At 39.4% G+C, this 72,089-nt stretch overlaps 1 protein-coding gene across 1 annotated transcript; it reads left to right on the top strand.

The window, feature by feature from the left end:
* Window positions 1-18,340: 18,340 nt before the first annotated feature.
* Window positions 18,341-56,713, top strand: LOC131236918 (uncharacterized). The gene is made up of 14 exons (XM_058234452.1): window positions 18,341-18,846; window positions 31,417-32,025; window positions 32,564-33,745; window positions 33,834-34,161; window positions 36,456-36,711; window positions 36,949-37,165; window positions 37,611-37,957; window positions 45,240-45,770; window positions 47,288-48,497; window positions 49,393-49,743; window positions 49,998-50,235; window positions 52,204-54,884; window positions 55,089-55,240; window positions 56,304-56,713. Exons 1-14 carry the CDS (start codon window positions 18,661-18,663, stop codon window positions 56,605-56,607), a joined length of 8,592 nt encoding a protein of 2,863 aa, XP_058090435.1. The 5' UTR covers window positions 18,341-18,660; the 3' UTR covers window positions 56,608-56,713.
* Window positions 56,714-72,089: the final 15,376 nt, after the last annotated feature.

The following is a 72,089-nucleotide window of genomic DNA, read 5'->3' as shown; positions in this document are numbered from 1 at the left end:
AATTTTGTCCTACCTTGGGTGATGTACGGCCCGTACATACAGTCGCCAAGTACAATTGGGCTGACTGACTCTACGGCCCATATTCGGCTCGAACATAATTGGATTCAATCGCAGTAGTGGCTTAATCCAGATTAATTTATAGGTAATAAATCCACACGTGAGATCGAATTGTACAATCCTGCGTCAATTCACACGTGTACGCTTTAGGACACTATTCCAATTGAGCCGAGTGTTACATATACATATGTGATATTTGACATACTAAGTGTTACAAGTCCTTTAAATTTGCAAAAAATAAAAATATAAATGAGAAAAGTCTTAACCTCGGGTGACTTGTGAACGTAAGGATCACAAATGAGCAACTCGCTAATGTTTTTTAATTGTCCATTTAGGTGACCATTGTTTGGACAGTTCGAATCATTTTATCAGTGTGATTTGAGTGATGTGGTTAATAATATTGTTTCGAGACATCATAAGCATACCAAGTGTACAATAGATTAGTATCATAATGACACCTTTGTTACATGCATTGCTTTCTACTATTAAAAAGGGATCCAAAAAAGACATTTCACATGAACTACTTCTTATATTCACCGGAAAACAAAGGAATTTCAAACCACACTGAAAAATAACTTTTCATTTACCACTAATTTTATGGTGCCAAATGACTAAATAGGAACATTAACCTCCAATTACCTCTAGGTACACCCTAATACAAGGTGCCAAACAACACCTCAGTGTACAGGTTTATAAAAATTACATATTAAATTGGGCCCACCATAAATCATAAAGGTCCTATGATGTCCATTAATATTTATATTATGACCCACTATAGTCTTTCATCAGCCTCCTATATATTTCAGCTCCAGTAAAAATGAGAGGCCAAAACTGATGGACTAAGTGGATGGCATGCACACATATTGGTGGGCCACTCAGATGTCAATGAGCAAAACCATGGTGAACCAACAATTTAGTCTAACATTACCTTTTAAAACAAGATAATCCTAAAAGGGAGATATATATATAGGTCACCATGATATATTTTTGACATCCAATCCATCTATCAGGTTCGTATCCTCATGGCAACTCTTGCAGTTCAAATACTAGCCATATCCAAAGTTTATTTAGGCCACTAGAAAATAAATACGTGATAACTAAAACCACAAGAGTTGTGGATCGACAATCTGCTTCATATCACGCAACAACATAGTTCCAATATTAATTAATATTAATTTGGATGATTTGGATTCACAAACATAAGAGTCACATCCACACAGAGAAGTGAATGTGTATCATTTAAAATACACAATCACACGCCAACTCATACAGGTAAGGCTGACACGCCTGAAATACAACCATTGTAACTTTGGAAGCGGATCGCACCAGCTATATAGCCTGTGTGGATACGTGTCGTGCGAAGACGAGCGCTGACGCTCCTCAAGCTCCCAGTTGTACGAACAGTTCAAAAGAAATCAAAGTTACATGGCCCCCAAAAGGATGTATTTATTATATCCACACCGTTCATCAATTTTTCGAGATCATTTTAGAGAATGAGACAAAAAATGAATCATATCCAAATCTCGACTGGCCCTCACAAAAAATAGCAGCGGGGAGGATGATTTTCATTATTAAAACATTGTAGGGCCCACCATAACGTTTATTTTCCATCCAATCTATTCATAAGGTCAAAAAACCTGGATGAAGAGGAAAAACAAATTTCATATTGATCCAAAACTTCTGTGACGCCCCAAAAGAGTTTCAATGGTAGATGTTCAATCCCCTACTGCTTTTTTCAGTGTGGTCCACTTGATCATTGGATCTGTCTTATTTTTAGTCTCAAACCTTACAACAAGCTTTCCAAATAGATGGACGGTTTGGATATAACACATACCTCATGATGGGACGTACAGAACTTGCTGACGTCAATACATCAGCTATATAGCTGGTGTGTGGTCCACTAGCCAATCCGTTTCCTGTAACTTTTTTAATTTTTTGTTAGCTTGTTAGTACAAGCCACTGTCACTGTCGGATCACACTTCACTATAAGCCACCCCACTAGGGATCGATGCCAAGACCTAAGTGTTGAAACGAGGTACCTTTCACTCAGTGTACCGCTTGAGCTATCGATCAGGGTGTTTCCTGTGACTTTATCTCCTTCGGAGCCGTCCAATAAATGTCCAGCAAACTAATAGTCAAATTATCAAATAAACTTAACTTTTAGTCCATTAAATGTACACGAGATGGTCAAATTATCAAATAAGCTTAACTTTTAGTCCATTAAATGTAAACGAGATAGTTAAATTATCAAATAAGCTTAACTTGGAGTCTTTGATACATCTAAACTGAGAGCCTTAATTTGGACGGTTAAAATTGGCTTAATTGCATGCCACGTGTAAAAATTTTAGAAACTCAGTACTGCTCGCCTATCAATTATCATCCACTGTGCTCTGCCAGGTGTGACAGTTGGCGTTTTAGAAATTCATATAAATTGATGTGAGGATGATATTAAATCTGTCCAACTAGTAGGCCATCAGTCTATCTTTACACATTCACCCAGCGGACCCGGATTGTGTCCTACACATTAACCTAGCCAAGAATGGGCAATTTTGTGGGTGGGCACACCATGATGTATTTATTTATCCATGCTGTCCATCTCTTCTCTCAAATCTATATTTATTTATCCATGCAGTCAATTGGACCACACCAAATAATAAGCTTGGGTTGCACTAAATGCACAAACATTAAATATAAATTGCATTAAATGCAAGAGTCATCTTTGTTGTGGTCCACTAGAGCATTGGACCTGCCTCATTTTTGCTCACATACCTTAAAATGATGGGAGAGAAAGATTGACTGCATGGATAATCAGATACATCATGGTGGGCTCTCCCACAAAACTGCCCGTTTCTTGCCTAGAGGGGGGTAGGATGCAATCCACGTCCCACCCCAACACACACCAGAATGGGTGTTGAAACTCTTGTGAGTCAAATCGGGCCTTGAGTAGGTACCCTTAGTAGTAGGGGTGTACATGGTTCGGTTCAGTCCAATTCTTTGGTGAAACTGGAACCGAATTGTTCCCAACAATTCCAAGAAAACTAGAACTGGAACCGGACCGTTTGCACCCTAGAATCGAATCGGAACCAGACCGTAAAAAACCAATTCAGTTCTGATTTGGTTTTAGAATTTTGGCCTTTTATAATTTAGTCCAATTACATAGTTTAATTTTATAATCCAGCCCAATTGTATGGTTTTTTATAATCCAATCTAATTACAGGGTTTTTAAGAGAGAGAGAGAGAGAGAGAGAGAGAGGTCATGAAAGAGGAGGAGAATAACAAAAGACTAGGTTTTTTTTTTAATGTTTTAAAAAATAAAATTTTAATATTTATTTACTGAGGGGTCCGGTTCCAGGTTCCTATAGTTTCATTCATGGTCCAATTTAGTTTTACAGAACCCTAAACTAAAACCAAAGCAAAAATTGAGCCGAACTAACCCATTCTTTGATTTTTAGAGCCAAAATAGTGCACTTCATAATTGGACCAAATTGTGCGGTCTGGTCAATTCCAATGCGGTTTACCAGTTCTACCAATTCCATGTGCGCTACTTAGTAGCCCTCTCATATTTTCATTAGATACCAAAAGTCATTCTTAGAAGTGTACACGAGTCAAACCGAGTCGAGCTTGGCACAACTCGACTCGGCTCAACTACTAGCTAACCCCAGCTCGAACTCAGCTCGGCTTGGTCCTCGAGCCTGATTGGCCTGCTCGGCTTGGTTTGGCCGATAGCTCGAGCCAATTCGAGTTGAGTTCGAGCCAAGATCGAGCCTGTGTGGTCTTTTCACAAACACATGAAGGTGCACTTTCAATTTCTTATTATATGTAAAACATCATCAACTATTTACATGTATTTCATCACACACCTTGCAGACAACATCAAAATCAAGAAAAAAAGTATTTGTTTCATATGCATACCTTTCTCGCCACTAGCCAGCACTTTGTTGAGTCATTTCATCCAATACTTGGTGAGCAAAATCAATATTAAAGTAACTGAGTCACTGAACTGGTTCAATCCGTGTTCGATTCAAGTTGGGGTTTGATCTGAGTTGAGTTGAGCTCGGGCAAGCTTGAACTTGGCTCGAAATTTTTCCGAGCTAAAAAAACCAGCTCGACTATGTTGGAACTCATTTCAAACTAAGTCAAATTGAGCTTTTTCGAGTCCAGTCCAGCCATCTAACCGAGCTAACTCGGTTAGCGTACAGCCCTAGTGATTCTCATCCATAACTTAAGTGGGTGACACTATGTAAAATAATTAATGCCTAAAACATTATACATGACAACAACTGGGCCACCAAATTTCCAGACGTCAGACGCATCTTAGTAATTGAACAACGTCCATATGAAAAAAAAAATAATAAAATCAGTTTAAAGGGTTAGATTCAAAAAGTTCTTCCACGTGTACAATATAATGTGCGCAAGCACGAATTTACGTGATTGGCAAGGTTCCGGTCGAGTTGCATGTGTTGCATGAATGATTCCCCCTCTACTACTCTACCGGAGTACGTGAAATCATTCCCCATTAACGTTGCATGCAGTTACCGTCCATTGGAGCTTTTTGGATCTCAGCCGTGATATTTTTATAGAATCCACACCGTGAATCTGGTGTGCCAGCATGTCTGAGATTCCAAAATTCAGGCTGATCTATATCTGAGGTGGGTCACACAAATTGAGGACATTAGGGAAGCAATGCATGCCATACAAACTTCCAGATCAAATAGGGTGTCCAAATTATTTTTTATAATCAATCCAAACCATTCATCAGGCTTGAACAACCTAATGAATGGACACACAAAAAACCAGACCTTCCAAAAATTCAGATGCTACATTAATATATTGCCCTTAGGCGTGAGAGTACATTGCTCCCTATGGCGTGTCGCAATAAACTTTAGACTAGCTTAATTCTTTTAGAAGACCGTGAACATGAGCTTTCGGAGTAGATGCATGGCGGAGATTCTACATGCACATTACGGGTGGGCCCACACTGAGGAAAGCACGATTACTTCAGGTGCGCTCGGACGCGTGTTAAAAAAACCCGTAGTATGTGCCCTCAATCCTCATTATCTCTCGAAACAAGAGGAGATTCATGGGAGCGGATTGGATACTGAACACTTCAGTAGCCAAAACGCTGCTGAAGTGATGTGGCAAAATGCCATTGGTTAGATACCAACGGCATGTTCCCTGGGTATAAATGCTACTCCGTTAGATCCGTTAACGGATCCTTCTCCCTTTCCGCCGTGCACCACTCGGCCATGAAATCGGATGGTCATTCTGAGAAAATTCAGTTGGGCCCACTGTGAATTTATGTGACTTATCCACACCTTTTATCTGTTTTTCCATCTAATTTTAGGCAAAGCTTGTAAAAATTTCAAGTGGACCATACCACAAGAAACAGTGGAAATAATGATTTCCACCGTTGAAACCTTTCCAGCCCCACAGTGATGTTTATTTTTCATCCAAACTGTTCAAAGGATCGAAAAAAATGGATGAGGGTTAAAAAAAATATATAATCTTGATCCAAAACTTCTGTGACCCCCGAGAATTTTTCAACGGTATAAGTTCAATTCACACTGTTTCCGTTGGTTTGGTCGATTTTAGCTTTTTATATGCTTAGGTTTTGATTTCAGGCCCTAAAATTATCTTATAAAATGGATGGACAGATGGGATAAAATATATAAATCACGGTGGACCCCACAGAGTTTACTTACGCAATCCGCTTCCCTTGGCCACGTACCGTTAAACTCCGCATTGCATTTTTTTCTGGACGCGGATTTCTTCCTGCGCTGGGAACCCAGGCCCACTGTGATGTTTGTGAGAAATCCTCCCCTTCCATCCGTTTTTTTAGTTCATTTAAGGACATGATGCCAAAAATGAACCGTATCCAAAGCTCAAGTGGGCCGTACTAAAGGAAAATGTGGTTAGGGAAATTCCTACTGTTAAAATCTACCTGGGTTCGACAGTGATGTTTACAATCCATCCATACCGTTAATAACTTCATTCCTACTGGGATGAACTGAAATAAAAAATATTAGCATGACTCAAAACTTCTGTGGCCCACGAATATTTCAACTGTGAACGTTCAATTATCACTTTTTTGGCCCACTTGAGCTCTAGAAACTGTTCATTTTTGGCTTCAAGTCTGACTTGAACTCAAAAAACAGATGGACGGGTAGGATTTCTCACAAACATCATGGTGGGCCCCACCTGGTTCCCAGCGCAAGAATTTCTTGGAATGTCTTTTGGCAGGAAATCCACGTCCGTGCGTGGCCGAGTGCGTGCACGACCTAAACGGAAAAACATCCGCTAACGGATCTCCATTGGCAGAGTATTTATTGAAAGGTAACAGCCGCTTGGCATCCAGCAATGGCATTTTGCCACATCACTTCAGTACCGTTTTGGCTACTGAAGCGTTCAGTATCGAATCCGCTCCCGAGATTCATGGGGCCGTGAGCCACCCACCTTTAACGGCGAACGGATTAGCTGTTACCCGGGTAACACCTTAGTGGGTGTTACCCTAACCGTGTGGGGCTCACCTTTATAAATTTTTTGTATATCCACTCCGTTCATATGTTCTCTCATCTAATTTTAGAACTTTATGCGAAACATTAAGAATATATAACTCTTAGGTGGATCACAAAACTAGAAACAGTGATGAATGGAAATTAAAAACTTTTTGTGGGCCAAAATTTTTTTGGATCAAGTTGATACTTATATATTTCTTCATCTAGATCTTATTTACATTATAAAAAGCTTATATGACAAATAAAAATTACGAAAACCAGACCCTTGGGAATTTTTAATGATGAGGCACTCAAACACCACTGTTTCCTGTGATGTGGTCCACCTGAGATTTAGATATTCTTAGTTTTTAGTAAAACATCCTGAAATGTTCTATAGAAACGTATGGACGGCGTGGATATAAGAATATCATCAGTGTGGGCCCCATAGTAAGGGTAACACCCTCACCCACTAAAGTGCTACCCGCGTAACACCTGATCCGCTCTTTAAAACGTAGAGTTTTTTTGTACGACCCATTTATGGCCCAGTTACCTTTTGAAGCCCACTTGTTTTTACCTCACCAGAATAAGCCCCTACTGTACGGACGACTGGCCAAAGGTCGAAAATGCGCCTGCTTTTTCCTTCAAGCGGATCGGCTGGTGCTGAAGACGAGCGCTGACGCTCCTCGAGGCTCGAACTCCGAGTTTACGAACGGTTCAAAAGATATCAAAGTTACATGGCCCCACAGTTATGTATTTATTATATCCAGAACGTTCATCCATATTTCGAGATCATCTCCAAGCATTATAAAAAAGAAAAATCATATCCAAGATCAACCGGACTACACCACAAAGAGCAGCGGAAAATTGATTTTCACCGTTGAAACTTTTGTAGGGCCCACCATAACATTTATTTTCCATCCAATCTATTCATGAGGTCACAAAGACCTGGATGAAGAGGAAAAACAAATTTCATAATGATCCAAAACTTCTGTGACCCGTAAAAAAGTTTCAATGATAGACATTCTATCCTCCACTGCCTTTTACAGTGTGGTCCATTTGATAGCTAGATCTGTCTTATTTTTCGTCTCAAGCCTTAATATGACTTCGCCGAATAGATGGACGGTTTGGATATAAAACATACGTCATAATGGGACCCACAAAAATCGGTGGGATTACAATGGAAAAAAAAAAAAGCCAGCGAGTTGGGGGTCAGAGCTGGTACTATAGCTACGGGGTATGACCGTAGCAAGAACGTATGCCTATCTTTATAGTACTATGGACTTTTTTCTTTTTTCTTTTTTAATTTATTTTTATTTTTATTTTTTTACATGGAGAACTTTATTCTACCTACATTTTTCTCTAATACATATTTATATAAATATGTATATATGTGCATATAAAAAAACTCTTTCTTTTTTTTTTCATTTCTTTCTTTATTCATTTAACAAGGATATCTTCTAAACCAAAATTACTTACTTGACGTACCAATATGATTTTGGGGTAGGAGAAGCTACTTTATCCAACTAACCTGGTTAATTTCCAAGATTCCATCAGGTCGATGGTCAAAAATCCATTTCATTCACTTCGCGGTCAATTTCAATCAGTTCGCGATCAATTTCATTCACTTCATGGTTAATTCCATTCACTTCGCGGTCAACTCAATTCATTTCACAGTCAATTCCCTTCACTTCATGGTGAATTCCATGCATTTCGTGATCAATTCCCTTCACTTTACGGTCAATTCCATGCATTTCACGGTCAATTCCCTTCACTTCACGATCATTTCCATGCATTTCACAGTCAATTCCGGTGATTCTGCTTCACTTCACGGTCAATTCCCTTCACTTCACGGTCATTTTCATGCATTTCGTGGTCAATTCCCTTCACTGCACTGTCATTTCTATGCATTTCGTGGTCAATTCCCTTCACTTCACGGTCATTTCCATGCATTTCACAATCATTTCCAGCAATTCCGCTTGAATTCATGGCCATTTCCATGCATTTCACGGTCAATTCCCTTCACTTCACGGTCATTTCCATGCATTTCATGGTCAATTCGCTTCACTTCACGGTCATTTCCATGCATTTCACGGTCAATTCCCTTCACTTCACGATCATTTCCATGCATTTCATGGTCAATTTCGTTCACTTCACGGTCATTTCCATGCATTTCACGGTCAAATTGACCGTGAAATGCATGGAAATGACCGTGACGTGAAGTAGAATTGCCGAAATTGACTGTGAAATGCATGTAAATGACCATGAAGTGAAGGGAATTGATCGTGAAATGCATGGAAATGACCGTGAAGTGAAGCAGAATCCCCGAAATTGACCATGAAATGCATGGAAATGACCGTGAAGTGAAGGGAATTGTAATGTCCTGGATTTTTCACTACTTTGAATTTCCAAAAAAAAAATCTTTGAAAGTTTTTTTTAATTAACTTATAATATCACTTACTGACCATTAGCACTCAATGTTTGTTTATACTCAGGTGGTACGAATAAAAAACCGCACAAGTCCAATTAATCAACCGTAGGAAGCCAACGAATCTGCCCGATCACTTGAACATAAAGTTTAGCCCCATGATTTACTCACATAGGACCCAAATCTAACCGACCCATCACTAACTAATCAAGACAATCATAACTAAATTAAAGATCTAACCGAAACTGAGTTGGATAAGGCCTGGATCTTGACTAATAGACCACATTAACCCCGTTACTCTTTTAGCCTAAAACTGACAGTTTAGAGTAATCATGACCAAATCTCCACTTTCACTAGATATAAATAGGCCACACTATGAACATAGTTAATCCAAATCCTAATCATTGCCCACGAGAAATTTCAATACCTAATTCATTCCAGAAATTCTGCGATTTTCCAAACAAGCCCTAGACCGCTCCTTGGTGGGCCATTAGTTCCAGAACTATAGAATAATGTCCGTTTTACTGGGCTTAACGTCCATCACGGGAGTCGGACCTGAGTATTATCCAGAAATGCTCAACTTGAGCCAAAGGACGAGTGAATGAGAAGTGCAAATACCCTAAAGGAAGAAGCTGAAACTTAAGTGAAATGAGTCATCCACTCTTATGCAAAGTTGAGAATTTCGGACCGTCAATTTACGACCAAACTTCACGCATGGAGTAAAGATATTTCCCTGCTCATATCCGTATATCTACGACCCCGATCGACTATCAGTGACCATTGAAAGACTTCTAATCATATCTGTCGATCGGCGCATCCAAATGGTGGGCCGATCATATCCATACGTAGATCATCGTTAAGGCTAACTATCCTACAGTGTATATCAATACGTACGCCCCATAGTGGGCCCTAAAGGTTAGAAAGACTCTCCCATAGGTCTAGTATAACAAAAACCTAGCCCTTGAGGCTATTTATACCAAATCTGGCATTATATAAGGGTTTTATTTGGGCACCCCTCTCCCCATACGAATTTACCCTAAAAGAAAGAAAGGGAGAAACGGAGAAGAGAAAAAGGAGAAAAGAGGAGAGAGAGAGGGAGAGCTTGGAAGCATGAGGGTTTGTGCACCTTCACCCTCTCATCTCCTCTATAACAACGTTGTCCTTCATTGGTGTCGATTCGGTGACGATTGATGGTAAGTATTGAGCTATGTTTGTAGGTTTGGGTTTTGTGTTTAATTCCTTCCAGTTCTTATAAGCTTGTATACTTATTTAGGCATTTCAATAATGATTTCCTAACACCATAATCCTACAGGCGCCGTGAATCGAGCGGTTCGTCACAAGGTGCAGACTATTATTCTTAGGTGACCTAGCACTAATTTTACTATGAGCTTAATGATTATGAGTGTTAGGATGATGTGCTTGAGTAATCTCTAGAGAGAACCTAGCCAAGACCCTACATGATAGGCCCCCCTAAATTCCACGAAATGATTAAATGTTATTTATTTGTTCTTCAACATGACAAGTTTAATTTTCGTATGGCATGTTCATCTTATATATGATTTTAGTATAACCTTCCTTGTGGCATGTATGATTGCATAAAATCCTTATTGTATGTTGGTGCTTGCATAAATCCTGGTTGTATGTTTGTGTTATGAATGACGTATAACTCTTGATCTTTTCAGTAACCCATCACAACACACATGCACATTAATTTTTTATTTTGTTAGTAGTTGCATTGTAGAAAAATCTGAATTTTATGTTTAATGTATGAGAGCATGACTTCACTCGTGTAAAAGATAAATCCTGAATTGTTGGAATATTATTGAATGTCATCAAACCCCTAGGTTGGTTAGGGAGCTGAGGTGGGAGGAGGTGGTCCTGTTAGTAGGATCATCTCGCGGTTAAACCAGCGAGTTTGGGCGGATGCGAATGAGCGACTATAGTTGGACTACATGGGTCGCTTGTACTTGATGTCGTCCGTCGCACACTCGCCTGAACTCGCATGGTCTAGTCCACTTACTTAACCATGTTTGTTAACCCTGTCTGCTCACGCCTGTATGGAACCTGGAACACCTTTCAACCACTGAAGCCTATTGATAACCATTCGAAACCGATCCATAGACTCGAGAGCTGGGCATGATGGAATAGGACACTGTGTCCGAGCTATCGGCCTACGCTGGGGTGACGAGCCTCCCTGTAGTGACCGCGAGCGATCCCTCTTATCAACACTCCCTATGTCCTTGAAATTGGGGACGGAGAACTCGATAGGATCAAGGATCGCGGGGTTCTAGCCTCGCACATTGAGGGGCCTTGGCCTCGCAACCAGTTGAAGGCAATGATACATGGAGCGTACCAATTTTCTCAATCTGTTGGATGAACGAAATTAATTAAATACTTGCTAACATTATTCATACATCATATTAGCTAGTATAGGCGACTCGGCAATTAAGGTCGCAATGAAGGAGTGTTGGTCATGCGCGACCGTGAGATGAAGTCGCTCGAGGGAGTGTTGTTGTGAGGTCATGCATCATATCATAATACATGCATATACATTAATAAGACTAGTTAGGGATCTGTGAATGTATGCCTTTCATTAAATTCATCATATAATTGATGCTTGTTGTAACTTAAGGCTAATAGTAACCACTGAGTTAGCTACTCATTCCCACTCTGGGACGGTATTTTAAAACACCAACCAGACACATCATTAGATGCATGTGAGGCGGAGCTCGGCGAGCTGAGTGGGGTTAGCATGGATGAGGTAGAGGAGCTTCCCTGCTTCCAAACTTTCGACGGATCTTTCTAGTCAGAGTTCAGGCTACCGCGGGGTATGAGCCAGGGCTCTAGTCACTTTGGGTCATGTATGGGTGAGACCTAGTTCCCTATTTAGATGATTTTGGATTTATGGGTTTGATACTTTTATATTTAGTGGCACTTAATATTGCTTTATGGCTTATTTATGCTTCATGCCTTGCTAAACTCTCCATTGTTTATGAGATCATCCAAATGTAATTAAAATCTGAAGCCCATTAGGGCACCTGCGAATTCGAGAGTCGAGTTCCTACATGGCCCCTGAAAACCCGGGATGTTACAGGACATGACCGTGAAATGCATGGAAATGACCATGAAGTGAAGGGAATTGACCGTGAAATGCATGGAAATGATCGTGAAGTGAAGGAAATTAACCGTGAAATGCATGGAAATGACCGTGAAGTGAAGCAGAATCGCCGAAATTGATCGTGAAATGCATGGAAATGACCGTGAAGTGAAGGGGAATCACCGTAATTGATCATGAAATGCATGGAAATGACCGTGAAGTAAAGGGAATTGACCGTAAAATGTATGGAATTGACCGTGAAGTGAAGGGAATTGATTTCAAAATGTGTGGAATTCACCGTGAAGTGAAGGGAATTGAACGTGAAATGAATTAAGTTGACCGCGAAGTGAATGAAATGAATGAAATTGACCACAAACTGATTGAAACTGACAGCAAAGTGAATGAAATGGATTTTCGACCATCGACCTGATGGAATCTTGGAAAATAACAGGTTGGTTGGCTAAAGTAGCTTCTCCTACGCCCAAAATCATATGTGGTACATCAAGCAACTAATTTTGGTTTAGAAGATATTCTTGTTAAATGAATAAAGAAAGAGATGAAAAGAAAGAAAGAATTTTTTTTATATGCATATATATACATATTTATATAAATATGTATTAGAGAAAAATGTAGGCAGAATAAAGTTCTCCATATAAATAATAATAATAATAATAATAATAATAAAGAGAGAAAACATTACATAGCATTATGGTTATGGCTACGGTTATAATCCATAGCCATAAGACCAGCTCCGACCCGCTCGAATGGGTTTGCCCGGTCGACCCCAACTCACTGGCTTTTCTTTTTTTTTTCCCCTGTTGTAATCCTCACCGATTTTTGTGGGTCCCATTATGAGGTATGTGTTATATCCAAACTGTCCATCAATTTGGCGAACTCGTATTAAGGCTTGAGACGAAAAATAAGACAAATCTAGCTATCAAGTGGACCACACTGTAAAAGGCTGTGGAGGATCGAACGTCTACCATTGAAAACCTTTTAGGGGTCACAGAAGTTTTGGATCATTATGAAATTTGTTTTTCCTCTTCATCCAGGTCTTTATGACCTTATGTATAGATTGGATGGAAAATAAATGATATGGTGGGCCCCACAAAAGTTTCAATGGTGAAAATCAATTTTCCGCTGCTCTTTATGGTGTGGTCCAATTGATCTTTGGATATGATTTTTTTTTTTGATAATGCTTCGAAACAATCTCGAAACATGGATGAACATTGTGGATATAATAAATACATAATTGTGGGGCCATATAACTTTGATCTCTTTTGAACCGTTCGTACAACTCGGAGTTCGAGGAGAGTCAACGCTCCTCTTCGAGTACTAGCCAATCCGCTTGAAGGAAAAAGCAGGGGCATTTTCGACCTTTGTCAAGTCGTCCGTACAGCTGGGGCTTATTTTGGTGAGGTAAAAAGAAGTGGGCTTCAAAAGGTAAATGGGCCATAAATGAGTTGTACAGTGGTAAATTTCTCTTTTTCCTACTGTACGCCTCACCTTTAAGCCAGCAATCTTATCACGCCCGTCCAAACTTACTATACCCAACTACGCCCTGGTGTACCGGCAACTTTTCACCGGACCAAAATAGCCCCGCTATTCCTTCCGGAAGCGGATTAGCTGGTGTGCGAAGACGAGCGCTGACGCTCCTCGAACTTCGAGTTGTGCGAACGGTTCAAAAGAATTCAAAGTTACATGGCCCCACAGTTATGTATTTATTATATCCACAACGTTCATCCATATTTCGAGATCATTTTAGAGCATTATATATATATATATGTATATATATATATTTAAAAGGAATTATATCCAAAGATCAATTGGACCACACCACAAATAGCAGCGGGAAACATGATTTTCACGGTTAAAAATTTCATTAGGCCCACCATAACATTTATTTTCCATCCAATCTATTCATATGGTCACAGAGACCTGGATGAAGAGGAAAAACAAATTTCATATTGTTCCAAAACTTCTGTGACCCTTAAAAGGGTTTCAATAGTAGATGTTCAATCCCCCACTGCCTTTTATAGTGTGGTCCATTTGATAGTTAGATCTATCTTATTTTTTGTCTCAAGCCTTATTACGAGCTTGCCAAATAGATGGATGGTTTGGATATAACACATACCTCATGATGGGACCCACAAAAGCAATGAGGGATTGTACCAGCCAAAAAATACTATACAGTCTGCCACAGCAGTACTACCTTACTGGCGGTCGTGTTGCGGCAGTTTCTGCAATTTTTAAAATTTTTTTTAACAATGAGAACTTTTTCCCCTACATTTTTCTCTAATACGTATTTATATAAATATGTATATATAAGTATATAATTTTTTTCTTTTTTTATTCATTTCTTTCTTTATTCATTTAACAAGCATATCTCCTGAACCAAAATGAGTTACTTGACGTACCATATATGATTTTGGGGTAGGAGAAGCTATTTTAGCTAACCAACCTAGTTATTTTCCAAGATTCTATCAGGTCGATGGTCGAAAATCCATTTCATTCACTTCGCGGTCAATTTCAATCAATTCGTGGTCAATTTCATTCACTTCCCGGTCAATTTCAATCAGTTCACGGTGAATTTCATTCACTTCGTGGTCAATTTCATTCACTTCGCGGTGAATTTCATTCACTTCGCGGTTAATTTTAATCAGTTCGCGGTGAATTTCATTCACTCCGTAGTCAATTTCATTCACATCGCAGTCAATTTCAATCACACGGTGAATTTTATTTACTTCATTCACTTGGTGGTCAATTTAATCAGTTTGCGGTGAATTTCATTCACTTCGTGGTCAATTTTAATCATCTCACGGTGAATTTCATTCACCTCGAGGTCAATTTCACTCACTTTGAGGTCAATTTCACTCAGTTCACGGTCAATTTCATTCACTTCATTTACTTCGCATTGAATTTCACTCACTTTGCGTTGAATTTCATTCAATTTACGATGACAAGGGAAGCAAAAGATTGGACAAGGGAAGATCATTAAGCGAATAGACCTAGCTACTAGGAAGCTTCTCAAGGAAGTGAACAAGTGTGTGAACATTGGTAAGCCAACTTCGAAAGCGTGCCCGGGGTCGAAATTGGCGATGAGTTCCGCTACAGGGTGGTGCTTTCCATCATTGGCCTTATCAAGGTGAGATAGATTACACAAAGGTAAGGGGAAAGATTCTGGCTACGAAATATCGACATTCCTCCTAGTCAACTATATAACTCATTAAGGTCCATCAACATTCCTACGAAGTGATTGAAATTCACCGTGAAGTGAGTGAACTTTATCATGAAGTGAATGAAATTCATTACAAAGTGAGTGAACTTCATTGCGAAGTGAATGAAATTCTAGGTGGACCACACCACATGAAACAATGATCAATGGCCATTAAAAACTTTTTATGGGCCACGAAAGTTTTGAGCCAAGCTAGTAGTTGTGCTTTGTCTTCATCCATGTCTGTGTGACCTTATCAACATATTAGAAGGCTAATAAACTTTGCAGTCAATTTCACTCACTTCGCGGTCAATTTCGTTCACTTCACGGTGAATTCTGTTCACTTCATTTACTTCACAGTGAATTCCCTTCACTTCGTGGTGAATTTCCTTCACTTCGCAGTCAATTACATTCAATTCGCGGTGAATTTTCTTCACTTCGTGGTGATTTCCATTCAATTCATCTACTTCGCGGTGAATTTCATTCATTTCGTGGTCGATTCCATTCACTTCGCGGTAAATTTTCTTCACTTCGCGGTGAATTTCATTCAATTCATCCACTTCGCGGTGAATTTCATTCACTTCGCGGTAAATTTCCTTCATTTCGCTGTCAATTATATTCACTTCATTCAAGTCGCGGTGAATTTCCTTTACTTCGCAGTGAATTTCACTCATTTCACAGTGAATTCCATTCAATTCATCTACTTCGTGGTGAATCTCCTTCACTTTGTGGTCAATTACATTAACTTCATTCACTTCGCGGCCAAATTCCTTCATTTCGATGTGAATTTCCTTCACTCCGCGGTCAATTATATTAACTTTATTCACTTCGCGGTCAAAATCCTTCACTTCGTGGTGAATTTACTTCACTTTGTGGTCAATTCCTTTCAATTTGGGGTGAATTTCATTCAATTCATCTACTTTGCGGTGAATTTCTTTCACTTCGCGGTCGATTCCATTCACTTCATGGTGGATTTCCTTCAATTTGCAGTAAATTTTTTTCACTTCGCGGTCAATTTTCTTCACTTCGTGGTGAATTTCCTTCACTTCGCGGCCAATTCCATTCACTTTGTTCACTTCGCAGTAAATTTTCTTCACTTCGCGGTCAATTCCATTCACTTTATTTAATTCACGGTCAATTTCATTCACTTCGTTGTTAATTTCCTTCACTTCACGGCTAATTCCATTCACTTCGTTCACTTTGTAGTCAATTCCATTTACTTTGCGGTTAAATTCAATGGCTACGATGATAATCCGTATCCATAGGAAACCCCAACTTTCAAAAATCATGTTTCTGATAAAGCAGGAGCATTTTGGTCCAATAAATGTGCATCCGCATGGCAAGAAAGTATTCTTGGAAGTTAAGCATGGAAGGACTTAGTAAGGTGTGTGGCTCATAACTGAGTCGCATATTAGGAAAAATCTTAAAAACGTATTCAGTCCTTTCCGTTCCCCCAAGCACTTCGCCACTCTCACACACACTCTCTCTCTCTCTCTCTTCGAAAATAAATCCCTGCTTTTCTCTCAAACATATTTAAAAAACGACCTTTCTCTTGTAAGGTACCTTTTCCAGCTGATAAACTATCAAGAAATCGGAGCTCTTTGGCGATTCTCTCTCTCTACCTCTCACGTCAGTTGCTCTGTTTTCTCTAACAAAAACCACCACACGCTTCCGATTTCAACGTCAACTTGGAAAATTTCAGCCATTTTTCTTTTTGCGCGGGAAAATTTCTTGCATAAAAAATGGGGCTGCCATCTACTAAACGCTAGGGACGAGGTCACCAAGTTCCGTGGGTCCCACCATGATGTATGTTTTGTATCCAAACCGTCCAACCATTTGGAGAGAATATTTTAGGGCATGAGCCAAAGAATGACTCAGATTCAAAGCTCCAATGGACCCCACCACAGAAACAGTGGAGAGAGTGACGCCCACCATTAAAAACGGGCCACAAAAGTTTTCGATCAACGGTGGATGTCACTCTCTCCACTGTTTTCTGTAGTGTGGTCCACTACAACTTTGTATAGGACTCATTCTTTGGCTAATGGCCTAAAATGATCTCTCAAAATGGATGGACGGTGTGGATACAACGCATACATCTCGGTGGGACCCACAGAACTTGGTGACGTCACTTCAGCAGCAGTCTCGCTACTCAAGCTGCCAGTAGCTAATCCGCGTCCAAACGTTAGCCATCTTCAAGTGGCAATGCATGCAATCCAGACCATTGAAGTTGTGGGTCCCATCAGATGGTACTAGCATATCCAGAACAGAACGGAAACGGATTGGCTACTCCCCCTGCCACCAACCAATGTCGGTGGTCGGTGCTCCATGGGCCTCATCATGATATAAATATTTCTTCCACGCCGTCCATCTATTTTTTCAGATCATTTTAGGGTATGAGACCAAAAATGAGATATATCCCAATCTCAAGTGGACCACATTACGGGAAACTGTGTTGAATGAGCGTCGAACATTAAAAACCTTTTGCGGGCCCAATCTCAAGTGGACCATCTTTGTTTTTTTCCCTTCATTTGGGCCTGTATGACCTAATCAACAGATTGAATGTCAAATAAACAGTACAGTGGGCCTTATGAGGATTTTAATGGTGGATGTCCAATTACTATTGTTTTCCTGTGGTGTGGTCCACCTGAGATTTATATCCCTCTGGTATACAACCCTAAAATGATCTGTAAAAATTGATGAACGGAATGGATGAAACACATACATCATAGTGGGGCCTACAGAGCACCGACCATCAGCCACTGAGCTGGTGGCAGGGGGTGTAGCCAGTCCGTTTCCGAACAGGACACCGGATTTTACAGCTTTTCGTTTAGACCGATGAATATTTCCTACTCGAGGCAACCCAACGGACCGGACTGTTTGGAATTTGGTTTCATTGCTGAGCACCCAAATTTGGACGGTGTGGATTCATCCAAGCAGTTTTTTGGAATATTTCAGCTTTTTCTCTCTCCTTTTTTGGGCGGGAAATGTATTTTCTTATTCAGAGTTCCTATTAATCTTAATAGGTCATAAATAAATGGCAGTAGGGAGTTTTTTTTCCTCAAGATGTACGGACATTCTAAAGTTAATACCATCATCGATTTTCCACTGTTATTGCTAGGAAATCTTTTTCCACAAAGCCGTACTTCTTTTTGGAACTTTGATTGGGTTTTCTTTTGGAAAAGGAAGAAATTGGATGTCTTTTTCACCGTGGAAGTAATGGATTCCGAGGTTGTTTCCTTCATTACTAAGAAACCCTTTTTCGTCTTATTCCATTTCTTCTGGGGGAGTTTTATATATTTTCATCTTTGTATTTGATTAGATGAAGAAGGTATTGAAATTTGCATAACTGGGTTGTTTTAGGAGTGAAGGAAGGATGATGAAATCAGACGGTAGAAAAGGCCCATTTTTCAAAGATCCCAATTTGATCAATTTGGTCCTTTCTTGGAGAAGATGGATGAAATTGGACGGTCAGAAAGGGGATAGATTTCCCAGTTTGATCGATTTGGTTCTCTCATGGTCCATTGAAGATATCTTCGATGAGGAGCGCTACATAGACAAGGTCTGTTTGCTCTCTCTCTCTCTCTCTCTCTCTCTCTCGCTCTCTCTAAATATTTACAGCTTCTTTCCTCGAACACCCCTTTTGATTTGGTGGAAATGATATGCGTTGGACGTAGGCGGTTAGGGCAGTTTCGTCCTTTTCCTCGGTTGCCCCTGTTTCTGTCTGCAGGCGGAAGAGGAAAAGTTCCATGAACTCTGGCGGAGACGCGAGTTGCCTTGTGTCCCACGCCAACAGGAAGTTCCTGTAGGTGGATGCTCCATGGGGCCCACCCAGATCTCCGTGAGAAATCCACATCGTCCATCACCATCAGTTTCGCCAGCTCATGTTAGGACGTGATCTAAAAAAGTGGCAGATCCAGAAGTCAAGTGGGCCACACGACAGGAGATTGAAATGTAAATGCCCACCGTTGAAACCTTCCTGGGTCCCACATTGATGTTTATATTTCATCCAAACCGTTCACAAGGTCATTCCCATCGAATGAACTGAAAAAGCATGTTAGACTGATCGAGAGCTTCGATCTAGAGCTTCTTTGCCCTCAGGAAGTTTTCAACTGTGGCGTTCAATCCTAACTGTTTTTGTATCGTGTAGCCCACTTGAGTTTTGTATGTGCGGATTGGCTGGTGTACCACACACCAGCTATGTAGCTGGTGTAGATACGTGTCGTGCGAAGACGAGCGCCGACGCTCCTCGAGCTCCTAGTTGTACGAACGGTTCAAATGAGATCAAAGTTACGTGGGCCGCACAATGATGTATTTATTATATCCACACCGTTCATTCATTTTTTGAGATCATTTTGTGGCATCAAATCATATCCAAAGCTCAAATGGACCACACCAAAAATAGCAGCGAGGATAATAATTTTCACCGTTAAAAAATTCGTAGGCCCACCATAACGTTTATTTTCCATCCAATCTGTTAATAAGAAAACAAATACATGGATGAAGAGGTAAAACCAATTTCATATTGATCCGAAGCTCCTGTGACCCCAAAAGGGTTTCAATGGTAGACGTTCAATCCCCCGCTGCTTTTTGCGGTGTGGCCCAATTGATATTTAGATTTGTCTTATTTTTCGAATCAAGCGTTAAGACGAGCTCGCCAAATGGATGGACGGTTTGGATATAACACATACCTCATGATGGAACCCACAGAACTTGCTGACGTCAATACACCAGCTATATAGCCGGCGTGTGGTAGATGTATAAACCGATGGACGGAGTGAATTTCTCGTGAACATTGGGGTGGGCCTACGTAGCTGCCGCTACAGAACTTCCTGTTGGCGGGGGCACAGGCAACTCGCGTTCGTCTGGTAGGCATGCATTTGGAAATCAAACCCGTGGCTTAGAATAAGCCGTCCAAAATTGTAGGTCCATTTAGACTGTTCATAAACTATTTGAGAATCAGTGGTTGTGATCGTTAATGGCTGGTCTGGCGCGTGGAATTCAGTGGGATTATAAGGGATGGTATTGTCATATTACTTCTGATAATAGCGCCCATTATTTGGAATGCGTGGTTTTTGTCGCCTATGTTTTGTCTTCTTGAATTCTTTGCTACAGTACTGGATTGCGAGAATCCCGCGCTTTGAACTCTCCACCGGAATCATCCGGTCCATTGAGCACACCGCAGAGTATGGTTGAACTCATGGCATGGTTTGATACGGGGATGGCTTCGGAGGTTCCACACGGTATTCATGTTCGGAGAAATGCCTGGCAGGACGGCTTCTAGCAAATGAAGTGACGTCAGTAGGTTTGTAGGCCCTACTATAATGTATGTGATGTATCCTCACCGTTCAACCATTGGGAGAGATCCTTTTATGGCATGAGCCAAAAAATGAATTAGATCAAAAGCTCAAGTGAACCTCACCATAGAAAACAGTGGAGATAGTAACACCCACCGTTAATTCATTTTTTGGCCCACCAAGATGTTTATTTGATGTTAAATCTATTTATGAGTCAGCATAGACGTGGATGAAGGGAAAACACAAATATCAGCTTGATCGAAAACTCTTTTAACCCCTAAACCCTATTGTTTTCTGTGGTGGGGTCCACTTGAGCTTTAGATCTGCATCGATCTTTGAATCATGCTATAAAGTGGTCTCTCAAAATGATTGAATGACGTGGATACAACACATACATCATGGTGGGGCACAAAAAAACCTTGGGATGCCACTTCAGTAGCAAGATTGCTAGTCAACCAGTCTAATGCTACACAGAATCCTAATCCCAGGAAGATTGGTTTACATGTGGCACAATGGAATTATGACATCTTATCTCAATTTCATGATTTTTACTAAGCATGTTTAGGATCTATTCCCAACATTATTGCTCCAACTTTAGATATCCAAATATGCCATGTTAATTGCATGGGATCAAAACATCCCACGGCGTACCTGACACAATCATGGGATGAGTTGTAACAAGCTAAATCCCATGTCAATCCCAGTCAACCTGATTGCTGGTTTGTGAGACGTTGCCATTCTCCAATGAGTGTAGTTATTCCCACGTGTGTTTCACGTGTACCCCGCCTGTTCGGAGCTCCCACAGGCGGAGGCTCCAGGGACCACCGAGGGGCACCATGATGTATGGCTTTTATCTACACCGTCCATCCATTTTCCTGTTTCATTTAAATTATTATCTCTAAGATAAAGCTGATCCAAGGCTCAAGTGGACCACACCACAGGAAGCAGCGGTGCTAAGGACGCTCACCATTGATATCGTCACATATGATGAAGTGAAAAAACAAATATCATTTTGATCCAACACTTTTGTGGTCCCCCGAGAAATTTTCAATGGTTGGAATTAAATCCCCATTGTGTGATCCACTTGAGCCTTTTATTTTCTTTATTTTTGGGCCAATAATCTAAAATGATTTGGAAAAATAGATGGACGGTGTGGATGAAGATACTGTGCTAGAAACCTAAGTGGACCCACTGCTATATTTGTGAGAAATCCACTCAGTCCATCCGATTTTTGAAATAATTTTAGCATATGGGGCTAGACATGAACCGAATCTAATAAGTGTGCCAAAACCGTGAGGATTAAAAGTCTATAGTTGAAATATCCATGGGGCCATAGAAGTTTTGAATCAAGATAATAGTTGTGTTTTCAGTTCATCTCAATAGGAATGATATTATGAATGGTGTGGATGGCATGTAAACATCACTGTCGACCCAGGGAGGTTCAACAATAGTAATTTTACCACCCACCTTTTCGTTTGGTGCGGCCTACTTTATTCTTGGATCCTTTTAATCATTTTTGGTATAAGTCCTAAAATGAGCGGATGGACGGAGTAGATTTCTCATAAACATGATGGAGGGCCCCACCTAGGTTTCGCGCAGGAACCTCCTGCGAAAGGCTTTCGCAGATATCGTCCTGAAAACGCGACATTGGATTTGACATTTGGACTTTAGGTCGTTGTCGGATTTTATAATTTTCGGCACGGAGGATATTTACAGAGTGCTACTGCTATCCGGTTTGTCCTATGGAGATTATGTTTTCGTGAATCCAAACCGTTGATATGATGTTACTCACACAGTTTGGCCTATAAAGTAATTCAGATGAAAGATCCTAACGATAGAATATGTGACCTTTGAACAGTTGCTGCATTTTCTTTCTTAACTGTATACTGGCTACCTACTAAGGGTTAGATTTTTTTGGTCCATCCATAAGATCTGGTTCTTAGGCCATCCGCAGTGGGGCTCACAGTATCAACAGCTTGGATCGGTAAACCATGGGCCCCATTTGTGAAAATTAAAACAGTAATTTACCACGAGGATTTTCGCGAGCATTGCATGATACTTTTTTAGTAAAGATTTCGGTCAACACCGTGCCAAAGGGTCGGGCATCGTCTCATGCTGCATCTTTTTCTTTGTTTGTTTGTTCCTTTTTATTTTAAGATAACTCTTTCTTTCATGTGATTTTGGCTAATTTTTGTCAAATATTGAAAGTCGGTCCGGATGGGCGAGTACTCGGGATCCGAATGCCATAGGTCCACCTACCCACTATAGTGTAGAAAGGATTTTATCATCCCTTTGATTCTATAGTTAAGATGCCTTGGATTACGATTAATGGCTTAGATTGTCGAGAAGTGGGCCTAATGGATAAAAAGATATATTCCTCCCCATTTTCTCTAAGAATTTCCTCATTTTAAGGAATTTTACTAAAATGAATCTGGACAGTTTGGATGAGGCAGAGGTTATATTGTTGGGTTTTTCCAAAATAAAGAAAAAAAATTGTTGGGTTTTTTTTTAAAAAAAATGAGAGGGTTGTGGCTTTCGGTGATTGTTGGTTACCATTTGTTTGTGAATGGTGGTGCGTCTTGGTGAATGGAGCATCATTTGATTTTGAAATAGCGGTGAAATGATGATATTAATAGTGGAAGGATGCCATTAATGAAGAGGCATCATCTCATGTAAACATGAAAAGGCACGTGTCTTCTTATGAAATGGGCTCTTTAATGTCCCTTGAAACTTTGTAAAAACCCACTTTCGAGTCATTTTGAATCATAATAACTCCAACAATCTCCTCTCCGTCTTCTCCATTTTCCATTTTGGGGTTTTTTTTTTTCCATAGATAGTTTCAGATTTTTCAAGGGGTAAACTGCAAACTGTTAAAAAGTCAGAATAAACTGTAACAGTATAGAAGTCAGGGGTGTACAGTATAAAAGTGTGTCTAAGTACGAATTTTTTGGTTTTGTAAGTCGAAGCCCACATTTCTCCAGTTTAGGATAATAAACTTATTGTAAGCTAGAGGCGGATTTGCTGTAATCCTCTTACCAATTGGTTTAACCACCAATAGGGTGCAAATATCACCTTTAAGATAGTGACATCGTAATGGGCCTTAAGCCTAACTTTAAGTGAGTGTTTTCCTTTCTTTCTGCCTCTACTCTTTCAATTTCAAAGCAATATTATGGCCTCTTCTATGGGCCATCCTGACTTTATTTGAGTAACACCATTCAATTGCTCAACTTTCTTTCGATGGTAATCGAGAGTGTGTCTCTTCCTCACAGTGCTCAAGTTAGATCACGCACTTACTCAAGATCCTCCTACACTGCTTTCCAATAATGATACGGCCTAACAAATTCAAAAGCGATAAGATTGGGTGCGTAACGACTATTTATGAAAGGGTCACCTCTTTAACGCTCTTTTCCACATAATCCATCCACACAACAACAACACAGCACAACTCCAAAAACAAATCACATGCATTCCATTAACCAAAATTGTCGCAATACAAGTAGTGCAACAATACATGAATCACGACTAGGAAAGCATGAAAACAACAACATCTAACACTTCAAACTACCACAAAAACTACAACCACTAACAGCTACCACACTACAACAACTCCAACTACAGGCCAACAACGGCCACACACAGAAAGAAACACCAAACAAAGCAAAGACGGCCACGACGATGCTACTCGTCGGAATCAGGAGACGGAGGCGGAGCACCCTTATCCTGCAAGCAACACAGGATAGACTTCAAAGTCCGAGACATCTTCTTGAACTTGTGCTTAACCAAGCCTCGAAGATCAACCATCTCCTGGCGTAAAGCAGCTTGCCCTTCTTCAAGCCGTGTAAGACGGGCATCTCTGGCAACCTGCTCTGCGCCCTGCTCTGGCACCACAGGAGGAGAGCGATCACTCGAATCCTGTGCCTCAATCTCTTCCTCATCTTGCTCTGCTTCTTCCTCAGACTCCGCACCGCCTTCAGCATAACTCTCATCATCACCACTCTCAGACCCGGCCTCACCCTCAGAGGCAAGCCGACCAGAACCAACCTCCATCAGCTTAATGGTCCTCAAGTTGATATAGCGAACAGGGACCGGCTTCTCAGCTCCAAGCCTATAGCCGAACTCATGTGCGATCTTGCAAATAAGGCGGCCAAAGGGAAGAGACTCGGTCCGTCTACTCGAACGAGCGATGAGAATAATCTGACGTCGTCTACCACAAAAAGAAGATTGCTAAGGAATTGTGGCAGGCACTGCTCGCCAAATATATACCTGAAGATGAAGGAAACAAAAAATTCCTTATGAGTCGGTTTTTAAAATTCAAAATGTTGGATGAGAGACCTGTCCTCGATCAAGTACATGAGTTGCAGGTCATCATCCACTAGATTGTTGTCGATGACACTAATCTTGACGAATCCTTTCTAGTATTTACCATAATAGCCAAACTACTAACTAAATGGAAGGATACTAGGAAATCTATGAAATTGAGAAATGAGAAAATATCTTTAGAGGATCTCCTGGAAGAAGAATCTAAGCTCCGTGACAAAAAAAAAAGAACAAAAAGAGACCTTAGGTAATGCTAATCTAGTTGAGAATAGTGTGAATCAGAAATCAGAGAAGCCACCTTTCAAAAAGGCTGATTAACTCAAACCTAATAATCAATGGTTCAAAAAGAACACATCGAAGAAGGGTCCAAGCTTCTTTTGCAAAATCCCCGGCTACTTTAAGAAAGACTGTTGAAAATACAAAAAAGAAAATGTAAGAAAAGAAATGGCAAGTTAATATGGTAGAAGGTATGAATCTAGCAATTGTCATCTCTGAGGTCAATATAGTGAGTGAAGATGTTGAATGGTGGGTAGAGTATGGCACTACTAAACATGTTTGTAGAAATTGCAACATGTTTAGTTCCTACGAAATAGTGTGGGATGATCAAGAACTATATATAGGAAATGCCTCCACAATCAGGGTTGTTGGAAAAAGGGCAAGTACTGCTCAAGCTAACTTCCAAAAAAGTCCCAACTCCAAGTACATCTCACTCACTCATCCCCATTTTTTCCTTCTCCGTGCATGATCCAAGGCAAGAGGTGGCAAGCCACCTAGGATGGCCTAGTGGACCTAAAACAGTCCACTTGGATTTGCGGTAATGATGCTAGGATCAACCCACTAGGACATATGCTTAAATTAGTTCACTTGAACATGTGTGAATGATGTTGGAGTTAGTTCACTTGAACATGAGTGAATGGTGCTTGAATTGGGTCACTTGAATATGTGTGAATGTTGCTTGACTTAGTTCACTTGAACATGTGTTTATGATGCTTAAATTAGCTCACGTGAACATGTGTGAATGATGCTTCAATTAGTTCACTTGAACATGGGTGAATGATGCTTGACTTAGTTCACTTGAACATGATGCTTGAACTAGTTTACTAGAACATGTGTTTATGATGCTTAAATTAGTTCACTCAACTTGTGTGAATGATGCTTGACTTAGTTCACTAGAACATGTGGTTGTTGGGGATTTGAGCTACGGAATCACACGGATCTAGATCTAGGATAGCAATCCAATGGCACCAAGCACACACAAGAGAACACGCAGATTTAACGTGGAAAACCCTTTTGGGAATAAACCACGACACAAAGCAACAAAATTCCACTATAAAATAGAATTTACAAAGAGAGGACTTACCCGATTTAAACAACCTCGAATCTCACCCTTGCTACACCCTTTAGAAACCCTAAAACCCTTTTAGGAACCCTTGGAACCCCTTTAAAAAGCCTTAGCATACCCTAGAATAGCCCTAGGGACCCCTATTTATAGTTTAGGAGACTCCCCTTCCTCACCTTTGTGAAACCGCCCCAAATTTACGTAGTCTGCACAAAATCCGCGCGCTATCTGCGTAACCCTCGACTAGTCGAGCCAGGTCCTTGACTGGTCGAAGGGCACCCTCGACTGGTTGAGCCTGACCCTCGACTGGTCGAACAGCTCGGACACCTAAAAGAAAAAACACGCTGGACTTCGAGTCGAGTTCTCCTCTACTGGTCGAGCTGTCCTCGACTGGTCAAGTAGCGCGGGAATTACAGATTTAAGACATCTGATTACAACAGTGGTTATGATGCTTAAATTAGTTCACTTGAACATGTGTGAATGATGCTTGACTTAGTTCACTTGGACATGTGTGGTTGATGCTTGACTTAGTTCAGTTGAACACATGTGTATGATGCTTGACTTAGTCCACTTGAACATGTGTGAATGATGCTTTCTTAGTTCACTTGAACATGTGTGAACGATGCTTGATTTAGTTCACTTGAACATGTGTGAATGATGCTTGAACTTAGCTCACTTGACTAAGTCCACTTGGCTCACTTGAGCATGGGTGTATGGTGCCAATATTAGTTCACTTGACCATTGTGTTAGTTGTACACAAACCAATCCACTCAACCTTGTTTGGTGGTGACTAAAACAGTCCACTATTTGAATGTGATGTGTGTGCAAGATAGACCAATGTTCAAGTGTATTAGTGTGACAAGTTAGATCTATGAGGTGCACATTATGTGTGTGTACAAGTAAAGACTCTTGCTCAAGTGAACACGTGCAATAAACTAGACAAATGGTATGTGCACAAGTGTGTAAATTACATCTCTTATTCCATGAGGAATCATGTATAGACTAGCCATTTTCTTAAGTAGCAAATCATGTGTAAACCTACTATTTGATAACTTGCTAACGTAAAAGAATTTCCTCTCGAATCATACATAAGAACTCATGCATGTGCACCATGGAATGGTTGGAATTTTTAAACTCATGTGAATGGTTAGAACCTTGAGATGGTTCGGATTTGTGAGCTCATATGGATAGTTAGAACCTTGAGATGGTTCGGATTTGTGAGCTCATGTGAATGGTTAGAATCTTGGGATGGTTTGGAATGATGAACTCATGTACCCCATGCATGTGGATGGTTAGAATCACAAGGATGCTTTGGAAACTTCGGAAAATTTGGGAGGGACAATTGAATCCCCTAGGTTGAAAATCCCTGAAGCCAAATAAAAGGGAACATCGAGGGGTCTCTTGGGTGAGTCCCTAAACCTCACTTGGTACCAATTGGGACCTTCATTGTCGGGTCGGTGTTCACACCCCAAGTATAGGGTTGTGATGTAGTAATAAACTCGGTAAGACCGAAGTCGAATCCACAAGGACTGAAACCTGTTCGTAATATGAAAATAACTAGAACTAAAACTAGAATAAGATGAAATCTAAATCAAGTAAATATGAGGGAATAATGGTGAAATAGGAAACTAAAATTTGTAGAATTCAAAGGTAGGAAACTAGGGATTTAGAGGATTCATTTGTAGAGATCAGAGATATCTACGCTTGATTCATGAACTCAACTGGACATTTCCCACTTTCTTTTTTCTTCTCAAACAATCAATCTATCCTTTCAAATTTCTAAACAGAACAATAACTAATCATTCATATGCATATGGTTACAATTATCTACATTCATAGCGCCATGAGATTATTAATTAGTGTATATCATCTTATGAAAATAGGGTGTGTAAAAGTATTAGCCCCAAATAGAGTCCTGTTCTTTTTCTGGATTCAGCAAATTTTGTTTTTCAAGGATGGGAATCTCCATTATAGATGGGTGGACTGAAAGGAACAAAGGTGTTTTTGGATGCACTGTCTATTTGAATTGAAACAACTAATCTGTTGAAGTGTAAAATGACAATTTGCAATTTTCTTCACATTCATACCAAGGTGGAATAGGCTCCAAATTGCAATTTGGAATCTTTTTAGTCAGGCTTGAAAGAAACATAACAGCAATTTGAGACTACTAGTGTGAACAGGCAATCAACCATGGCCTTAAGACTCTAATGTGACTTGTGCGTGTCGACACAGACCCGGTAGGACCTAATCCAGTTCGATACCATGCCATGAGTCGCCCCCGTGAGACATCCCAACTCAGGTGAGTCCCCATTCAACTCAGGATCGAATGAGTCGGACAGAGTCACTGAGTCTTTTAACCATGCAATCTACTTTCACAAATCATAATTCAATCCAGTTCTACATCCAAATGGGCGACTGAAAGAAAAAAATATCAACCTGAGGCCCACATTCAAAATTCAAGTGCAACCCACCAAGCTTATTTCAAGAGAAATCACTGAGATGAATTACACACCTGACTGAATTCTGTCCCATCTTCATCCAGTTGGAAGATATATCACTAAAGCTCAATCTGAACTTCCTATGATCTAGTTTTCAAAGAGATGAAAGGTATATGAATTAGAGTGGACTCCGTCACAAAATCATGCCCATGAGACAAAGTAAACAACAGAATTAAACCAATTCGCAACCAATCTGAAGATGTATGAATGTTAGGAGGGATTCCATCATCCAACTATGTCCAAGGGGCAATGGTGAACAACAGAGCTGCCTATTTTCACAATCAAAATAAGGGAAAAGAAATACTCAAAGCCATCGCAGATCCATTGTAATTTCAGTCGCAACAAACCATTAAAAACTAAAAGTATTCCTATTAATCAAACTAAAATCAACATAAGTTCAGTCTAATATAAATCAGAGCCGTAGAATCATTCTCATCCTGCCACAAGCTTCACCTCTTAGCCCTAGCTAAGAGGTTTAGCAAATCATGGCCATGATAAACTATCCTCTAAAAAAAACATAAATTAATAATAAAAAAAAAAGAAACGAAGGGCAGAATACTCTGTTTGGAACTTGCTTCATGTCAAGCGCTCCCTCGCTCTCTGTTCCAAGTCCAGGCAATGGATTGAATGCCTTTCTCTTTCTTCTCCTCGTGCGTAAGGGCTGGAGTCGGTGCGTGGAGAAGATCTCCTTACGCAGCATGAGAACCGATTTCCTTTTACAGCAAGGAATCGGCAGAATAGGCGGTGCAGCTTACGCAGCCGGTGATCAGAAACTTCGTGCGGCCTGCTGTTCATCTTCCGATCAATTCTGCCAGCGTGGAAGTGGATAAATCTTCCCTCTCTATCATTTAGACGGTTCAGATCAAGGCCAAAACCCAGACCATGGACGCACAACCGCCCGGAATGTCTGGGTTTCTCGGATGTGCGAAGATTTACGTAGGGGGCCGCGCTAATGCTTGGTGGGGCCCACTTTCTTTGGCGTTTGAGAAATCCACTCCGTCCATTGAATGATCCTCGAAAAATTAGTCGGGAATAGTCAGTTTTGGGTTGGATTCGGTGTGGCCCGCCGGTAATTTTATTGCACCGTTTATTTTCCATTTGAATGGCTAAAATCAGGTTCTCACTGTTTCTTGGAAAATTTCCACCTAGGTCTTGGTCCTGTAGGACTCTGATGGATGGTCTGGATCGGACCTCTGACTCGTGATGGTGGCCCACAAGAATGGACCGCAGGTCCCTGTTCCGAAATCCCCTCAGGCGGGATTTGAATTCAAATACAGGTTGGGTCAGCGCATGCTGACCGACTTGGTTGATTCGGTGCGGCTCGGCCGTGCATAAGCAGTGCACACGCATCACTGGGTAGGTCCCACAGTGATGTTCTTGATAAATCCGCTCCATCCATTTGTTTTTTCAGCTCATTTAATGGGTTGAGACCAAAAGTGAAGCATATCCAGATATCAGGTGGGCCCCAGTTTGATAATTCATGGGCTGATCTAACTGTTGGGCCACTTCCACAAGGATCCAAGGGCTAAAATTCGACGTGTACGGTTAAGTTATGTTCCTTAGCCAGATATGAAGTTTCGCACCAAACGGATGGTGGGAACCCTGTGATCTTGCATTCTGGATGAATTTCAGGCCTTTTTATCGTGAAATATTGGATTTTCTCGAATCTCGGGCGTGTAAATTCTTCGATCTTGGTCCCCTGGAGTCTGTCCCTTGCCTTGGTGACTTCAGAGCGTCAAATCAATGCTTTTAGCATCCTTTTGCAGTCCACGCTCGTAAATACACCTTGCATCACAAACACGATTAAAATAGGGTGTTAAACGGTACCATGTTCATAAAATCAGGCAATAATTGGGGTCTAATATGCAATATTTGACCCTTAACAGTCGGGTGGGTGAGCACATGTTGCAAGAGGTTCACATTGTCGACGTTAGGTGTAGAAGAGGTGTAATGAGCCTATAGAATATGTTGCGATAAAAGGGGTTTCTTATCGTCAGGCTGTGTCAGGTAACCATCTGGGTGTGCAACAAGTTCCCACTGTCAAGGTCGGATAGTGGTTGTGAAAGTTTTGGCCAACTGGTGTAAAATAGCCCTGGCTGTTCAATGAAGTTAATTGTATTGAGATGTGTTGGCTATTGCATCCATAAGCATCACATTCATAACTATCTCACATCATAGTTTTATATATGTTTCCCAAATCAACATGTTAATTGCAATTAACTATAGCAAGATGTGTTTAATTATCTCATATGCATAGAGATGTACTCAAAGGGGCTCATTAATCTCATCCAAGTTGTTATTTCTAAAATTTCAGGATGACCCGCAGCGATAGCCTAATACCTGACGATATTTTCCTTAGTATATTTTGTAGCTTGGCATGGATTTGTGGATATTTTTCTTAGTTTATTTTTGGAAGCATTTATTGTAATATTTGTGTTGAGAATGAGTATTGTTTCGCAATATCGAATGTTTATCGAATAAGGTTGATGCTAGTTACTATTGGTTGAATGTTGTAATGATTGAATGAGTGATTACGTGCTTAGTACTCAATAAAAAAAAACTTTATCCCAAGTTGCACCTTTAGGCTTGGTGTTGGGGTCGCTTGTGTATCTGGACACTGGGATCAGGTCATGATAGTTGAGTTCTGTCTATTTTCTCATCTGTTTCTTCTTTCTTTGTAGGTGAAGAAGATACCAGAAACATTTCCGTCAGTTGAGGATTATGTGGTGTCATATATCTTCCCTCTAATAGAGGAAACACGTGCAGACTTGTACTCTACTTTAGAAGCAGTCTCTGATGCTCCTTTTGCGGAAATAACAGCTATAAAGGAATCAAAGCATGCGTCAGATTTATCTTACTTCATTGAAGTTAGTGGTTGGAAACATGGATCAGGTCTTGGTAACAGTGAAATTTACAAACCAATCCCTGGAGATATTTTGATTCTTTCTAATAGGGTTCCGGAGGTTGCAGCAGATCTTCAAAGATATGGCACGACTTATTTTCTGGCATCAGTTACTGATCCTGAAATTCTTTTTACTGATGAAAAAGAAAATTCAAAGTCAGTTACTTTGGTTTCTGAAGTTGAATCGGACAATGAATACCACAAAGGTTTTGGTATTAAAGTATCAATGAGCATTGAAGTTGCAGATGGAATGGGGAATTCACTTTATGCAATTTATCTTACAAATCTAACGACAAACAATCGGATCTGGAAGGCTCTAAGCTTGGGGATTGATGAGGACAACAAAAATCTGAATATGATCAGAGAGGTTTTGTACACCAAGCCCTTGGTATGTAGACCTGATTCTTCTGCTTTTTCTGTAATTTAGTAGAATTACATGATACATTTGCATGGCATGAAAAAATGGCAATCCATATGCACGGACTCTACTGTAGTGGCATACATGTATCTTATCAGAACAGTCCAATTTTTAGGTCCCATTTTTCATTGTTCATAACTGAAAATCTTAGTAAAATGATGATCAGAATTATCCAATTGGTGACCTTCAAATTGATTATTTGGTTTAAGGTACTTGTGCCATGTATACAGTGGCTCTAGGGTTGTCAAACGGTAATGCCTGGCTTGGTTTGGCTTTGATTTTGAGCGGCACCTGTCTGGATGGGCATACACTGCTAGCAATAGTATAACAAATAAATTAGTACTACTGTTGTTGCTAGTCATACTTGCTTCTGCATATGTTTTCATTGGCTCTTCTGCATATGTTTTTATTGGCAGTGATACTGTCTAACGTCATTCTTGATTTTCACTCAAGGCATAATTTTCTCATAGATGTAAAGAGTAATGGTTTTTATATTTTTTCTTGTCAGGACGTGAGCACATGCAATGCCTGTTCTTATGGACAAATAGATGTTTGGGCTACTAAATTCTATGGTGATTTAATCTCTTTAAATTTGAATGCCTCACAAATGCATGCAATATTAAGTGCTTTAACGGCTATACAGTGCAAGCATTCGCATTCATTCAAACTTATCTGGGGCCCACCAGGGACAGGAAAGACAAAAACCACTAGCGCATTGCTGTGGGTGCTCTTGGACATGAACTGCAGGACCCTTACATGTGCACCAACAAATGTTGCAGTCACACAAGTTTGCTCACGTCTCTTGAGCTTAGTCAAAGAATATCGTGGACGGAATAATGAAAATGGATTCTCTTGTTTTTCATTGGGTGATGTGGTGCTATTTGGAAATAAGGATCGAATGTCAATAGATGAGAATTCTCAACTTGAAGAGATATTTTTGGACTATCGTGCTGAACAGCTTGCCAAATGCTTTGCACCCGCATCTGGATGGAAACACATGCTAGTTTCATTGATATCTTTACTTGAAGATTGTGTCCCTCAGTATCATGCTTATTTGGAAGACGAAACAGAAGAGGAGACTGTTAGTTTTAGGGAGTTTATAAAGAAGCGGTTTAAGGCCATTGCAGTACCCCTTTCTGACTGTATGAGGCTTCTGCGGGTCCATTTAGCTAGAAATTTCATTTCTGAAAATGAATCTGCAAACATCGGTGCTCTTTTCAGTTTGCTTGAAACTTTTGGAAGTTTGTTGTGCACCAGAGGGGTTTCCAATAAAGAACTAGAGGAGATTTTTTTGCCTGAAGATCCATTGAGTGAATATTTTCCATCTACAGATGTGCCGCTTAGTGCCCATTACATGTTGGAGGGCTCTGCCAGAAAAGCTTTGGACAAAATGAGAAGAGAATGCCTTCGTATTTTAAGAGTTCTTAAAGACACTCTTCACTTACCCCTTATTATTGGTAAGGATTGGATAAAAGGATTCTGCTTGAAGAATGCTACGCTCATTTTCTGCACTGCTTCGACTGCTTCTTTGTTGCGCTACTATGAGATGGAACCTTTGGAAGTTGTGGTTATTGATGAAGCTGCACAGTTAAAAGAATGTGAGTCGGTTATTCCACTTCGAACCAGGGGTATACAGCATGCTGTTCTCATTGGAGATGAGCGTCAGCTGCCTTCTTTGGTGAAGAGCAAGGTCTGGGTCTTCTCCTTTATAAAATTCTGCAATCATTTCATTTTTATTTTGCTTCATTAATCTTTTGGGCTTCATTATTTTGTTTTAGGTCTCTGAGGAAGCTGGGTTTGGAAGAAGTCTTTTTGAAAGGTTGGGTTTACTGGGGCATCAGAAACATCTGCTTGATATTCAGTATCGCATGCACCCTGCAATAAGTGCTTTCCCGAATGCCAAGTTTTATAATGGCCAGTTATTAGATGGTCCAAATGTCACAGATGCTAGCTATGAACAGCATTATCTTCAGGGAAGTATGTATGGTTCTTATTCATTCATACACATTGCTGATGGAAGGGAGGAGATGGATGATGTTGGAAATAGTCGGAAAAATATGGTCGAGGTGGCTGTTGTCTTGAAAATAATCAGAAGCCTTTTTAAATGTATGAGTACTTTTTGTTGATTACTTTGTTTCTGATATAGATATTTCTGGTTCTTCAGTGTTCCCGAAATATTAATGTGACATTTTCTTGTTGTAGATTTCTTCTTGATGTTAACTTTGTCAAATTTAGTTTCTGGTACATTTGAAAATTTCTCTCCAAAACTATTATGTACTGGTAGTTATAGAAGAATTGTAGATTTCTAGTTACCAATATGCAAGGAAAATAGGAGAAGGATAAGATAAGATCTATTAGAGGAAAAGGAAAAAGATAAGAAAGAAAATAGGAGAAGCTTTCTTACATCGGATGAGGGTGTGGACCCATGGTCTTAGAGGAGAAATGGATCCACACACTGCTACCTAGTAAAGGATACGTGCACGTGTTATAACGCTGTTTTGATACCATGATTAATTGTAGATTTTAAGGTATCTTTCATTCAACAATGCAATGAGGCCCAATATGGAATATTTCCATTTAAAGTCGATTAGAAAGCGATCATATTAGTTACAACTTGCAACCATACAATTCAGATTAATTTGTTGCAAAAATCAAATCTTCTCTCCTTTTGAAATTAAATCTATCGGATTGTGGAGATCAATGGTGGGCCCACCATGGGATGATAGGCCATGTGAGGGACTGTGATTACTCCCTTCATTAGGTGTGATGGGTGTTTTACAGATGAATGTGCAGGATAGCTGTACTCATCTGAGACAATCATTGATTTCTGTGACAGTAATAATCTAACCGTGAAAATGCCCCTAAGCCTATGGGTAATATAGAATAGAACCTAGCATAGTATTTCATTATAAGGGCTCTTTTGACAGCATGAATTTGAACTTCTGTGGAATTGAGAGGATTTTAGTCTGTATGGAATTGAGTTGATTTGAAATCAGAGCTTTGAGGTGGGATTTCAAAAAGAACTCTTTTGGAGGATTTGGATCCCTCTCAAATTCCTAGCTACCAAACTCCTAAAAAACAACAAATTCGCCAAAATCCATCTCATTCCGCTCTGCCAAATGAGCCTTAAGAGTTCTAACAATGGATAAATGATACTTCTCTATCTGACACTTCTAACATTGTACTTTTGGAGGATTTGGATATCTCTCAAATTCCTATCTACCAAACGCCTAATAAACAACAAATTCGTCCAAATCCATCTCATTCCACTCTGCCAAATGAGCCCTAAGGGCATGTTTGGGCGGTGGGATTAGAAGGGATTAGGTGGGATGGGATTCATCTGGTCCTGTGCCAATTCCTCTCCATGTTTGGGAAGAATGGAAAAGCCTGGAATTAGAATTTATTGGAATTGCATTGGTCCCGTGCCAATTTCACTCAATGTTAGCAAGTTGTGTAGTTCCCAACATGATGTGTGGGCTATATCCACACTTTCCACCCATTTTTTGAGATTATTTTAGAGCATGGGCCAAAAAATCAGGTAAATCTAAAGCTCAAGTGGACCACACCATAGAAAGCAACGGGGATTGAATACTTACCGTTGAAAACTTCTTTGGGGCCACATAAGTTTTGGATCTACCTCATTTTTAGGCCCATGCCATAAAATGAGGTTATAAAACAAATGAACGGTTTAGATACAACACACGCTAGTTATTCTCAGTAATTTCAAATGATGGTGGGTATATCCATTCAATGTACCACCATATTACCAACAAAGCCTGACATTAATCTTATCCCATGGCAACAGGGGACAATCCCTGCCATAGGTAATAATTATATTTTTTGAATCCCATCCCACCTAATCCCTTCTAATCCCACCGCCCAAACAGGCCCTAAGAGTTCTAACAATGGATAATTGATACTTCTCTACCTGACACTACTAACATTGTACTTTGTTCTTTGTTGTCATGGGGTTGGATCCTTGTTCCTTCTGGGGTGGATGATTCCTAATCATCTGATCCTCCTTGTCATGAAGTTGTAATGTTTCCTCTCTTTAACAAAATTATCATTTCCATTTCAAGAAAAAAATATACTACCTCTCGTTGCTGGCGTGTCTATCTTGTTTCTTGTTTTTCATGTGATGAGTCTTCGAGTGTTGAATGCATTTTGAAAGTCAAATCTTACGACAGTTGTTGGCTTGTGTTGATTGGCCTTGCATAATTTAAAATTTCTAAGGAATGTACTTATTGCTTATGAATTAATTTATTGAATTTGATATCAGATGTTTCCGCTGGTTTTGTTCATTTTAGTTTAATGTCCTCATGGTGGGATGTATTCTCTCGTGATTCGCAAGACTTACCGTACGTATTTACTCAGCGCTCTAATAAATTTTCCTTTTGTAGCATGGGATGGTATGGGGCAAAGCCTCAGTATAGGAGTGGTGTCCCCATATAGCGCTCAAGTTAATGCAATTCAGGAGAAAATTGCAAACCAGTACGAAATGCACAATGGCTTTTCTCTAAAGGTTCGGTCTGTTGATGGGTTTCAAGGTGGCGAGATGGATATCATAATACTTTCAACTGTCAGGTCCAATAGCAAGGGATCAGTTGGGTTTCTTGCGAATTTTAACCGAACGAATGTGGCCTTGACAAGGGCTAGGTATTTTTCACACACAACCCCACCGGAAATGTTACCTTAGTTATTAGTCCCATCAGGAGGAGGTGTTCTCGGTCATCGTTATTTACCTTGAACTTCTTAGTGTAAATCTTATCTTAATTACTAGTACCATCTAAAGGTGCTTTTGGTCATTGTCTTTTGCCTTTGATTATTTGAACTTCGTAGTTTTAGTCAAGATTTCTATTTAATTACTTGATAGCTTGCTTTTTTTGATCGTAGGCATTGCCTTTGGATTTTGGGAAATGCATCAACCTTGATTCGAAGTGATTCTGTTTGGGAAGAATTAGTATATGATGCGAAGGAAAGAGGGTGCTTCTTTAATGCCGATGAGGACAAAGGATTGGCCAAAGCAATTTTACAAGTTAAGAATGAACTTAATCAGCTTGACGATTTGCTGAAGGCAGACTCTGTACTTCTCAACACGGCTAGATGGAAGGTATGATACTCAATTGTCTTAGTGGTACTTCCTGTCTTCTTCCATGGATTTGTTGGGGTTGACCTCACAAATCTCAATGGAACTCTTGAAATTAGTTCAAGTCTTATCCTTTTCTGGTATGTTCATCTTCATTTAAGTTTGTCAAATTTCATTTGTTTTGGTTGGAGAAAGAAGTATTATTTTTGGTGCTCCATCTGGACAGTTGGGTGACATATACAATTTTCAAATTCTCAAATTTTTATGCTGGTTGGGCAGTTACTTATAATCCATCTAGTAATGTTTGAGAACTCATACTGCACACTTACAATCTCTCTCTCTCTCTCTCTCTCTCTCTCTCTCTCTCTCTCTCTCTCTCTCTCTTTCTCTGGTGTGCGAGCTCGCGTGTGTACATATTCTGTATTGATTTGGTATAGAAAGTTTTACTAATTTTATTCATGATGCGTAGGTTCTTTTCAGTGATGATTTCCGAAAGTCTTTTGCAAAGATAAAGCATCTCCAGATCAAACAGGCAGTGATTCAATTGTTACTGAGGCTTGCTGATGGTTGGCGTCCAAAAAGTAAAAGTCTTGATTTTCCAGACTCCTTTCAGCTTGCAAAACAGTTCCGGGTCAGAGAGTTGTCTCTTGTATGGATGGTTGACATTGTAAAGGATGGAAGATATTTCCAGGTGTTGAAGGTCTGGGACATTGTACCAATGACAGAAATCCCAAAACTGGTGAAGCGTCTTGATAACGTTTTTGCAATGTACACCGATGCCTATATAGAGCACTGCAGAGTGAAATGTTTTGAGGGGTATGTTCGAATAGTGGTTTGGTCATTTATTATAATGGAAAGTTGCAAAGATGTGAAAATGTTGCAGTCATTCCTTCTATAGACCATTTACACTTCTAAACAGGCATGTTCATTTGTTTCACACTATCTTAGTCTTGTGGTGATCTAATTAGCTTGCCTTTGATTGCTTTTGTTTTGTTTTGTTTTTTTTAATTAATTAATTAATTAATTTATTATTATTTTAATTTTTAATTTTTATTTTTTTGTGTCATGTTGTTCCACAAAACATCAAATATTTTAAATGATGCCCCTGGTTTTTGAAGAAAAAGGGTCCCAAAGATTTCATTTTCTGTGAATTAGCAAAGTTTTAATAAATTTTCTGACATCATTGGTCGAGTCTTATCAATTATCTAAACTTTTTTTTTTTTCTTTTTGTGTTCATTCTTATGTCTCATGATCTTCTATCATATATCAAAAATAAAGTTTGAAACTTTTTTTTGGTTTTTGAAAATGGCCATCAAGACTTCGATTGGTATGAAATTGCAAAATTCTGAGAAGTTTTTCAACATGTCCTGTAATTTCTCTTCAATAATCAAAACATCATGAAGTTGTAATTCATGCTTACAAACAGTGTTCCAAATATCGGTGATATTATTGGTATCCCCAGATTAACGATATCGATATTGTTGGATGTATAAAAATTTCTAGATATTGCTAATAATTTCAATAATATCGGCAATACTTGGCAATATTGTCAATATCAGTGATACTTTGAAAAGAATCCCTCATAAAAGTTCCCTTTCATTGGTGATACCGTCGATAATATCCTTGATACCAGTGATAATAACCTGATACTAGGGAAACATTTGCAAGTCGGCGAATATTGAATGACAAACATAAATTTTCAAAAAAAAAAAAAAAAACTTTATTTTTTGGGGTTTTGTTTTTTAAATTTTGTTCCTTAGGTGATTTTGATTACTCTTGGTTTTTATTGAATAAAAGTTTGGATATGGGGATAAATCTTGACTTGAAACGAAGACCGATCGGAACTCAAAGGTGATAAAAACTCCATAGAAACTTCAATTTTATTCAAATATTAGCATGGATTGTAATGGAAATCCATGTCTATGCATGATTCGCATGCATTCACATTGATTTGTGGCGGAAAAAAAAATAAAAAATCAACACTTGAAAAATAGAAAAACTCCTAATTTTTAAAATTTTATATTGGAAAATGTGTTATTAATTGTTAAGTAATGTGGAAATTTAATATGTTAATGAGTGTTGGCCTATTGATTTGCTATAAATTTTGTATATTTATTTTATAGTTATTTTTCAACAACACACAGTTAGGCATAGTTGTATTTTATAATAATTTAATTCCTACATGTCTAAACATTTGTCTTTTAACGTCTCTTGAAGTTTCACTGAAAATTTTCACCTTTTTCCCAATGTTTCTCTTGGACTGCGATATTTTTATGAGAATTAGCAATATTGATACATGTTTCCGTTTCCTCAATCCTCGATACGTAACGATGCTGATACTCTGAACACTGCTTACAAAACATTACAATGTGTACTTATTTATGCTATTTGGTTTATTTCCTGATTTTCTTGACTAGAATATTATCCTTTTGAAAGACCGAATTTTCTTTGCTCACTTTTTCTAAGGAAGTTGCAGCATTCATAACAATTTGTGAAGAACCAGAGATCTTTGTTTTAGTATTTTTTTTCTACATCAGTTTTGAACTTCAAACTCTTAGAAGAGGGGTTTAATTTGTTAGACAGGCTCACATACCTTGTATAGCTAGTATACCTTGTATAGCTAGTTTCCATATGTAGAGGATTTTGATTTTATTATTTTCCTTATATAGATGACTTTAATCTTTATATATTCAACCCCTTTGGGTTGTCTCAAATACAGAAAAGCTTCAGCTCATCTCGGCTTTCATGGTATTAGAGCTTCCCTGATCTGAAACCGCCCCTACGTCGTCCGGTCACCACCCCTGCTGCGTCCAGCCTCTGTCTCTGCTCATCCGATCGCCCCTGCGTCGTCCGGCCGCCTCTGCTGCATCGTCTAGCGACCCCTCTACTCCAGATCTGCTCGTCCGAACCCTTTTGTTGTTCGAACCCTCTGCGTCTACGTCTGCATCTGCATCGTCCGGTCCCTCTGTGTCTGCACCGATCCAGATCTAGATCCGAATCTGTTGTTGTGGGTCCCGATCCTCTGTTCGTCCCGTTCCAGATCCGATCCGCTCCAGCGCCCCTTTGTTCATCCCACTCCAGATCCAGAACCAGATCTAGATCCAGATCCAGATCACAATCCCGATTCAGATCCAGATCCAGAACCTGTTGCTGTTGCTGTACGGTACATTTAAAACTTTCTTCTGTTGCAACTCCTTGGGTGCTTTATAATACTTCAGCTCAATGGACAAGAACTCATCACGTCAAGAGGCTCCACGTTGTAGTTTTGATGGTACCAACTATTCTCTATGGGTCATCCATTTTCAGAACTTTAAGGGTCGTGGTTTGTGGGGACTAATTGATGGATTTGTTCCTATCCCCACTTCCATTGATGCCGACAAATTAGCTGATTGGGAAATGAACAATGGACGGATTATTACTTGGATTCTTGATTCAGTCGATCGTTCCATTGCTGTTGGCCTCACACCTCATCGCATTGCTAAGGCAATGTGGGACCATCTCCAGACAATTTATCAACAGAGTAATGCGGCCCGGTTATACCGCCTGGAACAGGATCTCGTTAACCTTACTCAGGGTGACGACAATATTCAATCATTTTACTCCAAAATTGTTACAATTTGGACAGAGATGGTTATGATGGATCCAACATTTCCTCATGACTATAAGATATTCCAAACTATGTGCGAGAGTGCGCAAGTTCGACAATTTCTTATGAAGCTGCGTCCGGAATTTGAGTATTGTCGGGCTACTCTCTTGAACCGTAGCCCTACTCCTTTATTGAATTTGGTTATTAATGATTTATTGGCTGAGGAACAATGACTGAAAGTTCTCTCTCTTCCTTCCTCAACTCCGGGATCATCTGATATGGTACTTGTTGTGTCCACCACTACACCAACACGTGGTTCCACTCCTTTGACTTGTCGGGGCTGCAACAAGGTGGGTCATGTTGTCGCTCAATGCAAAGAATGGTGCGCTTATTGTCGACGGACTGGTCATGATATTTAGGACTGCCGTACACGTGCCTATGCATCTTCTTTCGGCCGTGGACGTGGTGGTCGTGGTCGTGGCCGTGGCCGTGGTCGTGCTCTTTCTGCTACTGCTGCCACTATTTCTTTCGAGCCGCCTGTTAGTAATTCTGCCTCTACTGGTTCTGCTAAAGGTCTTTCATCACCTTTGACTCCTGAGATGCTCCAGCAAAACGTTCAAGCCCTTTCTGCGGCCGGTATGTCAAGTATTTCCCCATCTTCTACATGGTTCTTCGATTCGGATGCTTCCAATCATATAACTGGTGTTATATCCCATCTTCGTGATATTCGTCCCTACATCGGCAACCAAGCTATTTCTACTGTGGATGGCACTAGACTACCTATTCAGTCCATTGGATCATTGACTTTCTCTCCTTCTACTCATCGCCAGTTCACCTTTCGTGATGTGTTTCATGTCCCTAACCTCTCCTCCAATTTAATTTCAGTTGGTCAACTCACATCCAATAACTGCTTAGTCATATTTCTTCCCAACTGTTGTTTTGTGCAGGATCTGGCAACGGGGAAGGTACTTGGGATGGGTAGGCGGCATGGTCGTCTGTATGTGCTGGACTTTGATCCATCTGTCACTCCGGCTCGTTGTTTCTTTTCTCCATCTTCATCAGATATTTGTTTGGCAAATAAATTGTGGAAACTGTGGCACTTTCGTCTTGATCATTCACATTCCAATCGGTTAATTCAATTATTTTCTTCTGGCATGTTAGGGAACGTTTCTCTTAATAAAACAGATTTGGATTATTCTTGTTCATCTTGTTGTCTTTCAAAAGTAAGTGTATTCCTTTTCCTTTAAGTATTACAAAATCATCTTCTATGTTTGAACTAGTGCATACAGATGTTTGGGGTCCTTCACCAGTTATGTCTTTCTCTGGGTTACGATAGTATGTTATATTCATTGATGATTTCACACGTTACACCTGGATTTATTTCCTGCACTCAAAGTCACAGGTTTTTGAAAAATTCAAGATATTTCACTCTATGGTGGAGACTTAATTTCGAGTTCCAGTTCAAACTCTCCGCTCTGACTCAGGGGGGAATATTTCTCAAACGATTTTCGTACATTTCTTCAGGGTCATGGGATTATTCATTAGACCACCTGTTCTGATACTCCACAACAGAACGGGGTGGCTGAATGAAAAAAATCGTCATATTGTTGAAACTGCCAACACTCTGATGACAGCTATGAGTGTTCCTTGTTCTTTCTGGGTAGAAGCTATGTTACATTCAGTCTACTTGATTAACCGGATGCCAACCAACGTTTTGAATAGTAAATCTCCATACTTTGTTCTCAACGGCTCATCTCCTGCATATTTCACATTTCGTGTTTTTGGTTGTGTCTGTTTTGTTCACCTGGCTTCACGTGAGCGTAACAAACTATCTCCAAAATCGATCAAATGTATGTACTTGGGATTTGGAGAAACTCAGAAGGGTTTTCGATGTTATGATCCAGTTTCTCGTCGTGTTCGGGTTTTACGACATGTTTTTTTTCTCGAACATATTGCCTTTCATTCATCTCTTCCTGCTCTGCACACCCCAAAATCTCCTGGTCTAACCACCTTTCCTGATATTCCTTTTGCCTCGAGTACTCTCCCTCGTCTGTTGCAGGTTTACTCCCGTCGATCACGTATAGCTCCACCACCTATTCCTCAACCTGAACCTACTGTACCTGTTGCAGATCCTGAACCTACCTCGCTATGTTGTTCCGATCGTGTACATCGAGCGCCTGATCGCTTGATATGCTCTATGTCTGCTATGAATGCTACTTTGTATACTGTTTCTATTCCTACTTCATACTCTTAGTTAGCCATTCATAATTGTTGGAAAAAGGCTATGGCAGAAGAACTTGTGGCATTGGATGATAATCATACGTGGGACATTGTCACTCGACCCGCTGACCAATAGCTAATTGGTAGCAAATGGATTTATTCTGTCAAGCTCGAGTCTGATAGATCATTGGATCGATACAAGGCTCGACTTGTCGCTCAGGGATACAAACAGGAATACGGAATTGATTATGATGAGACTTTCGCTCCCGTAGCCAAGAAGAAAAATGTTCATACTCTTCTGGCAATCTCTTCTGTTCGCTCTCGGCCACTTGCTCAGATGGATGTGAAAAATGTTTTTCTTCATGGAGACCTCCAAGAAACAGTATATTTGAAACCTCCTCCTGACTCTTTAATCCCTGAAAATAAGGTATGTCACCTAAAGAAAGCCCTGTATGGTCTCAAACGGGCACCTCGGGCATGGTTCTAGCGCTTTTACGATGTTGTTACAGGTGTTGGCTTTACTCAAAATAGTCATGACCCATCCTTATTTCTGCGCACCACTGCTCGCGGCATTGTCATTGTTCTTGTCTATGTTGATGACCTAATTCTGACTGGTAGCGATGCTACTGGCATCTCGACTTTAAAGGAAGTTCTGCAATCCTCCTTCAAGATGAAAGACCTCGGCCATCTCACATACTTTCTTAGGCTTGAAATTTCATGTTCTAAACGTGGAATCCTAGTCAGCCAGCGTAAATATAACAAGCATCTTCTCGCCTTGATATCATTGACGGATCAGAAGACAGTTCAGACTCCCTTAGATCTTAACGTTCAATATGGCCGTGACAATGGTGATCTACTTGCACAGCCCGACTTATACCGCCGTTTAGTTAGGAGTCTAGTTTACTTAACTATGACTCGCCCTGATATTGCCTACGCTGTCCAAGTCGTCAGTCAGTTTGTTTATGCTCCCCGGACTCTTCATATGACTGCAGTGTTGCGCATCCTACGGTACCTACGTGGAACTCTAGATCAATCATTGTTCTTCTCCTCCACGGCGACTCTAGACCTTCGTGCTTATTCGGATGCTGATTGGGCCGGTTGCGCTCTCACACGAAGATATACCACTGGCTACTGTGTTTTTCTCGGCACTTCTCTCATCTCTTGGAAGTGTAAGAAGCAGGCCACTGTTTCCAAATCAAGCACAGAAGCTGAGTATCGGGCGATGTCCGCTGTGTGTAGTGAGCTTGTCTGGTTACGTGGACTTCTTTCCGACTTGGGCATTCCTCTGCAGAATCTTACTCCACTCCATGTTGATAATCTAAGTGCCATTCAGATTGCCTCTAACCTAGTTTTTCATGAACGGACAAAGCATATTGAAGTTGATTGTCACTTTATCCGCGAGAAATTTAGTCTGGGCTCATTTCTCTTCCACATGTTGCATCCCATGATCAGATTGCTGACATTCTTACCAAGTCCCTCACATCTGCATGTCACTCATTTCTAGTTGCCAAACTATTACTTGTCGATGACCAACATTAGTTTGAGGGGAGATGTTAGACAGGCTCACATACCTTGTATAGTTAGTATACCTTGTATAGTTAGTTTCCATATGTAGAGGATTTTGATTTTATTATTTTCCTTGTATAGATGACTGTAATCTGTATATATTCAACCCCTTTGGGTTGTTTCAAATACAGAAAAGCTTCAGCTCCTCTCGGCTTTCATAATTGTAGTCAATGCTTGCCTGCTTTGCTTGGGCAACGAGGAACTGGTTCTTCATATTTTCTTACAATGTCCCTTCTCTAGGTAATTGTGGGATAGATTCTGTGTCTTTTGGTATCGCATGGGATTTGCCTAATTCTATTGTATACTTCTTTACTCAGTGGCATGGTGGAGGCGTACGACCCTTGGGTCGTGTGGTTTGGAGGCTCTCTCCTTGCTGGCCATTGGTCTATTTGGGGTGAAAGGAACAATTGATGCTTTAGAGATGTTTCCGGGAATGCTAAGGGAATCTTCTATAAAGCTAGATCCCTGGTTTTAGGTTGGGTTGTGCTAAGCTTGGTGGTTGTAACCTGTCAGGTCCAGATTGGTCCATGCTGTAGTTTTCTATTTTGTTTTTGTTTTCTTTGTATTCTTTTGCTGTCTTACTGCTTTTTTTAATTATTAAATTTTCATCCTTCCAAAAAAAAAAACTCTCTTTTTTGTTTGGTTATTTCTATTCTTTCTTCACAGAAGTGAATTCATCATTGCTTCTAGATATTCTTAATGCCTCCTTTTCGTCTTTTGTTCTAGAAAACTTGAAGTGCCAAAGAGCTGGAATATAGGATATGATATCATACGGTATCAGAAACTCTGCAAAACTGAAAATGTGGCAGAGGCTAGAAGTGCAGAATTCGAAGAGTGTATGGAGAACTCCAAAGTCAGCGAGAGTTTGTTATTGATGAAATTCTACTCATTATCGTCTGGAGTAGTGAAACACTTGCTCACGGATAATGAAGGGAAAGAAATTGATATTCCATTTGAAGTAACTGACCAGGAAAAGGAGATAATATGCTTTCCTAGTAGCACTTTTATTCTGGGAAGGTCAGGAACTGGGAAGACAACAGTACTGACAATGAAGCTGATTCAGAGGGAGCAACAATATCTTCTTTCTTTGAAAGGATTATCTGATGTAAAGGTTGGCTTGTCTGAGGTTGTGTATGAGAAGAGTGAGCTAAGTGAGGATACTGAGGAGGTAAAGGAAAATTTCTTACGCCAGATATTTATCACTGTCAGCCCAAAACTTTGTGCAGCTATAAGGAGCCACATACGTCGACTCCAAAGGTGTGCTGCTTGCATACATTTTAATGTTTACCTTGGAATTATCATGTTGTGGTTTTAATGTTTATTCATGCTGTCCTCTGTTCAAAATTAGTTTCATATTTAAATACCTTAATAAATACAAGGGAGGGGATTGAATATTTTATTCATCGTGGGGTGAACATGAAATGACCATCTAACCAGAACAAACATCACATCTATGCTAGCCTACCAAGAAATGCATGACCATGTTGGAAGTTAGGAAGGAACATATGATCTCATCTACTCAGGACCATAGTTTGCAAACCAGGTCAGTTAAATTGGGTTTTAACAAGTCGACCAGACCATGTCCCTAATTAGGTTCGGCTAACCAAGCCTACCCAGGTTTTGTCATGGGCTTGGGACTCGTCCACCTGGCCTGGTCACAACAGTCCATGCCAAGGAACCTTTTATTATTATTATTAATTATGTATTTGTTACTATATGCTTTGTAAAAAAAAAAAAAAAAAGAGTAAAAATGTTTCCTTGACCCACCTGTTCGATCCATTGAGTCCCAGTTTGACCCCACCCATTTACTCACCGAGAACGACAAAACAACTACATTGTTTTGCAAACAATGTAGTTGGGCAGGTTTTTAAAATAATATATTTAGTAATTAATAAAATTACAAAATGGTTTTCATCTTTTTGATTAATCAATTAATCATTTCTTATTCCTTGTCAGATACGTATTATAATTTTTCCCACCTTACCATCTTGTTAAAGATGGCCTCTGCTAGCAAGTTAGTGAATGTTGTTGGTTGTCAAGGAGTGTTACATGCATGTATATTATTTAGCCATATCATAGTAACTTCCCAACAATGCATATCCCTTGAATCACCAACAACATTATGATTGCATGCCAGGTTATTATCACAAAGATTTATCCTCAAAATGTCGGACAATGTGACCTACATTGTGTGCCAAGTAGGTAAATTGATGTGTGCATTTTCATGTAGGATAAATAACTCTTTAAATGTAACCATATCATGACCATTGTCTTATTTCTTTGTCAAGCATGTGATGCTTGATGTGCTCGGGATTCATGTTAAGTAACTCCTAAAATCATATTTCTTGGTGAATTCACGGATCTCCACAATCTTGGAGTGCATCGTATATGGAATCTCAATGTTTGGTGTAATGCACTGTGCCATGGTTGTGAGAGCAATTGACTTTCTGAAATGTTCTTGCTTTCAATCCCACAAAATTTCAATCTTTAAAGGAGATGATTTCTTCTTTTATATAGGGGGCTTTCAAACTGCATAGTGTAATTCCCTGTTCATACAATTGTCATGCTTAAGTTTCATATTTCCACTTCCTTTAAAATTGGTTTTCAGTTCAGTTTATTAAGACCCTAATTGGTTTTACTATCTGATGTTGTTCCTTTTCGGGAAGTGATACATATTTCATTTATTGCTTTAAAATATTGTGATTTTGATTGGGTATTATCTGATTTTTCCCTTTTAAAGCCAAGTAGATCTGATTTATTGTTTTTGCCTCCAGCTTTACTTCTGGTGGTGACTCTTCTGGTAGTGCTAGTTCTACTGATATGCATGATATCAGCGACAGCTTAACTGATTTCATCGATATTCCCGATAGTTTTATTGATATACCACAAAGGCATTATCCTCTTGTAATTACCTTCCAAAAATTCTTGATGATGCTTGATGGGACCATGTCAAACTCGTACTTCAATAAATTTCACAGTGTAAGGGAGCTTTCTATGGATACAAGAGGAGTTTCAAAATCTCCTGCCCTCCAAGCATTTATCAGAAGCAAAGAGGTTACCTATGAGCACTTCATAGCGACTTACTGGCCTCATTTTAATGCACAGCTGACAAAGAAGCTCGATCCTTCAACAGTATTCACCCAAATCATTTCACATATAAAGGGTGGAGTGGAGGCAGGTGACGCCTTGGATGGTAAACTTCGGAGGGAGGGTTACCTTTTGCTTTCTGAGGGCCGGGTTTCCACTTTAAGCAGTGAAGAAAGAGAAAGAATTTACAACATTTTCCTTGATTACGAGAAGAAAAAAGCAGAGAAAGAAGAATTTGATTTGTCTGATTTGGTGACTGACCTTCACCAGCAACTTCGTTGTGAAGGTTATTTTGGCGAGAAGGTAGATTTTGTTTATATCGATGAGGTCCAGGACCTAACGATGAGGCAGATTGCACTTTTCAAATATTTATGCAAAAATGTTCAGGAAGGCTTTGTTTTTGCCGGTGACACAGCACAAACTATTGCCAGGGGAATCGATTTCAGGTTCCAGGATATAAGATCTCTCTTCTACAAAGAGTTCCTTTATGGGCTGAGGAGTGGATCTAAGGAAAAAGGGAATGAAAAGGATATTCGAGTCTCAGAGATTTTCCATTTAAATCAGAACTTCCGAACTCATGCAGGTGTACTGAAATTGTCACAGAGTGTCATTGATTTGCTCTATTGCTTCTTTCCATTGTCGATTGATCCTTTAAGTCCTGAGACTAGTCTTATATATGGAGAAGCACCAGTGCTACTTGACTCAGGGAATGATGAGAATGCCATTATAACAATTTTTGGGAGTAGTGGAAGTACTAGGGGTGTGGTGAATGGAGGTTTTGGAGCTGAACAAGTGATTTTAGTTCGTGATGATTTTGACAAGAAGCAAATATTTGAGCATGTTGGAAAACAAGCTCTTGTTCTAACAATTGTTGAGTGCAAAGGGCTCGAATTTCAGGTGACATATAGTGCTCTATCAACTTGACTGTTTACAGGAATTAATGATCCTCTACCTGAAGATATGCACGGTGTCTCCACCCTTTAGTTCCTACTTCCTACAATTGGGTCTCATGGTTCATTGATCGAGACTGGTGGTCTGATGGCCCCCACCTTAAATGGACAATGCCCTAAATATCTACCATGTTGGATGTTCCCTCAGAATTGAATGGTTAAATGGTTCCATAGGTGGGCTTTTCATCATACATCCATTGTTTCACCCATCTGATCAATGGTTATGAAACCAAATTGTGATATTTTCTTATAGGAACTAGGTGTTGGAGATTTCTATTCATATATATGGCCATGGTATTAAAAAATGATTTGGTTACATAACAGTAATGGTGGTGCCACTTGTGTGATATGGGCTGTAATGCCAGATTTGAAAAAAAAAAAAAATGGCCCACAAAGGACCAATACGAGGCCATAACACACCAATAGAGGTCCAAAACGGGCCTGTTATTGACTGTTGTAGGGATGATACTTTTTTTCCAATAAAAAATAAAAAATCGACCATTATAGGGTCGTGATGGCTGTTACAGTGGTGACTGTTAGACAGGCTCACATACCTTGTATAGCTAGTATACCTTGTATAGTTCGTTTCCATAGGTAGAAGATTCTGATTTTATTATTTTCCTTATATAGATGACCGTAATCTCTATATATTCAACCCCTTTGGGTTGTCTCAAATACAGAAAAGCTTTCAGCTCCTCTCGGTTTTCAGTGACCCATATTGTAACATCTGTTATGTCACCGTTACTGTTATTGAATACCTCGATTGTTTAATTCCTCCATCGCTTATGCATGTGTTTGGCAGCATTTTGTTCTTAAATTCCTAAGCCTTGTTCCTTGTGCAGGACGTGCTGTTATACAACTTTTTTGGTGCTTCACCTTTGAAAAATCACTGGAGAGTTATCTATAATTATATGGAAGAGCAAGATCTTCTCGACTCCAAATCGAGGTCATTTCCATGTTTTGATAGTGCCAAGCACAGTATCCTTTGTTCAGAACTGAAGCAACTATATGTCGCCATTACTCGTACAAGGCAACGGCTGTGGATTTGTGAGAGTATTGATGAATTCTCTAAACCGATGTTTGACTACTGGAAGAAGTTATGTCTGGTGCAAGTAAGACACCTCGATAGCTCACTCGCACAAGCTATGCGAGCAGCAAGCACTCCTGATGATTGGAGGTTGCGTGGTATCCAGGTGTGTATTGTCGTGATTTTGGTTTCGGTAGCTACGGCTGTCAATTTGCCTCTTTGGCCGTATCCAGGTTCATTTATGGCTGTCACGAGATGGCCTCGTTCTGATTTTTAAGATTGAAAAGGAAACGGGCTTGTTTTGTGCCTGGACATTGACAGACCTATTTGCAGCTTCTTGTTGCATCTATGATTTGCATAATATTCCCAATAGCTGTGAAATCTTATAAAACACATGCCTCTGTTTCAATTATTCCACAGCTTTTTAATGAGCATAACTTCGAGATGGCGACAATGTGTTTTGAACGGGCTGGAGATGAATTCAGGGAGAAGTGGGCAAAAGCAGCTGGCCATTATGCTCATGCTGAACGCATTCTTTCCACGAATTTCGAAGAGGCTCGGACTGCACTCACACAAGCTGCTGAGATTTATGAATCCATTGGCAAGGCAGAAACAGCTGCAAAATGCTTTATAACATTGAAGGAGTATGAAAGAGCAGGTCTGGTTCGTTTTTTCATACCCAATTTGTTTGTAAAGATGCATTGATTTTCTATATTGTTAGTGTTTTGTATAATTCTGGATTAACTTATTTCCTGGTTTTTCTCTTTGTTATATCAAGTGCAATTGGGTTCCATGCCCAGACTGTTTCTAATCAGTTCTGGATTTCAGCTCCAGACCTGATTCATTAATGTTTGGGTCAGGACCAGGTTGAAATAAGATGGGTCAGCGAGGGTATAGGTTGGTGCTAAGATGATCTAGTGCCGACTCATTTACCTTGTGCCCAAGTTTTTTTTTGGGTCTGGTTTGAGTCGGTTTTGCCTACCTCTGTTCCCTGTTTGAGATGGGCTTCCTATTTAGCATCCCGCCACATTATTTGTTAAGTTTTTTGGTTTTAGCTGATTGCCTTAACTAATGGAAGCTAGTTAAAATGAAATTGCTAGTTTAGAATCTATATGAAAATGTAAGAGGTAATCAAAGATAATGAAGTCTAAATTATATTGGGAATCCAAAGGGATGGGTCCGAGGTGGTTCCTGGCTGGTTCTATTTTTGGGTGTTCCAAACCCATCCTTTATATTGTGTAGTAACTAATGGTAGATGAAAAGAACAGAAGACATGATCCTTGAAAACAATAACAAACTGCACATTTTGTTCAATTGCAACACACTCTTCAAGATTCAAGACTGGCACAACACAGTCATGGTTTTAGGACCAGTCGACTTGGATTCATTACAACACCTGATCTGGTTTGATACGACGAGCCCCCCACTGCAGACACACTTCCCAAGAGACTCAAGCTGAGACCATACAAGTTGATCGAAGCCACCAAATTTAAAAGCCTTGCTCACTGCATATGCCAAAATCTGTAGTTCACTGAAAATAAATCCACATTCTATTTTTATGTGTGAGTTTAGATTCAGACATAATGATTGCCCATGCCACACGTGGCTAGGCCGTACCGCTGGATGGCTGTGGTGGAGTGGTCTGTCCCGTTACCTGTTTATATTATGTTTGTATTATTGTTTGTAATATTTTTCCTCTTTTATCCTTGGCCCATATTGGATGGCTATGTCTATATAGGGATATTCTTATGCATTTTTCTCTTCCTTGATTGATATTTATTGTTGTTTTTTTTAAAGGTTTGTAATAATGCAAATCTCAACAATCTAGAGTTCTATTATGTGTGGTGATTTCTCTTGGTTTTCTCCGAAACCTATCAGCAACCCTAATTAAAGTAAATAGGATTGGAATGTGATTAAGGTAGCAAATCAAAAGGAATCCAAAACTTTCTAAAATCAGCTTATAGTCTAACAGTGGGGCTCCTATACAAAGATATATGGCTTCTAGATGGCATTTAGCTACTGTCAACTGCATCCCCCATAACACCCCACCCCCCTTCTCGCCGTCACTAACTGAATGCTCAACCTCACCCACACAAGAACCAGGGCAACCAGGGCTCCCAGTGCTAATTTTCCTAGGTGCAGGAACTTTCATTATACAAGCAAGTCTAGAACAGGCAATCAGTAAGAGCAAGCAGATCCCCCCCCCAACCCAAACACTGACCCACACACACACTCCTGCAGTTTCAACTGAGAGCAACAGGATCACCCATATCATGTTGTTTTCAATTCTGCCAACACCTATCATCAGATGACAAGAGGGATCCACTCTCGCAGTTGCTTCAGCATAAATGTTTGATGTGTGGCCTGGGTGCATCACTTTAAAGGTTTCAAGTCTAACCCATTTAATAACTGATGTGATGTTTTGGACCACGTCCAACCTAATGGGTTGAAACTATGATCCGTACCTTTTATCCTGTTCGGTTGACCTGTGACCCATTTGCACCTATGACACTAAATATTTAGCTCCTTCCAAACATCATATAATTGGTGATTTGCCTTCTTCTTCTTTTATTGAAGTTTTCTTTGTAAATAATAGTGTTAATCTCATGCCACACATCTGAAACAGGAATGATTTATTGGGAGAAATGTGGTGTCTCAAAGCTTGAGGATGCAGGGGACTGTTTCGATATGGCCAAATGTTGGCCTCTTGCTGCTAAAGTATATGCTGAAGGAAAATGTTTCTACAAGTGCTTGTCTGTTTGCACCAAAGGAGAACTTTTTGATTTGGGTTTGCAATTCATAGAACAGTGGAAGGAAGACTCGTCCTTAGACGATTTCAAGAGTCAAGAAGTAGATGGGGTTAGAACTTCATTCCTGGAGAGCTGTGCACTCCACTATCTTGAGCTTGGAGATTCCAAACGCATGATGAAGTTTGTTAAGGCTTTCCCTTCAATGGACTTGATCCGTACTTTCTTGAAGTCGAGGAATTTTCTTGATGATCTGGTTGTGGTTGAGATGGAGTCAGAAAACTATATGGAGGCAGCCGACATTGCAAGAATGAAAGGCGATCTCCTCCTTGAGGCTGACATACTTGAGAAAGCTGGACATTTCAATAATGCGTCACGCTTGATTATCCTTCATGTTGTTATAAGCTCTCTTTGGGCAGGTGGAAGCAAGGGTTGGCCCTTGAAGTCGTTCCCACAGAAAGAGGAGCTCTTAATGAGGGCGAAATCGCTAGCAGAGCAAGCGTCAAATGTCTTCTATGAGTCCATTTGTGCTGAGGTAGGTGTATTGTCAGACCAAGCCACCAGTTTGTTGAACTTGTCGGATTACTTAAATACTGCTCGGAAATTTCAAAATGTCCGACTGGAAATATTTGCTGCCCGTAAAATTCTTGATATCCATCTCCAGTCAGAACCCTCAAAATTTCATTGGGAATCTGAAACAGTTTTGGATTTGGGCAAGCATGCAAATGAAATGGTGGCCCAGAATTCCTTCTCTGTTGAAACATTGATATATTTTTGGAATTTGTGGAAGGAAATGATTCTGAATGTTTTATCTTATGTTCAACTACCCGGAAAATCTGTTGCAAAAGACTGCTCGGCATATGAAGAATTTTGTTTGGAATATTTTGGAGTGCGGAAACAGGATAATCAAAATACCTTCATTGCGCTCAATTCAGAGGCATGTTGGATTAAGGCGAGTGATACTGGTTCCCTGCAACGGGATCGGAACATGGTTTCGATGAACGCGCGTCAGTTCATGTCATGTTCACAGGACTTTTTTGCTTTGGAACTGCCCTCTGTTGGTATGAAAGTACTGGAGAGACTGGAGTTACTGCATGGTTTTTCTACCAAGAAACCTTTGCGATTATTTTGCCAAGGACAAGTCATCCTTCATATGTTCGGCATTGCAAAATTTCTTAATGAGTCCAAATTGCTTGATTTGAAATACTCTGTTGGGAAGCTAAAAAGATCGCTTGCATTTTGTAAGAGATGCTTTTTTTATATAGTTTTTCCACTTGATTGTGGAAAATCAATGACGGAGAGTATGGTTGCTTTGCGTGAGAGTGGGATTGCTAGAGATATACTAGAAGAAATCCTCATAGAGAATCTCAATCAAGAGAATGGTAGGTTGACACACGGTCAGATTGGACGGGCTGTGATGCTGATATTTATCTCTGGAAGGTTAACCGAAGAATTGTATCAGAAGATCAAGATCTGTTTGGATCAGATGCCACATTGGAAAGCCTTTGTTGAACTGCTGAAGACTTACATGGATATCGGCTTTGGACGAATTCCTCTACTCTGCAAATTCCAAAAAGCTTTGGCAAGCACATTCACGGCATCTTGGAGAGAATATGATTACATATCCCCCCACTGTTTTATGTATCTCTTCGAGTGTCTTATGTTTTTGGCATCGTCCTGCCTGGGATGTGGCGGCTTCTTCTATACTACCAAAACAACTTTCTTTGAAATGGCTACTTGTGAAGTCTGGAAGGGTTCTTTAGGTCCCTGTTTGGCAGTTCAAGATAAACAGTTTCAAAGTACAGCAGCTGAAGTGCTGGAATTCATGGCAAGTGCAGCTGAACAGCTTCTGAATGATAAACGGGGCATGAGGGAATGGGTCAAGATGATGTCTGCCCCCTATTCGTACTATCATATTCTGATGTCTAGATTAGTTGTCATAATCTGTTTAGCTTATCTGAACTCCGAACGGGATCTTTCTAAAATTTCAATGCTGCTTCTTAGTAATGAAATTCTTTCAGATTTGCCTAAGCAGTTCTCTGATAAGCTTCGAAGAGGTGGGCGAATGAGAAATAGAGGTCAGATTTTAAGAATAGTTGCGGAAGCATTGGAAGCAACTGGCAATCGTTTAGTGGTTGTCAGCTCAGAAAACAATCGCTCAAAATTCTTGAATCTGAATGCTTTAATTGTCACCCCTGAGTCAATTCAAAGCAGAGAGCATATTATCCATTTACTCTTTCCGAAGGACCCAAAAAGCATCTTTTTGAAAGATCACAAGCATGTAGAAGAAGTTGGAAATTCAAGTAGAACCAATCATTCTTCTGGCAACAACACTGGCAGAGATGATACTGAACTCCCTTCAAATAATCCTTCGAAGGAAAGACGAGTTTCGGAGATTACGAATGAAATAGATAACAGTGTTCTACAAACAAAATATGGTCAGTTGTGGGATACATTTGATATGTTGTGGGAATCATTTGATATTATCCTACACATCAAAGTTGGAGGTGAAAATGCAAGTAGCCTTGCATTCAATGCGTTCAATCCCCCTGAAACTAAGGTACTGGTGATAAAACTCTCTCTGTCTCTCTGTCTCTCTCTCTCTCTCTCTCTCTCTCAACCACCCTACGTAATCTTAAACTCTAATTGGAAATGATGCAAAGAATGGTGTTATTTGTGTTGTTCTCTCTCTCTCAACCACCCTACGTAATCTTAAACTCTAATCAGAAATGATGCAAAGAATGGTGTTATTTGTGTTGTTTAGGCTCTGGTGGACGAATCCATCCACATCCTTGATGCTGCAACAGCCCTCTTGAGTCAAAAAGAACATCAACAGAATCTTGATGGCAATTTGACCGAAGAAACGAAAAGCATGCTCAGTGAATTGAAACAGCTCTCTAATGCTTTGGATGCAAGGTCAGCAAACTTTTTCGAGTTATCGTTTTTATTGTTTTAGGGTGTAGTTGTAAAATTATCATGCAATTTCATTATTAATCAGTCTAGTTTGGTGCATAAGTTCATGATATTTCATGAAATTGAAATTTGGTGCAAACAGACTCACCTGTCTCCATAGTTTACAATATTAGGTGGTAGCAACTAAGTTAGAGCTTTCTTCTTTTTGCTGTAGCTTACAGTAACACTAAAATGATTTGAATCCAAAGTATTAAATGAACAGTTTTCTGATTTGTCATGGAATTGACTATCGTCCCTTTTTTTTACTCATTTGGGTCCTGTTTGGGAGATTGGGAAATATTTGGGAGGAAGTACCTTCTAAGTAAATGACTTGCTCCCCTGTTGGAAGTTCGTTTTTGTTGGAAAACATTTTCCTAGAGAGTGCTTTCATAGAAATTGTTCTAATAAATTCTCTCTAAATGCTTTCTTGGAAAAATAACTTTCAAAGAAAATTTCCCTTTCTATCCATTTATTTTCTAGCTCCCAATCAGGTTGAATTGTTGCACTTGACTCTCTAAACCAATTTCTTGGTAGTTTTCCATTCTTTGTTTCCTTCTCCACTAGTTTAGTAGGATTCTTATTTATGTTACATGTTTGTCATTTTCCTGAGTTTTTGTGTTTTCTTTTAACATAAAGCAAGTATAACTTACTGCATGTGTTTCATAAGTTGAAATCCCCACGTCAGATATCCCATAAGCCCAATGGTGTTAATTTAGTGAAAACAGCATCCTCAATGTTGTAATAACAAAGTTTTGATGGGCCATTTCCTTTGCCGGGATCCTGTTGCAAAAGCCTGCTAATAGGAAAAACCTCCAACATCATTTTTGTGAGGAGATGGATGGCCCTTGCCACCCATTGAAAATTCCAAGCAATGGTTTGTTGAGTGTTTGATCCAACAGGCATTGCTTAGTTCAGCAGGGTTTCTTATCAACAGAAGGATCCACTGTAGTTTTAAACTGTTCACTTGCCATGATTTAGTGGGTCTCTATTTCAGTCTCTTGTTTTGAATGGTGAGTTTCATCTACAGGAAAGAGGAACTTAGGAACAAAATTCCGATGATGTTGATGCTTTGTCAAAGGTTACGGGAGCGGAAGCCGAGACTGCAGCCCATCTTGGACACATTATTTTTACCAGGTGACCAAAACACCGTGGAGGAGGGCCCTGCTACATCTGCTTCGAGTGACCAGAGTCAGGGCAACAAGGGAAAGAAAATTTCTGCAGAGGTTACAGCACCAGCAACATCTGGTCCAAGCAACCAAAGCAAGAGCAACAAGGCTAAGGAAAATAACAAGTCTAGGCAAAAGAGAAAAGGTAAGAACAAGAAAAGATAAGTCTTCTTCTTTTTACAGTACAAGGCTTTGTGTAAATGAAACAAGTAAACAAAAAATGAAATGGACCTCCATTTATATATGGAATTTCAAGGAAAGAGACTGATGAGTTATAGGTGTCCCTTTTGTGTAGAAATCCCCCAAAATCAGGCCTTATGCTAATCTCAATTTTGGCGGGTCCCACACCATGTATGTCGGATTCAATAGTGGACATTATAGTCCACCTGATTGTGCAATTGTGCAAGTGCATATGGCAGTCGAACTAAACCATCCAAATTGTGTACTCCTCTTTGAATGGGTTATAAAAATGCTGTAACTGTCCATTCTTGGCCATTTGCGGACTTCTAATGGATGGTATAGATGAAAGCCGTCAGGTGTTCCGAAATTCAACACTAACGTTGATTAAGCTGATTTTAAGCTGATGAGCTTATATACAATTGGCATGTGAATCAAGCTAGCCCACCACAAACTAATTGAGCAAGCTGATTTTCAAGGTGGCTCTGCAATTGTGACGGTTTAAATTGAATTGTTTGAATTTTCCATATGGTTTTGTAGCCGCTCACTCTCATCCAAGCTGCTGTAAATGTAATCCCTGCATTGAAGTCATTGGACAAAAGCTGGCTCATCCATTCCTCAAATGGGAACACAACAGAAAACAGCTTGACTGCAAACAACTTGCTCAATGAGTTTGTGGTGGGCCGTCTTGATTTACATGGCCAAATATTTTCAAGGCGGTGCTTGCCTTATTAGCAGCATGGATATTATACGATCCAAAGGAGGTTCATGCCCAGAGGTAAAAATGGCAGAGGAATAGTTATTCTGCAGTGTACATGTTGTCTTCAAAGTGATTTCAATGAAGAATTGCAGGAATTGATTGGGTGTGGTAGGTTCAAGGTGTCATGATCCCCATTGGTATTGGAGCCTAGCTTGATAAAGTCTATCATTTTGGTTCTTAGCAAATGGTATCAGAGCTAACTATTAATCCTGTGCAAGCCCCGTAGGGGCGATTAGAGCAAAAGCTGCCACAAATTGGGAAGTGCTACCTGAACATGAAATTAAGTTGGCCACCTTGAAGTTTTTCCAGAGGGGTTGACCTCTAAAAAGGGCAACTTAGACTAGAGTGAAAGCCGCCACAAAGTGGAAAAGATACTTGGACGTAAGCCAGGTGTTGTGGGCCCCATCAGAGGTTGGCTGTCGTGTACCACAGATGGACCATGCCTGAGAAAACCCCAGAGTAGAACCTTGCCACCACTCTTATTGAATGTGGATCATTTAAGTTTCTACTGTCTAGTTCTAGACTGGAAATCATACAGTTACAATTGTCCTATCCAGCAGAATCTCTGCACATATTCCATATGTAGTGGGAAAAAACAAACAAACAATCCGAATTACTTAAAAATCAACCTTTTATTCTGATTTTTAAGTGACCCTCTTGTTTTTAGTCGTTGTGTTGTTCGGGCAGTGACCTGGGTCAGGGCCTTGACTGTTTCGATGGTCTTGGCCAGTAGTGCTACCCAGCTGGCCATACTAATACAGCAGCACTAACCTTAGAAGCAGCCCTGGCCATCGAAATGACCTTGGCTGGAGTGGGGGCCTTCACCATTGCGTCGGTTTTAACCGATGTGGAGGCTTGGACTATTGTTGCAGTGCTGACCTTAGGAGTAGCTTTAGCCGTTGAGGGAGCCTTGACTGCCCTGAGTTGTGGTAGTTGGAGGTGTGGTTGGTCCATGCGATACAACCGCTAACCCTCCCATGGGGAGGAAAAACAAGAAGGCCTCTTGCTGTGTGAACACCATTGTTATAAGGAAGTTAGATGTCGTCGCTTGTAGATTCATTAATAATAACAAGGTCTCCTTGTAAGAACATGTTTCTTCCATTTTGGTTAGAATGACCAACCATGAATCTTGCATAGATTAAACAATCCATGATTGGGACTTGAGGAAAAGTTGAGTTGTATTGTTGTCTCCAGTCAAGTCATTAATTTTGTTTGAGGTAAATTTGTGTTTGGATTGTTGTTTGTTGTAGTTTGATGCAAGATAGGTGTTTATTACCTAGGAGTTTCTGAGGATGTTGCGGTGTCTTCTCAGCCATGGACTTCAAGCATCTTGTTATTGTTGGGCGTTAGTAATCTCTTTTAGCCATGTAGTGGTGTTGTGGTTATAATTGAAGATAGCTGTATAGCCTTCTTGACCTTAGGTAGTAAGGATCCTTGGAGTCTTTGTCCCCAATGTTGATCATTCTTAATTCTTTCCATTAAGTCATGCATGATATGCTTGATACAAACCCATGAACATGCCATGCTAGATGGCTTTTCATAAAGGTGGGTTGTTTACATTACAGGTTGTGGTCTAGCATAAGTACTTAATTACATCTCTGGGAAAATCCTTAATTGAAAGGTAAAAACAAAAATGACTCATCCTTCATCTTGGCCTTGGATGTACTTTGGTCCTTGGTTCTTCGTCTTCAAAGTGTCTAGAACCATGGGAGTCATGATAGCCTTAATCTATATTGATTGGTTATCTTCAACAATGCCATGGGGGCTCATATGTTGAGAACGAATATGGGATAAAATTAACTCTCTCCACAAGGAGGTGAGACCCTCTGTGCCTAACGTCAACCATTAGTGGAGGGTATGTGCCTTGTTGAGGCATAACTGTACAAGAGGCCCATCGTGGGTGGTTTACACTCATAGTTGTTTTGGGGGCCAAGGAGAAGTTTATGCCTATGCACATGTGCTGATGGTTTTTTGCATAGACACATCTAAATCCAATAACATATGGTGCTCATGTTGCAAGCGCAAGGAGCCTCTCCCTTTATTAGTGTCCCAGGTGTATGACGCGGAGCATCCCAGTGAAGGAGGCAGAAGGTTTAAGCATGTGGGGCTCACCTTCTGAGCGTATGCACCTAAAGGTTTTAAGCTAAGGTCTTTCTCTATCATGCTGCTTTTTTGCTTCTCTCTCTCTCTCTCTCTCTCTCTCTCTCTCTCTCTCTCTCTCTCTCATTAAATGCTTTTTTGCTTAGCTATTGGAGCTGGGATGTTGTCACACGATAACATTGTTGGATGCGTTTGAGGAAAATTCATGTGTCGACAGGTTGTATGAAAAATATGTGTTATACTTATTTTGGTCATCTTGCATGCGGGAACTGACAATGAATCAAGATGGAAGGTCTCCGCCATCGGGCATGATGACGAGTCAGTATGCCTTAGCCCTACTCTACATAGGAATATGAGTGTGCAATGGATATGGGCCCTACTCTACATAGGAATATGAGTGTGCAATGGATATGGGCTCGTAGTTTGGCATAATGGGCATTTACATTGGTAGGATTGAAGACAAGTTTTTAGACCGAAAGACCCATTATGCTTGGACTAGATCAACTTGAGGATGCAGTAGCTTCGACTAATCCCACACCTGAGAATATGTGGGCCAAGATATATGGATTATACATGCTTTCGATCACTTTATGAGGTCATCTCATGGCTGAGTGAAGGATACCTCGTTTCAACACTGAGGTCTTGGTATCGATTCCTTAGTGGGGGTGGCTAACTGTGAAGTGTGAACTGACAGTGGGTGTACCAACGAGTTAACCAAAAAAAAGAAAAGTCATCTCATGGCCCATAAAAGTCTGTTTGGTTGGGGCACATACATCAAGGTTTGTCAAAGTTCATGTGATTCAGTATGGGATCAATTTAATTACATAGGACTTTATTTATAGGTTGATCTTATGGTTTGGACTATTCATCAAGTTAAAGGTTAGCCAGTGCATTAAAGATTTTTCTATTGGTTAATTGAGATTTTTAATCGTTAACTTTTATTTTTTACCGTTGATCTTGTTGTGAACTAAGCTTGATGAACATTCAATGGTTAAGATATGGTGATCCATACCTTAGGCCTGCATGGCCATTAGCTAAGGATGGTGACATTGTGTTTAGAGGGATTTGGTTGGTTGAGTGCATTGTTAAGAAAATATTATAGACTTTTGATGTAGTAGAGCATTATCGACATCTGTAGCATGGCGTATACCGTAACTAGTGTCTCCCCTAAAACTCTTATCTCCTTATAAAATAAATCCTATTACAGAGGGAGGGGACTATAGAGCAGATAGCCCTAGATGCCCAAGTCCTCTAAGGGCATCACTGTAAAGAAATGCGAGAGAAGACAAAACAGACGTGAGAGAGAGGGTGTTTTTTGTCCCCTCTTTATGTCACATGTTTGATGCATGTGGGGTCCACCCAATGGATGGGTCGAGCATCGACAATGGCCCCATTCCAAGGGCTGATGTGTTGGGTTCTCCTCCTCTCCTCCATATGGGATAGATCAGGAAGAAACTTCCTGGTTTGGAAGATCGATAGTGGCAATTTGGTGGATTCTATATGTGTATTATAGTATCTGTTGTTTTTTTTTTAAAAAAAAAGAAAAAAAAAATTTTAAAATGTTCTATAGAAACTTGAGATCGTCAAAACGAGAATTCATAGCATTAACCACATGATCCAAGCTTTAAAAAAATTTAAAATTTTCGCTAAGTTTAAAAAAAGTTAACAATTTGTCACTATGAAACATTGTTAACTATTGTCATCAATCATAAATACGATCTTCATAGCATAGCCATATTTGGAACTATGTTATCTACACAATTGTATGACGTGTGCCAAACGAACTCTATTTGTACAACACTTGTACTCTTTTAATATAAGTGGCATATAGGTGGCACATAATTTAATGTACTATTGAAGTATGGATATATGTCCAAGTGTCTTAGAGGGTAGAATTTACAAATAAGAAGGATTAAAGTAGGATTATCAAGAGGTTATTCACATTCAACTTCTATGATAGTGGAAATCTAAGTGCTGCATTATATCAAACACGTATTGTGTATAATGTAAACATTCAAGCAGTCAATACATATAAGCAAGATTAATCATCACAAACACATCAATATATAGTGGTTCGACTACTTGCCTACTCCACTCCTGACTAACGCACTTCACCCTAGAGTGTGTCATATTTCACTATTCAATGGTTTTAAATCAAGTTAACCATAAACCTTTACAATATACACAAGGTATTGTCTACACAAGACAATCATACATGCCTACACAAGGTAATCACACATGTTTACAGAAGGAAATTGGTCCTACACAAGGACGCTATACGTATTCTCCCATCGGAGGCTTACAAAAGGTCTTAACGAGTTTGAAAACATGCTAAACATACTTTGAAACAAAATACTACACAAGGAAGAGGCTTCAGACTGTTTAGACTTTTTATACTTACTTGTAAGTGAGTGAACCCCTTGTCAGCACATGTTGAAGAAGATCTTCCTGTTGATGAAGAGTTTTCAGCTCTCTTAAACCACAACCGTCCGTTTGATGCTCCAATCAATGCTCCAAAGTTGTTGGTTTAGGATTTGATCTAATTTTCTCTAATAAATGATTTTTCTTTAGAGTTTAAGCTAAGCAAGGATTCCAACACAATGATTTACCATTAAAGGGTGCTACTAGAAACTCAATGAATTCTAGAGTTCATAATTCAATTCAAGTAATGAAGAAAACAATAAATGCTTGTGCTATGGATTGAATGATGAACTCTTATGTGAAAGAGGGCTTGAGGATGAGGGTATTAACTATCACAATAATTCTCTCAAGCTCTCTTTGATTCCTGCTCATTTTACCAAGAAGCAACTTATGGGTTTATATAAACTTGAATCCCAATGGTTTAAAAAAAAAAAAAGGAAAAAAATCTGACATTGTTGATGCTATCAAATTGTCTTTGATTCCATCCAGATTTGAAGTTCGATTCATCAAACTTTCTCCGATTGCATCGACTACCCACACTAAGAGATTCATTTAGGTGTAGAATAGATTATGTTCGATCTTTATCGAACACCTTTTGATTTCATCGACGTGCACTTCGATGTCATTGGGGGGTGTTTCAATCCCATCGAATTTTCTTTAGAAAAATTACTCTTTGGTTGCTAGAAGGTTTTGTCCCATTTTTCGATACAATCGATCACACCTTCGATGCTATCGAATTTTTAGGTTTAATGACATCGAAGGGTCTTTGTTGTGATCGAAAATGTTGGATATTCCTTGATATCTTGCTGGACAAATTGGTCCTATATTTCGATGCAATCGAACAGTCTTCGATACCATCGATAACTTACTCTCGATGTTATCGATGAAGATTCGATTATACCGAGAAACACTTGGAGAGTATTTTATTTATAGAGGGAGTGTCCTTAGTCGATTTAATCAAAGTGGGTTCGATGCTATCGAAATTTGAATTTTGATATCATTGAACTCTATTCGATGTAATCAATAATACCCATCTTATGTTTATTTTGTTGTTGGACTGTATGGGCCTATTTTTTGATGCAATTGAACCATGTTCGATTTTATCGAAATTGTCCTCGTGATTTTTCCTATATAGTTCATGTTTTTTCCTCTAATACTCCAAGTGATCAAGACTAAGCTTACCAATGGATATTTTGAAAATCGTTGTGAGTAAGACTAAGTTTTTATTTATGGGGTCATATACCTCAAGGGTTTGGTTAAGGAAGTAAGGCTTTGGTTACCTATGTGGAATGCTCGAACTTCTTCCTAGTTGAGTTCTTGGTCTTGTAATCTTCAGCTTGGGGCTCACTAGTAAGACTAACTCAACACTCACATAATTTGACAAACCAGGACACTTTCACATAAAATATATAAAGTTCTGCTTAAATGCATTTAATGTGTGTATGATATTAAGAATGTGTATATAGTTAGTAAATAATTGTGTATAAGAGAGGATTTAGCGTAGATGCATGCTTATAAGCCATATTTCAATGTGTATGTGCAGATGCAAGAGCTCACATATGCATTTGTGTGTATTTAGTGTCTTTGGTTGTAAACACAAACATATTTCAATATCTTTGGTTGCGAATACGTACATATGTATGGGGATGTGATGCAGGGAATAACGTGAAATAACAATGAAGAGCATCGTTTTCTTTAAGTAATCAAAACTTTGAATAAAAATGCAAGTTCTTAACTCCCCAAGAAAATAGAAAATTCATGTATTTTTCTCAATTACATAATAATATTGGATTGTTCGATTACATCACTTATATGAAAGACCCAAAACTCTAATTCGAATAGAAATTACTCGAAATAACAAAATGTCTCTCAAAGACTAAATTTGCCCCAAATAGGAATGTCCAATAAGATCTTATCAAAGCATTTCTGACATTATTGCAACTTATAAATAAGACAAATTCTAAAACTGCAATAATAGAGAAATACGGCAAAAGAAAAATTAACTAAAAGTAGTAAAATTTTCCTAATTAAGATCTCAATTTTGACATCGAAGATGTGTGTTTTCTCATGAAATGGACAAATTTGATTGGCATATTAGGTTAGTTGACCCTGGATGCACTATTACATAAAGATCGATAGGTCATGTGTTTCATGGCAATGCCTAGATAAAACATTATGGTTGTTTTATGGTTAACATTTCGAACAATAATTTCTCTATATTCGGAATAAATCTCTTGGAATCGGACATGCCTGGGCCAAATTACATCATGCCCTACGTAAGACTATGCTAGATTCTGACAGACTAATTTCACTTTTATTTGAGCTTCTTTTGGTCCAACTATGCGAAGAATGCATCAGTCGCTTTACATCAATATGAAGTGCATATACATATGTATAAGTCCATAAGTGTAAATACGTTCGTGTTTTGTGTGATACATTGCTTAAAATTCTAAATATGCATGTATTAATGGGGGTTAAGTGCAAATGCGCATGTCTAGGGCATGTTTGGCTTTCTAATTACAATAGTAAATGGATGTAAATAGGCAATGATTAGTTTTGTAATTGTGTGGTAACATCGCTTACATTTTACTATAATGATGATTTTGCTATATTGTTTGTTTCACTTAGAAATCACTATAAAAATGGTAATTTTATAAGTTCAAAATATATTGAATATAATTTAATTCACCTATTTTCTTTACAAGTGTATTTGACTTTTGATTTACAAGCTATTATATATTCTTGTTCAAACAAATACCTCAAAATGATAATAATGACTCATTTTGTTTGTATTTCATGGAAAATTGGAAAACCAAATAGGCCAATCAATTTAAGCATGTACTTCAATGCATTTAGGTGTGATTAACTCCATATGTGCATTTTTCAATGAAAAATATACGAAAGAGTTCATATAAGTGTGGACTTTTTTTTTGGGGGGGTTAGCTTGTTAGTATACACCCCACTGTCAATACACACTCCATTGTTAGTCACCCCCACTAGGGAATTGATACCAAGACCTCAGTTTTGAAACGAGGGTTATTCACACCCCAAGTATAGGGTTGTGATGTAGTAATAAACTCGGTAAGACCGAGGTCGAATCCACATGAATTGAAACCTGTACGTAATTTGAAAGTAACCAGGACTAGAACTAGAATAAGATGAAATCTAAATCGAGTGAATATGAAGGAATAATGATGAAAATATTAATCTAAAATTTGTAGAAATCAATTCAGAGGATCCACTTGTAGAGATCAGGGAGATCTACGCTTAATTCATGAACTCAATTGTACTTCAAGTCCCACCTTCATCCAGTTGGAAGATATACCATGAAAATCAATTCTGAACTTCTTTTGACCTAGTTTTCAAGAGATAAGGCGAATGTAAATTAGAAGGGATTCCATCACAAGACCATGCCCATGAGACAAAGTAAACAATAGAATTAAACCAATCTACAGCCAACCTGAGAGATATATAAATGTTAGGAAGGATTCCGTCATCCAACCATGTCCAAGGGACGATGGTGAACAACAGGGCTTCTTAACTGTATAATCACAATAATGAAAAGAAAATACTCAAAGCCATCGTAAATCTATTGTAATGTAAGTCACAACAAATCATTAAAAACTAAAGGTATTCCTCAAAATCAAACTAACATCAAAAGTTATTCAACTAGTATGAATCCAAGCAGTAGGGATCAGCCATCACGCCACAAGCTTCACCTCTTAGCCCTAGCTAAGAGGTTTAGCCTGACATGATGAGGCTAAAACACTCCAAAATTCAAATAAAACAGTAAAAAAAACAAAAACAAAAAAAAAAACAAAAAGCTTAAACTAATATCTCTCTCTCTCTCTCTCTCTCTCTCACGTCCACCCCCCAGCTCCCAGCAACTGAATTGATACCTTTCCTTCTCTTCTCCTCCTTTATATAGAACCAGAGGAGTCGATGGAGAGAGGATGGTCGGTTGGACGTTCGCAGCTGGAGTCGGTCACCGACCCTATTTACACACAGCGTCTGAAGTCGGTGCGGAACTTTACGCAGCTTTCCTTACACAGCCAAGAACGGATCCTCCCAACTCCCCTCCTCCTTTGATTCTGTCCAAAAGAACAATGTCCGTTGGGGAGTTTTGGACAGGTATACACGATGGAAGGTCCAGATCGGTCGTCCGATCATCACGATGGGCGAACAACAACCCCAGAATCAGTCCGTTTCGGACGCAGAAACAGGGCCTGACGTAACAGAGCTTACGCTGTGACGTTGGTAGGGCTCATCATCGGCTTCGAAGGATAGATCCATTCAGTCCATTAGATTCCCGTAGAAAAACCATTCAGATATGGACAGTTTTGGATTGTGTTGAGTGTGGCCCATTGAATTTTAAACCTGCCGTCCGTCTTGAGTTTGAACGGCTAGAATCTGTGTAAGTTTGCAAGGGACGAAACAGACACCTAGGAGATGGTTAAATCCCCTCCTATGGAGTGAATGGACTGCTCAGATCATGCAATGGGATGGAGAGTGGGCCCCACTACTCAGAACCGGCGAACGTCAGTCCGTCCGCTGGCTTCTCTGCACGAGAGAGACCGAATCTGGGTCCAGTGCGCGTCCAGCGGAGGTGCACTATGTACACGCACCTTAGGCTTGGGGTCCACTGAGATGTTAGTGAAAAATATACTCCGTTCATCTTCTTCCCCATCCAATTTAAGGAGTTGAGAACAAAATTAAAGCATATTCAGATACCAGGTGGGCCCCAAAGTGATAATTTATGGGATGATCTGTTCTTTGGGCCACTTCCACAAGGATCCAATGGATGAAATTTTATTTGTACAGTTAATTTATGGTCCTCAATCCATATATAAAGTTTCGAGTTGAACGAATTGTGAGAACCCTGTGATCTTGCATTATAAATGCTCTTTGGGCCCGTTTAACGTGAGTGGCTTGATTTTCTCAGATCTATAGCCTGTAAATTCTTTGATCTCGGTCCCCTGGGGTCCATTCCTTGCCTTTTTTATTTATGAGAATTAAATCCATTCTTTTAATACCTTTTTCCAATACAAGCTCCTAAAATCACTTTGCATCACAAACACGATTAAGTTATGGCGTTAAACGGTATCATGCTCGTAAAATCTGATAATAACTGGGGTTTAATATGCAATATTCAACCCTCAACAAGGGTATCTTCACTCAGTCTACCACTTGAGCTACGGATCAGGGTGTCATATAAGTGTGGACTAAGTGTGCTTTTATGACTATAAGTGCATATTTGACTACCCATATGTGCAAATATTTATGTACAAGTGGCAACCAAGTATATAAGTGTGCCTATGAGTGAGTTTAACTACATGTGCGTATATGTGTATGTAAGCGCATCTAATTGCATATTTGAGTGCTACAAGTTTATATGAGTATTTATTTCACTTAAATAACATTCTAAAAAAGTCTAAACAAGTGCACATTTCATCAGTGCAATTAAGCACATATTCGTAGGATAAGTACTTCTACATGTTTATAAGTGAGTTTAGGTGTATATCAGTGAGCATTTCGCTCATACAATTGTGATTCAGTTTGTATAAGCATGGATTGAGTGAAATTACTTGCAACTATGTCTACAAGTAGGTTAGTATTCAAATTTGATTGATATCAAATGTGATGAATGGTCCAATTCTTCAAATATTGAAGATGCATGTGATCTAGCCATATCTTTGTCATTGATGAACAATTCGAAATGCAATAATATTGAAGTTCAGAGCTCTAACATTGAATTTGAAGATCAATAATGCAATTCTAGGTAACTAGAAAATGCATGTGATCTGGCCAAACACCCTTAAATATTCATATAAAATAGTCATAATTTAAATCTTAGAAAACTACTAAGATGCACTTTAACCTAGGGTATTTCCTAAGGTCTTTTTTACCTGTAAGTTGGCATAAAAATAATTCTTCTCTTAAAATACTTCCGAGCCTTCTAATCTTGAGATGTTGAGCCATGCTCTAGTCTTGAAATGTTAAAGAGAGCTTAAATGTGCTGAAGTTTCATACCCTATACATTTTGTCTACAAAATTTGACAACTTACTTGTGTGCTTAAAACATTCGCACTTATAATCTCCCCATTTGTCAAATTCGTGACAAAATATAATTTATTACACATTCATCACACTCAGCACATTACAAATACTCAATAAATTACATAAACTTTATAACTAGAATCAGAACAACGAAGGCAACGAATCATGAACTTTTAGCGCAAGATTTCTCATGAAGAATATGTTGTCTGCTCCCCCTGAAAAATATATTAAAAATAACTTGTTTCCACATGAGATGAGTCATCTCCATATATCATATATATGATCATTTCTCCCCCCTTTTTTGTCACAATTTGACAAATGAAGATAAAATACATGAAACATATAGGAAGCAGGAATAAGATCAAATAGTAAACAAGCATTTCAAGTCAATAATAAGTCTGAAAATATAAAGCAAGATATCTAAGTCGGAAACTCAATATAATAAACATCGTTCAAATTTAAAAGAAAACAGAGTTGGCATCTCAGGATCAATATTTTTCAATCTCTTGCTTATTCAATGAAAGTACTTTTTCATGTACTTCATGTTAAGCTTTTGATTTAAAGCCAAAAATTCTTGAGAAATATGCAAAGCATCCATCCGATGCTCCAAAGAAGATAATCTCTCATCAAAATTAGAAGGACGATAGTCAGAATCATCCTCATATTCATCTGATTCTTCCTCTAATTCGTTGAAAATGTCATCCATGTTAACATCTGCTTCCACTTCTTGCTTATTACCACATACGCTTTGTTACTCAGGTAGATGAGTTAAATTCAGCATATGTAAATTTGATAGTTAAAAGGAAGATCAGATTCTGGTGCTTCAATAGAAAGAATTTGGATTCGAAAAGATAACGCAAGAGATGTCATGAGGTAATTGAATGGAAGAGAGTCATGCTTTGGGTGCATCCGATAATGAATGATGGAGTGAGAAAGAGTCGGAAAATAAATTTTGACTCTGGTAGCTATTGCATGGAGGATACGAACCAAGAACGAAGTGAAATTGATTTTGTTACCGGCTATTGGATAAACATTAGACGTAAAAATGTGATGAAGAAAGCGATACTTAGTAAAAGTTTTCCAATTGGTAGAGCATTGCCCGATCTCCAGTCCGCATCAAAACCATATAGCACTTTGGTAATAGATTCTTTCTCAGAATTTGACACCTTGTTTATAAGAGGAGAAATTAGAATTCCATCCTCCGCCAATTCAACATCAAAGATATAATGGTGGAGGGTGTAATTGAAATTATTTCCTCAAAAAATTTTATTTTAAAAAAGATGTCCCTTTCTAAAGAAAGATTTGAAATAGAGAAATACATCCATTGGACTATCGATCGGTATGCATTTTCTTCCCATTGAAGAACATTTTCCCATCCAACCTCAGAAAGAAGCTCATGCAACCCATATTCAACTATATGATTAAGATTTACAAACGTATCAATGATAATGCTCCTTGATTTAAAATCCTGAAAAATTTTAAGGTCATCCTCTGGTGGACAGATGGTCCAAATTTCAAAGGAAATGGATCGAGACAAGGAACCGACTTGTACTTTTCGTACAACACGTTTAAATCGATGTTGCATCACTTTTAATCAATAAGGAAAAAAAAAAAAATCAAGGAAATCAACTCTAATCAAAATAACCCAACACAAGGGTTTCAAATCTTAAGAAAAAAGGTTGAATCACAATGAGAAGCAATGAGCAACATAAATCATTAATAAAATGGACATGTGCACTTATAAGCAAGTAATTGAAGATGGGTAACCTACGGATATTATGTTTTTCTTTAGCTTTAGGACATGCCTGACATCACCAAGAGCCCAAAATGACTCCATCAAACATTCTTACCTTGATGGTCCCTATTCCAATGACCTTACATGCTGCATCATTTTCCATTAGAACACTTTCATCATCATAGGACTTGTAGGAATTGAACCAAGTCCTATTCGAGCACATATGATTTAAACATTCTTAGTCTAAAATCCAAGTGTTTGAGAGGCGACTCATACCTGAGGAGACTAAGAGGTCTTCTTCTGAGTTCTCTTTTACTACACTCGCTGATTTACCTATGTTCCATTTTTCTTTGCTTTTGTTTTATCCTTTCATTTTTGTCAGTCTCTCCTGAAGTGCATCTTAATGTCACAATAGAAGCATCTGTCATTTGCTTTCGACTTTGATCCAGACTATTTCTTCTTATCAAACCGAGATCGCTCTTCAAATTGCCCACGTCTTTAACCCCCTGTCGTAACTAACCCTTCCTCTTGAAAGTCCTTATCATTTGACTTATTCCTCATCTCGCTAGAAATAAGCACCATAGTGATTTCTTCAAGCTTCACTATATCATTCAAATACAGTAGAGTAGTGACGAGATGGTCATATGTTAAGGGAAGCAATGTTACAAGTAACACCGCTTTGTCTTCTTCCTTGACCGTCTCTCCGAGCCTTATCAACTCACTACATAACTTTGTAAACAAGTTCACGTGCTTTAGGAAATATGATCATTCCTTCAATTTTAACATAAAAATTGTTTCTTCACAAACAACTTATTTGTAAGGGACTTTGATGCACACATGTCTTCTAGCTTCTTCCACATCTTCAAGGAATATTCCTCATTAAGGACGTTGTGCATAACCTCATCTGACAAACACAAATGAATGATGCTCATAGCTTTCTCCCCGAGATCGCTCTAGTCATAATTCGACATTTTCTCCGATTTTATTTTCAAAAACGCCTTGCTCAACCATTGTGAAACCAAAATGTCCTTGACCTTCCTCTTCCATAAATTAAAATTGTTCTTCCCATCAAACTTCTATATATTAAATTTTGATCTTGAAATCTTCGCTTAAATCCAAACGTCCAACCTAACTCTCTGATACCACTTTGGTGTGAGTGAACTCACTCTATATCACACCACAACAAAGTAAACCTGAGCCAATAACAAATCGGAATCAAACCTTAGGTGTTAAAAATTCAAATCTAACACCACTGCCAATCCTTACGCTTTGCAGAAGTACGATAAATGAAGATAGAACAATATAATAATGTAGGATAACTAAACCAAAAGAAAACAATTTACAAACACATGATATTTTACGTGAAAATTTCTCGTGGAAAAAAATCATGACACGAGACAACATAGATCTACTATAATCAAAACCTTAGAGTTGTACTGACTCACCTTTTCTGATTATAGATGTACTCGATCTCCCCTTGTGATGCGTACTTTTAGGAAACCCCTAAATCCTTTGTGAAATCATTTCCAAATCCTTTACAAATGCAGTAAACCCACTCCCTTGGCAAATGTTATCCCCTTGAAAAAAAAACACTTGTATCGAATAGTCCTAATGAAAAATCAGACTTAAATACCCTATTTTGCACAAAATTGTAAATTCGACGGTTGCACCATGGTCGACCAAGAACATTACGGTGAGTTATGGTCAACCATGGAATTCCATGGTTTACTATGACCATCATAGTGAGTCATAGTCAACCATGTGTTAAGATGTGGAGCCACGTCTAGGACCGTCCTCGATCGATCGTGAGCCATGCTCGATCGGTCGCAGGGTCCGGCTCGACCGGTCGTGGACCGGCTTGACTCAAATTCCAGCGAGCACTGTTTTTTGATCCCGAGGTGTTTGATCGGTCGTGCAGGCTGTAAGACCAGTCGAGGTTACACAGATTCATTCTGCGATTTTGCAAGGATTTCGTGTCGCAAGTCCTTTCGCAACTGAGATGCGGAAAGAGGAGTTTCCTAAACTAAAAACAGGGGTTCCTAGGGTTTTTCATACAGAGAAAAAAACTAAAGAAAATTTATTCTAAGATGTGGGTAAAGGGTTTTCTATGTGCTTCCAAGGGAGAGGTTAGTATATTGCTTTGTAATCTTCGTTCTTCATAGTGGAAGTTTGCATCCGTGATTTTTTACCCTAGTTTGGGGCTTTTCTATGTATATCTTGTCTTGTGGTTTGTTTTGAATGCTTTGATCTATTTCTAGTTTATATTTCTTCCTGTTTATCGTTTGTGGGTGAGGCCTGAGATTGGATCTAGGCTCACTGTGTTGTTGGCGTGCTGCGCAACAACTGGTATCAGAGCTATTGGTTTAGTTTTATTGGGAGCGATGATGGAAGAAGGAA

Source organism: Magnolia sinica, chromosome 2, assembly GCF_029962835.1.
Source record: "Magnolia sinica isolate HGM2019 chromosome 2, MsV1, whole genome shotgun sequence".
NCBI lineage: Eukaryota > Viridiplantae > Streptophyta > Magnoliopsida > Magnoliales > Magnoliaceae > Magnolia > Magnolia sinica.
Note: the sequence above shows the minus strand (reverse complement) of the source record. Positions and strands in the feature narration are given on the sequence as shown.

Excerpts from the sequence above, each read along its gene's own strand:
- LOC131236918 (XM_058234452.1), top strand. The coding sequence starts at position 18,661 with ATGATGAAATCAGACGGTAGAAAAGGCCCATTTTTCAAAGATCCCAAT. Across the intron at positions 34,162-36,455 it reads AATCAGAAGCCTTTTTAAAT|CATGGGATGGTATGGGGCAA; the intron begins GTATGAGTACTT and ends TTCCTTTTGTAG. Across the intron at positions 45,771-47,287 it reads CACATACGTCGACTCCAAAG|CTTTACTTCTGGTGGTGACT; the intron begins GTGTGCTGCTTG and ends TTTTGCCTCCAG.